Source organism: Mobula birostris, chromosome 4, assembly GCF_030028105.1.
Source record: "Mobula birostris isolate sMobBir1 chromosome 4, sMobBir1.hap1, whole genome shotgun sequence".
In the NCBI taxonomy this organism is placed as follows: Eukaryota; Metazoa; Chordata; class Chondrichthyes; order Myliobatiformes; family Myliobatidae; genus Mobula; species Mobula birostris.
This window is the reverse complement of record NC_092373.1, coordinates 97,031,736-97,103,824: the sequence shown is the minus strand read 5'-3', so window position 1 is coordinate 97,103,824 and position 72,089 is coordinate 97,031,736. Positions and strand designations below refer to the sequence as shown.

The 72,089-nt window shown below is 44.3% G+C and overlaps 1 protein-coding gene and 1 long non-coding RNA gene across 3 annotated transcripts in view; both read left to right on the top strand.

The window, feature by feature from the left end:
• ryk (receptor like tyrosine kinase) overlaps window positions 1-952 on the top strand; it is a 348,374-nt gene extending 347,422 nt beyond the window's left edge. The window contains exon 16 of one of the 2 annotated variants that reach the window (XM_072255833.1): window positions 1-952. This exon is cut by the window's left edge and continues 224 nt beyond it. The gene's annotated coding sequence lies outside the window, so the exon portion shown is untranslated. The other variant, XM_072255834.1, reaches the window with a different exon arrangement.
• Window positions 953-48,275: 47,323 nt separating this feature from the next.
• LOC140196512 (uncharacterized) lies at window positions 48,276-59,539 on the top strand. The gene is made up of 3 exons (XR_011885731.1): window positions 48,276-48,445; window positions 58,128-58,271; window positions 59,391-59,539. It is a non-coding gene; the product is annotated as an uncharacterized lncRNA (long non-coding RNA).
• The last annotated feature ends 12,550 nt before the right edge of the window (window positions 59,540-72,089 follow it).

The window sequence follows — 72,089 nt, the reverse complement described above, 5'->3', positions numbered from 1 at the left end:
TTCATCATTTGTTTTGTGAATTATCGAGTTCTCATACATAATAGTACAGTATCATGTTTCCTTGAATGAGTTAGTAATTGAAGTTCCTGGAGCACCCAAATGTAAAGGATTGGAAAGGCCCAATATCAGGAGAGCATTGCACTGTATTCCTTCGCTTCTATTGCCTTATTCCTTTGGGAAATGGGATTTTCAAGACTGAAACACATTTGAACAACACTTTGAATATCTGCTTCTCCTTTTTGTTACTACCAACATGTTGCTGAAGTTGTGAAGAATTTGCCAGATACTTCACTGCAGTAAAGCTTTGGTTTATTCCCAAGAATCCAGGTTCATTCCTGTGTCTTGTGAAATCCTAAGCCTCCGTGCATTTCCAAATATTTATTTCCCTCTTGTGAGGCTGAATTTTTTTTAAATGGATGAGGTACCTGCTTGGCAATGGGACATGAAACTTTTTTTTTTATCTCAACGTTAGATACATGGGTGTAATTTTACATTTTAGCACTTCCTGACCAACCAATTACTGCATGGTAATTCACTAACCAGCTTCAGTATGGAAAACTTTTATGGTACGAGGTGATTTGGATAACAGGTTCAAAACCTTGCTTTGTAAATCCAAACTTTGTATGTATTTTCCAAAATTCAATTGTTTACTGTTTACCAAGTAATGTTCATCTTTGTACAATGTAAAATGCAAAGGATATGAATTATTAAAGCAGAGGTAACCTCCTGATACAACAGAATATTATCTTATTTAAATAGCAACCTTATTGAAAAATTGAAATAGATTTGAAGTATTTTAGTCCTATCTGCTTTAAGTAAAACTATCAAATATCATTGGCACAACCCTGGAGCCCCCTTGTGTCTTTACTAGCATTTAAGTGCCCATCTACCTTAGGAAGCAGCAAACAGACTGGACATCGATGGAGTTAAATGGACAGTCACCATTTCAGGTGAGTCTCAACAAACAAGTGGTGAGGTATCTCTGCAGTTCAGGCAGTGTGTGGAGGGAAATAAGCTGTCGATGTTTGAGTAACTCCAGATGGAGGATCTTGACTTGAAATATTGACTGTCCCTTTCCTTCCATGGATGCAGGGCTCAGAGTGCGGTGTTTTGATCGATGACAGTGCTTTGGGGAGGAGGGTCATTGAGCAGCAACAGGTGAATATTTCTACCTTTCTTTGCTCTCATTCTCTCAAGATCCAGGTGAAAGTATATTGATTCAGATGTATTTATCGTACATCGAAACACACAGTGAAATATTTTGTTAGCATTAACAACCAATACATCAAAGGAAGTGCTGTGGGCAACCCACAAATGTCACCACATATTCCAGTGCCAACTTAGCATGCCCATAATGTTCAGTACACACACAACACAGAATAATACAAGTAGCAAGAACAACAGCAGAACATGACAATACAACAACAAAGCTCCTTTCCCCAGCTCCCATCCCCTCAAGCCCCCAGCCCCAAAACGGGTCTCCTGTCCTTGGCCTCCATCTCAAACTCACAGACATTAGGCCTTCTACCTCCGGTCTCATTTCAGAGGTGGTCTGAGTGAGTGTTGGGACAAAGGGAAAATTATCATTCATGACTTAATGGCCTGTTATCTACATGGAGAAAATAGAGTGTAACAAACACGAGAAAATCTGCAGATGCTGGAAGTAGTGTGTGTTACTAAGATTTGTATAGTGAATTTGCCTAACTTAGTCAATCTGTCATAGGTCAGCACTGTGTTCAGAACTGATCTTTTGGGATTTGGAGCCAAGATGAGAATAAGAAAATGGCAAAATGTTAGAAATCATTGTGGGAGGGATATTTGAAAAAAGCGAAGAGGGTGGGGTAATTAGGCACTTGGCAAGGGACCATAAAACGAAGTGTTTAAATGGAGCTGCCATAGCATGGGTGGGCCAGTAATTCTGATGGGACCACCCTATTTTCCATCTTTATTGCTGCTATCCTTCACCTCATTGGCCAAGACTAACCACAGGGAATCCCAGTCTTGTATAGAATGGACAAGAGACTTTTCAACCTCAACCAATTTAAGACCAAAAACAAGATCAGCACCACTCCTATCATGTACATTCAGAATATGGATGACAATGCTATCACAGCACACTCTAAAGAAGTCCTTCAAGAAATCCTGAATGCCATTACCAAGACATGTACGTACACACAAAACAAGACCCAGAGCTCTATATAAAACAAACAGATCCCACTGCCCAAACAGCCATTTATCCAGCCCTCTGTAAACTTTGAGCATAAGACAAAGGAGCAGAATTAGGCCACTTGGCCCATTGAAGCTTCTGTTATTTCATCATGGCTGATCCATATCCCTCTCAACCCCTTTCTCCTGCTTTCTCCAATAACCTTTCACGCCATGACTAATCAAGAACCTACCAACATCTGCCTTAAATGCACATAATGACCTGACCTCCAGCCACCTGTGGCAACGTATTCCAGATTTACCACCTTCTGGCTGAAGCAATTCCTTTTCATTTCTCTTCAAAATGGATGCCCCTCTGTTTTGAATCTGTGCCCCCTGGCTGTAGACTACACCACGAAAGGAAACATCCTCTTCACATCTACTCTTTCTAGGCTTTCGACATTTGATAGGTTTCAATGACATTCCCCCCCCCCCCCCAATTCTTCTAATTTCGAACATAGACACCTGTGGAACACCACTAGGCACCAGCTGCCAATCTGAAAAGGATCTCTTTATCCCCACTCTTTCTTCCTGCCAATCAGCCAATGCTTTATCCATGCTAGTGTCTTTCCTGTAACATCATGGGCTCTTACCTAGTTTAGAGTTTATCTAATGCGGCACCTTGTCAAAGTCCTGGAAGTCCAAGTACACAAAATCCACTGATTCTCCTTTGTCTATCATACTTGTTATTTCTTCAAAGAGTTCCAAAAGATCTGTCAGGCAAGATTTTCCCTTGAGGAAAATGCTGACTTTGACCTATTTTATCATGCTCCTCCAAACTCGCCAATAATTTCCTTTCTACTGCTGCCTTTCTCCCTTCAGGAAGAGTAGAATCATGCCAGAATCTACTGATTCTTGAAAGATTGTTACTAATGCTTCCACATTTTCTCAGCTACTTCTTGTAGAACCCTTGGGTGTAGTCCATCAGGTCCAGGTGACTAATTTCAGACCTTTCAATCTCCCTAGCAACTGCACTCACTTGACACTTTTAAGCTTCAGGCATACTATTAGTGTCTTACATGATGAAGATTGATACAAAATACTTATTCAGTTCATCCACAATTTCCATGTACCCCATTACTATCTCTCCTACATCATTTTCCAAAGGCCCAATATCTACACTTGCCTTTTTTCCTTTGGAAAAAAAACTAGCATTTTTTTTTGATGTTATTGGCTACTTGCCTTCATATTTCATCTCTCCCCCCCATGCTTTTGTTCAGTTGCCTTCAGCTTTTTTAAAGCTTCCCAATCTTCAAATTTACCACTATTTTTTGCTCTATTAAATGCCCACTATTTTGGTTTTCTATTGGCATTGAATTCCCTTGTCAGCCACTGGTGTATCATCCTGCTTTTAGAATACTTCTTCTTCTTTGGGATGTATCTATCCTGTGCTTTCCAAGTTGCTCCCAAGTACTCAAGCCACTGCTGGTCTGGCATCATCCCTTTTCATTCCTTTCCAATCAACTTTGACCAGCAACTCTCTCATGCCTATGCAATTCCTTATTCCACTGACTTTAGCTTCTTCCTTTCAAATTGCAGCGTGAATCATAATTATTGTTTCTGAAGGATTCCTTTATCTTAAACTCCCTAATCATATCTGGTTCAGTACACAACACCCAATCTGGAATTGTTGTTCCCCTAGTAGGCTCAGCCACAATCTGCTTCAAAAAGCCATCTCTGAGGCATTCCATTCTCTCTCTTGGGTTCCAGCATCAAATTAATTTTTCCAGTTATCTGCATATTGAAATCCCCAATGACTAATATAACATTGCCTTTTTGATGTGATTTTTCTATCTCCCACTGGAGTTTGTAAACTGCATCCTGGCTACTATTTGGAGGTCTGTAAATAACTCCCATCAGGATTTTCCTATCCTTGCGGTTTCTTAACTCTACCCACAAGAATTCAACATCATCTAATCCTATTTACCTCTTTTGAAAGATTTGACATTTTTTTTTACCGGCAGAGCCACTCCTCCTCCTCTGCCTACCCGTCTTTCCTTTCACTAGCTTGTGTATCCTTGGATATTAAACTCCCAGCTACAATCGTCTTTTAGCCATGACTTTGTGATACCCACAACATCAAGATTCAAGATTCAAAAAATTTTATTGTCATTCTAACCGTACTCTGCAGGGCAGAATGAGACAGCATTTCCCAGGAGCAGTGCAATCATAGCATAACAAACGCAACACTAAATAATAAACATAACAATAAATAGTAAAACACAACAGCCACATGTCAGTTAAAATCAAGTTATAAGTGTCCAGTGCAAGTTAAAAGTGTCCAAAGCAGAGTCTGGTAGAGCAGTCTGACTGCCTGTGGGAGAAAACTGCCTTGTGGTTTTGTTTTGATGCTCCTTTAATATTTGCCTGATGGCAGAAGAACAAATAGTTCATGGAGAGGGTGTGAGGGGTCTTTAATGATGTATCGATGTACTACAAGATCATTTACCTTATTTCCTATGCTGTGTGCATTCATATATAATAACTTCAGTCATGTATTTGACACCCAATTTTAATTTTGTCCCCCTTTTACATTGCAACTCATCCAACTGACTACAATTTTCCCCTGTTATCTGCTTGTGCTTCCTGACAGTCTCAGTATACACTACCTATATTTGTAAATGAACATTACTATCCTCAGTCCTATTCCCCTGCCAAATTAGTTTAAATCCTCCCCTCAACAAGGATGCTGCCCTTGCACCAGTTCCCCAGTCATGTCTTCATCTGTCAGATCATCCCATTCTTGCCCGCATTGCTTTACGGTATAGGCAGCAATCCAGAGATTGTTACCCTGGAGGTCTGCTTTTTAGCTTTCTACCTAGTTCTCTAAATTCTCTCTTCTGGACTTCCTCTCTTTTCCTTCCTATGACAGGCACAGGATAAAAGAACCATGGTTGACAAGAGATGTGGAACATCAAGTCAAGAAGATGAAAGAAGCTTATTTCAGGTTCCGGAAGCAAGGATCAGATAAGGGTCTAGACTAGAGGATTACAAGGTAGCTAGGAAGATGCTGAAAAATTCACTTAGGATAGCCAGAAGCGGGCATGAGAAGGCCTTGGTGAGTATGACTAAGGAAAACCTCAAGGCATTCTACACATACGTGAAGAATAGGAAGAGGTTTGAGTGAGGGTAGGACTGATCAGGTACAGTAGAGCAAGCATGCCTGGAGTCAGGGAAGATGGGGAGGTCCTTAATAAATATTTTGCTTCAATATTAACCTGTGTGAGGGAGACAGGAGTAGTACCAGATGATAGGAGGATAGGAAATGTTATTCCTGGGAATTACAGACTGATGAGTCTTACTTTAGTTGTAGGCAAATTATTGGAGAAGCATAGTCTCATTATACCTCATAAGCCTGACTGGATTCTTTGAAGTTGTAATAACTCACATTGATGAAGGTAGAGAAGTGGATAGAGTCATAGTCATAGAGCAGTAAAGCTCAGAAACAGGCCCTTCGGCCCATCTAGTTAGTGTTGAACTACTCCGTCTTGTCCCATTGACCTGCACAGATACCATACTCCTCCAAACTTCTCCTAAGTGTTAAAATTGAACCCACATCTACCACTTATGCTGACAGCTCATTTCACCTTTCACTCTTAACCTCTATAGCCTCACCCAACCTCACTGAAAAAACGCCTGCTTGCATTTACTCTATCTGTACCACTCATAATTTTATATATTTCTATCAAATCTATCATATGGTGGTTGTATACTGTATTTGGATTTTAGTAAGGCGTTTGAATACATTTCCTGTAGTAGCTTCTTCAGAAATTTGGAAGGCAGAGTTTCCAAGGCAACTTGGTTTTGTGGACACAGAATTGGCTTTCACGTAGAAGGCAGAGGCTGGTAGAGTGAATCCTTCCTGGAGGTCAGTGACCAATGATGTTCCACAGTGATCTTTGAGACTTTTGCTCTGTGTGTGTTTTCTAAATAACTTGGACAAGAAAGGAAAGGATTGGTTGGTAAGATTTACAGATGACATGAAGATTGGAGGATTTGAGGAGAGTGTTCAGGGATGTTGTAAGCTGCAGAGGGATATTGAAAGGATGCAGAGCAGGGCTGAAAATTGACAGGTGAAGTTCAACCTGGAAAAGTGTAAAGTGATTCATTTTCGAAGGTTGAATTTGAAGGCAGAATACAGGATTCTTGGTAGTGTGGAGGAGCAGAGGGATCTTGTGGTACACATCCAAAGATTCCTCAAGGCTGCCAGATATGGAAGCTTTAGATAAGCTGCAGGTGACAGTTATTTTATTTGGCAATACAACATGCCTCTTCAGGCCGCACCTGACAACTCTGATTTAATCCTAACCCAATCATGCAACAATTTACAATGACCAATTAACCTACCTTTGGCTTCTTTGGCCTGTGAAAGTGCCCAGGGAAAACTATACATTCCATGGGAGGATATACAACTGCTTCTAGATAATACCAGAATTGAAGTCCGAACTCTGGCACCCTGAGCTGTAATAGCATTGCACTAACCGCTACCCTTCCATGGCACTCCACGAGCATGCTGCCAGAAATGGAAGCCAAGTCTTATGAAGATAGGTGTGCAAACTATGGCTTTTCTCTTTGCGGGAAAAGAGGATGAGCGATGACTTAATAAAGGTGTACAAGATAATAAGAGGAATAGACCGATGTGGAGATGTCCATAGGAATAGAATTGGACCATTTAGGCCCATCAAGGCTTTCCTGCCATTCTATTATAGCTGATTAATAATCCTCCTCAACCCCATTCTCCTGCCTCTTGCAGCCTTTGACTCCCTTACTAATCTAGAACCCATCAACTTCTGCTTTAAATATATGCAATGACTTTGCCTTAGCAGCCATCTGTGACAATTAATTCCATAGCTTTATCACCCACTGGCTAATGAAATTCCTCCTCTGTTCTTAAAGGGCATCCTTGTATTCTGAGACTCCACCCCAGTATAGGATACATCCGCTCCATGTCCATTCTATGCAGGCCTTCAATATTCACTAAATTTTAATGAGATCCTTTCTCATTCTTCTGAGCTCCAGCAAGTTCGAAGTATGAATACATAATACAATGTTGAGACTGGTCTCCTTACAGGCAGCCACAAAACTAAGAAACCCAAAAACAATGAAAATAGAAGACTGACAAACACCCAATATGCAGAGAAAAAACACTGTGCAAACAATAAAAGTAAGCAAATAGCATTTCAAACAAAAGCGAGCCCTCAGATATGAAGCACAGAGCAGGCCTCAGCCTCAGTTGAGCAAATAGATTAGATTCAACTTTATTGTCATTGTGCCAAGTACAGATACAAAACCAATGAAATGCATTTAGCATCTAACCAGAAATGCAAAGAATAGTGTTATTTACAAAATAACTGCGAATAAAAAGTAAGTGCTACAGTACACAAATATAAAAGTGCTGAGACAGTACAATATGGGTGCAATACTGCTTAGCGCTGTGATGTGAGGTTCAGCAGGGTCACAGCCTCAGGGAAGAAGCTCTTCCTGTGCCTGCTGGTGTGGGAGCAGAGGCTCCTGCAGCGCCTACCGGATGGGAGGAGAGTAAAAAGTCCATGGTTAGGGTGAGATGCATCCTTGATAACGCTTTTCGCCCTGCCCAGGCAGCGTTTATGGTAGATGTTCTCAATGGTGGGCAATTGGGTGCCGATAATCAGCTGGGCACCCACCCACTGGAGTGCTTTGCAGTTCGATACGGAACAATTGCCATACCACACTGAGATGCAGTTGGTGAGTATGCTCTCAATGGTACAGTGGTAAAAGTCCGTCAGTATCCTGGGACAGAGGTGAGCTTTCTTGATGCTCTGCAGGAAATAAAGGTGCTGTTGCGCCTTTTTGATCAGGGTGGAGGAGTTCAGGGACCAGGTGAGATCATCAAAAATGTGGACACTAAGGAACTTGAAGCTTGATACATGCTCCACTACAGCTCCATTGATGTAGGTAGGGACATGAGTGTAGCTCCTAGCATGCCTGCTCCACAATAATCTCCTTGGTCTTCTGGGTGTTAAGGGCCAGGTTTTTACCAGCACAACACGTACTGGACCTTGTCCCTGTAGGCCATCTCGTCATCCCTTCTGATCAGGCCAACCACCGTGGTGTTGTCTGCGAACTTGATTATGGAGTTAGAACCGTGTACAGGAACGCAATTATAGGTGAAAAGGGAGTACAGAAGGGCTCAGCACACAGCCTTGAGGCACGCCGGTATTCAGGGTGAGAATGGAGGAGGAGAGGTTGTCTAACTTAACAGATTGAGGTCTGTTAGTCAGAAAGTCCAAGGTCCAATTGCAGACGGATGAGCTGATACCAAGCTGGTGAAGTTTGCCGATCAACTTGGAGAGGATCACAGTATTGAATGCGGAATTGGAGGGAGGAGAAGATGGCGGCGCGACGCAGCGTGCACGGCCATTCCAAATGAATATCGATTATGTGTAACTAGAGGGCCGTGCACAATCCGGATTTGATGGAGACAGCCGTGAGAAGAACAGAGGAACATCTGGAATAACTTCTGAAATGCCTGCTTCGCTGCCACTACTACTGTGCGATCGAGAATCTCCAGAGACGAAGGCCCCAAATCCTCGGCTTTGCATATCGCCTGTTGCCAGGGCCGGGGTCGAAGCGCTCGGCAGAGGTGGTGCTCAGTGTTCGGTGCTCGGTGTCGAAGAGGTGGTTGGAGGCTCGGAGTTTTCGGACGGACTCGGAGTCGTATTGTGGTCGGATGCTTCCAGGATGCTGCATTGGCAAGTTGGCGGCGCTGGAGGTTTACTGTCTGCGTGAGATGATGGGACTTTCAAGAGCCTTTGAGACTTTTACTGTGCTATAGTGTGTTCTTATCAAATTACGGTATTGGTTTGCACTGTTGAAACTATATGTTATAATTATGTGGTTTTTGTTTTTAAGTTGGTTTATCATGTGTTTTCGTGATATTCTGGAAAAAGCGTTTTATCATTTCTTAATGCATGCATTACTAAATGACAATAAAAGGGGACCGCGTGTCCTCATAATCATAATCATAACTAAAGTCAATGAACAGCATTCTGACGTAAGAGTTAGGGCTGTCCAGGTGGGTCAGGGCAGAAAGAAGTGCCGTGGAGATGGTGTCCTCTGTAGACCTGTTGGTGCGATAGGCAAATTGATGGGGGTCCAGGGTAGTAGGCAGACAGGATTTCAGATGTGATAGAACCAGCCTCTCAAAGCACTTTGCACTGATGGGGGTGAGTGCAACTGGGTGGAAGTCATTCAGGCCCATGGCAGTGGAATGCTTTGGCACTGGCATGATGGTGGCAATCTTGAAGCTTGTGGGGACATCTGCCTGTGCCAGGACAGATTGAAAATGTCTGTGAAGACCCTGGCCAACTGCCCTGCACAGACTCTGAGCACACGGCCAGGTATTCCATCTGGACTAGCTGCCTTCCGTACATTCACCCTGCTCAGGGTGGCGCAAACATCGGAGGTGGAAAGTGAGAGAGGCAGTTCACCAGGTGGGAGATCCACTTTGAGGGTGACGTCCTTGTTCCCTCAGTCAAAGTGAGCGTAGAAGTAATTGAGCTCATCAGGGAGGGAAACAGAGCTGGAAGGGGGCACAGTACTAGGTGGTTTGAAGTCTGTAATGACCTGTATACCATGCCACATGCGCCGGGGGTCCGAGGAGTTGAAATGCTCCTCGATCCTCTGTTTGTGTGTGTTTAGCCTGAGAGATTCCCCTCCTCAGGTTGGCCCTGGCTGAGCTGTAAGCCTCCCGGTCTCCAGACCTGAAGGCTGAATCTCTGGCTTTGAGCAGGAGGTGAACTTCTCTGTTCATCCATGGTTTCTGATTGGGAAAAACTTTTATTTGTTTTTGTGATGTCACTCTATCTACACACTTGTTGATGTGCTCAAGGACAGAGTTGGTATGTAAGTCAATGTTAATCTGAGAGTCTGTGGTGGCATGGGCAGCAAATGCACTCCAGTCTGTGTGCTGGAATTGGTGCTGAAGAACAGAGTCAGCACCCTCCAGCCAGATCTTAATAGTCTTCATTGTGGGTTTCACACGCTTAATGACCGGGCTATACTTGGGAAGCAGAAACAATGAAAGATTGTCGGCCTGTCCCAGGTGGGGGAGGGTAGTGGCTTTGTAAGCGTCAGCCACATTTGTGTAGACATGATCTAAGGTTTTATTTCCCCTTGTGGTGCATGATACATTTTGGTAAAATCTTAGAAGCACGGTACATAGGTTGCAATGATTAAAGTCCCCAGCAACAATAAAGGCTCCATCTGGATGCAATGTCTGTAGCTCACTAATAGCGGCACTGAGGTCCTTCATGGCTACTTTAGCATTAGCATCCGGTGGTACATAAAGTGCAACAGCAATGATGCATGTAAACTCTCGTGGTTGATAAAAAGGTCTGCACTTAATAATCAGGTATTCCAGATCAGCAGAGCAATGCACATAGAGAGTAAACATCGTGAAGCAGCAAGTACAACTGGCTCGATCATTGCCTCTGGTTCCAACACCCTACCTTTTCAATCCATTGGCCCGGTGTTTAAATCCTCCAAGCATCAGGTCATTCCGTGCTCTGAGACCCAGGCCCTGTCTGGGCCTGGACCTGCCACCACATTTCAGCCCACTCACCTCAAGTTGGCCTTGACCGCACCCTGACTTCGCCTTGCACCTGCATGCTCAACCCATCAAAGGCTCCTCATACTGTATATTAACCCTTTATTTTCTGGGATCATTCTTGTGAACTTCCTCTGAATCCCTTCCAAAGCCAGCACATCCTTTCACAGATAAGGGGCCAAAACTACTCGCCATATTCCAGCTGTGATCTGACCAATGCCTTACAAAGCCTCAGCATTACATCCTTACTTTTACGTTCTAGTCCTCTCAAAATGAATGTAGCATTACACTTCCTTTCTCACTACCAACTCAGCATTCACAGTAACTTTAGGGAATCCTGCACTATGACTCTGAAGTCCCTTTGCACCTCTATTTTCTGCATTTTCTCCCATGTAGAAAATAGTCTCTGCCTTTATTGCTTCTAGCAAAGTGCATGACCATACACCTTGCTACATCTGCCACTTCTTTGCTCATTCTCCTCATCTATCCAAGTCCTTCTGCAGACTTACTGCTTCCTAAACTCTGTAAGGTCATAAGACCATAAGATATAGCTGCAGAATTAGGCCATTTGGCCCACTGAGTCTGCTACACCATTCCATCATGGCTGATCCATTTTTCCTCTCAGCCCCAATCTCCTACCTTCTCCCCATATTCCTTCATGCCCTGACTAATCAAGAATTGATCAACCTCTGCCTTAAATATACCCAATTACTTTGCCTCCACAACTGCCTGTGGCAATGAATTCCATAGATTCACCAATCTCTGACTGAGTAATTTCCTCCTCATCTCCATTCTAAAAGAATGCCCCCCTATTCTGAGGCTGTGTCTTCTGGTCCTGGATTCCCCTACCACAAGAAACATCCTCTCTACATCCACTGTAATGAAACCTTTCAATATTCGATAGGTTTCAATTAGGTGATCCCTAATTCCTCCAAATTCCAGTGAATACAGGCTCAGATCCATCAAATCCTCTTTGTATGACAAGCTGTTCAATCCCGGAATCATTTTTGCAAACCTCTTGAACCCTCTTCAGTGTCAGTGCATCCTTTCTTAGATAAGGGGCCCAAAACTGTTGATAATATTCCAAGTGAGGCCTCACCAGTGCTTTATAAAGCCTCATCCTTGCATTTATATTCTAGTCCTCTTGAAATGAATGCTAACGTTGCATTTGCTGCACATCATCTAAAACACACTATCCCTACTGTGAAGCATGATGACAGCAGCATCATGCTGTGGGGATGCTTCACTGCAGCAGGGCCTGGAAGGTTGAGAAGGTAGAGGGTAAAATGAATGCAGCAAAATACAAGGAAATCCTGGAGGAAAACCCGATGTAGACTGCAAGACAACTGCGATTTGGGAGAAGATTTGTTTTCCAGCAAGACAATGACACCAAGCATAAAGCCAAAGCTATACAGGAATGGCTTAAAAACAACAAAGTTAATTTTAATTGTCTTGAAGTGGCCAAGTCAGAGTCCAGACCGCAATCCAATTGAGAATTTGTGGCTGGACTTGAAAAGGGCTGTTCACTCATGATCTCCATGCAATCTGACAGAGCTTGAGCAGTTTTGTAAAGAATGGGGAATAATTGCAGTGTCCAAATATGCAAAGCTGATCAAGACCTATCCACATAGACTCAAGGCTGTAATTGTTGCCAAAGGTGCATCTACTAAATACTGACTTGAAGGCAGTGAATGCTTTTGCATTCAATTATTTTGTGTTTTATATTTTAACTAATTTAGATCACTTTATAAAGACCTGTTTTCATTTGGAGCTGGGGGCGGACTTTGGGGTTCTAGCATTTGACTGTCATTCATTCTTTAGGGGAACTCCTCTTTCGTGGATGGTTGCGAAGAAAAAGCAATTCAGGATGTATATATAAAAACACAAAGAAAAACAGGATGTATATTGTATACACTTCTCTGACACTAAATGTACCTTTGAAACCTTTGAGTTACTATGCTAGCTATTCTATGTTTTTCCAAAATTAAAGGTACAAAGGTTCATTTATTTTCAAAGTATACAACTCAGAAATTCTTCTACAGATAGCCGTGAAATCAAGAACAGCAGCATGATCGTCACCCCCCGCACAAAAAAAATGAACAAAGATGGAATAGTCCTCCTCCACCACACAAACAAAGGAAGATTGGGTGAAAAAACGCAGAATATAAAAAGACTACACGACAAAAAAGTCTGTAGTACAAGTCCACATCCAAAATGCAGAAAACCTGGGTAACGTTCTGCAGGCAGAGCAATAGGCCTGTCTCTGTACGGTGCCAGTGATCAAAAGGCAGACTCCTGCTCTCCAGCAGCACAGCTCATCAGCGATTAGAAAGCAGGCAGCCAGGGCTCACCATTGACACTCACCTCGATGTTTCAATCTCCCTCATTGCTTTAATCAGCGAACAATGAAAGCTTTAATTGGTTTGCACCCTGCAGCCTTCTTGTCAAGAGTTTTGCACACACTGTCTCTGCCACACAGAATCCTCCTGAAGACTGTGAAGTGCTGAAACACCCAAACGAAATCCAAACTGCAAATCAGAGGCTCCAGCTCCAGAATCTCATTCAAGATGAAAAACAAACATAAGAGACATAAAAGAAGTGAAATATCTGGTTTCATGATCTAACCAGAAGATGATGACCGAAGGAGTGTTGTACACAGGCGCCATCTTGACCGGGAATTATGTAAATACTACCCCTAAGGATCTTCTCCAATAATTTCTCTACCACTCATGTAGGGCTTCAACATTGACTATGTCCTGGGACCTCACCTGTTGCTAAAGAGGATTCAAAGATCTGTCAAAGCACAGTAATCTCTAACACTCTCAATATCCAGGAATAGATTTCATCAGGCCCTGGAGACTTATTTACCATAATATTTCTCAAGACGTCAATATTCAGAAGGAAGAGGTGTTGACAAGAGCTAGAATATCAACATGCCCCTTCCTAATGACATAGCTACCAAGACACAAGTAGGAAAGGTGGGGAGGTCCTGAAGAGAGATTCTAGGAAACCAGATAGGATGCTGATTAGCAGGACCTCCCAGGTAGTGATCTCTGGATTGCTGCTTGTGCTACATGCCAGTGAAACTAAAAATAGGATGATTTCACAGAAGAACTGGTGCAGGGGTTCAGATTTATGGATTATTGGGATCTCTTCTGGGGAAGGTATAATCTTTACAAAAGGGATGGGTTACACCTGAACCAGAGGGGGATCAATATCCTTGTGGTCATGTTTGCTGGAGTTGTTAGGAGGGTTTGAACTAAATTGGCAGGGGGATGGGAACCAGAGTGATCATGCTGAGGATGAGGTAGCTGGTTTACAAACAGAGGCAGTGTGGAGTGAGACTGCTAGCAAGGAAAGACTGACAACAGGGCAAAATTGCAGTCAACAGGATGAGTTGCAATGTGGAAGCTGGACAAAATCGAAAAAAGTCAATACAGGACAGAAGGGGTTATATTTGAATGCATGCAGTATACAGAATACATATACTGTAATTGATTTTTTTTCTATATTATGTATTGCATTGAATGGCTGCTGCTAAATTAACAAATTTCATGCCACATGCAGATGATAATAAGGCTGATTCTGTTTCTGATTCTGACTAGGTAGGTAAATTGTAGCACAGTGACAGATTGGCATGTATGATGTTGTAGGCATCACTGAATCATGGCTGAAAGAATATGGCAGGAAGATTAATGTCTAAGGATACACATCAGGAAGGCGGAGGGGGAGGCATGACTGTTGATAAAGAAAACCATTAGAAAGAGGTGACATAGGGTCAGAAGGTGCTGAATCATTGTGGGTAGAGCTGAGGAACAACAAGGGTAAAAAGACTCTGATGGGAATTGTATACAAATTCCCAAACAGTAGTCAGGATGTGGCCTACAAGTTACATTGGGAGATAGAAAATGCATGCCAAAAGGGTAATGTTACAATAATCATGGGGGATCTCAATGTGCAGGTACATTGGGAAAATCAGGTAGGTGCTGAATGCCTAGAGGGGGATTTTCTGGAATTCCCTACAAGAAGGTTTTTAAAGCAGCTCGGAAGTTGAAGCCACGAAGGGATCAGTTATTTTGGATCGGGTAGTGTGCAATGAACTGGAATTGATTTGAGTGCTTAAGGTAAAGGGGCAAGTGTCACAGTACGTTTGGATATGGCCCAAGTGCAGAGAGAGAGACACTGAAGCGGGTCGATCGTTCACAGATTTTAATGCGGTATTTTAATGGGGACAAAACAATAACGCGCGGCCAAACAGGGTTGTTAACTAAAACTCAAACGGAAAACTAGATGCCAACACTGCAGCTGAAAGAAATATCCGAATATAAAACAAATACCACTCGTCTTCAGTGTCATTCGACTCAACAGTCTACTTTCTCAGGCAGGGCCAAATGCAAGCAGGCATCTGTGCTTTGCTCAAGTCTCAACAAACACTACAACAAAAAGGAAGTTAAAGACATCATAATGAAATAATAATTTGCTGATAGGTACATATTCTCAAGTATAAGTGCAGAATCTGCTGTGCAACCCACCTGCAGGGGCGTGTAGACCCTACAGCAGAGTCCGTGGTTGTGACAGGGCCCCCCTCCCTCGGCACAGCTCCTGAGGCGCCACAGATCTGTATCCGCAGGAAGTCCCGGATCAGTGACTTGTTCAAGATGTTCTTCACCAGGATCCAAGAATGTTTTTCTGGCCCATACCCTTCCCAGTCCACAAGGTACTGGACATTTCCATGTACCCAGCGAGATGCCAGGAGGCACTGACAAGGGAACCACCTACCAGAGGGGGAGGTGGGCTGACTGGGGCCAGGGGAGAGGTAGTAACCGGCTTGAGCTGGGAAACATGGATTACCAGATGGATCTTCAGTGATGCTGGTAGATGCATCTATAGGACACCTTGTGTACAGCCTTTTCCACTACAAACAGTCCCACGTAGCGCGGTGCCAATTTCCAGTTTTCGACTTTCAGGAGAAGATCCCTTGATGCCAACCAGACCTCCTCTCCTGGCTTGAATGGCCTTACCTATCAACGGAGCCAATCAGCCTGCTGATAATGTTGTTTCTGAGCTCGCAGCAGAGAAGGCCTGGCTCGTCTCCAGGTGCGCTTGTAGCGCTGGATCGGCTGTTCAGCAGCAGGAACTCCGACGTCAATCTCCTGATCAGGGAAGAGCAGGGGCTGGAATCTCTTCTGGCATTCGAAGGAAGACATACCGGTGGAGGACAACTGGAGGTTATTGTGGGCGATTTCTGCCCAAACCAGTTGGGAGCTCCAGGATGTGGGGTTGGAAGAGGCAAGACAGCACAGGGTTGTCTCTAACTCCTGGTTCACTCTCTCAGTCGGGCCATTGCATTGGGAGTGGAAATGAGTGGATGTAATAGACCCGCAGGAGGCTGACGTAACGTCTTGCTCTGAGTACAGATGGGACAGGCAGATGCAAAGTTGTGGCCATCTGTGTCCCAGGATGGCCACAAAAATTGTCTCTTTATGAGCTCTGGGTCCGTTGAATTCCCGGATGTTCAGCCAGATGGGAGGAGTGACCCCATTCCAACACTTTGGAATGCACTGCAGCGGGGACAAACAACCGGTTAGGAAGTACCCCACCCAGACCTAGGTCCAACTGTTGGACAGCCCTCACCTCTGCTTCTATTCCTCAGATCACCAGAGCAGTGATACATGAGCGAGTAAGTCTGGATTGGCATTGTCCTCAGATCTGTTCCAACTGCCAGGAGAGAGTGCCAGCCTTTGTATTCCTGCTGCTGGGACGGTAGGTGAGGATGAAATTGAACCGTGTGAAGAAGAGAGACAACTGGGCGTGACGAGAGTTGAATCTCTTTGCTCCTGGAGAAAGGGTGCTCTGCCCCCTCCAGCCAATGTAGCTATTCCTCCTGGGCCTCCTTGACAGCCAGAATCTCCTGGTTCCCAACATCGTAATTCCTCTCGGCCGGAGTCAAGTGACAGGAAAGAAAGGCACAAGGGTGTAGCCGGCTATCCGCAGACGGGCGCTGAGAGAGGACAACTCCAATGCCAACATTGGGTGCATGCACCTCAACAATGAGTGGCTGTGATGGATCTGGCTGTTGCAGCAGTGGGGCAGTAGCTTTAGCTCCAAAAGTACTTAGCACCGTCCATCCAATGGAATTCTGACGAGGTCTTCTTAGTGAGTGCACTAATTGGAGCTGCGATAGAGCTGAACTTCGGGATGAAGAGGCGATAAAAGTTCACAAACCCCATGAAGCGTCGTACCTGTTTGGCTGTAGATGGTTTGGGCCACTCTGTAACTGCCTAGGGTCTATTTGAATACTGGATGGGCTAAGTACATAGCCCAAAAATGACACCTGGCTTGTATGGAACTTGCATTTCTCTGGCTTTGCATATAGGTATTTTTGAGGAGCCATCTGAGAACTTTTCAGACATGTTGGATGTGTTTCTGGTGAGAGCAGGAATGTTGTCTAAATACACAAAAACAAACTGGTTCAACATGTTCCTGAGCACATCGTTAACCAAGGCCTGGAATACAGTTGGCCAGACCAAAGGCATGACAAGGTACTCATTAACCATTAGAGGTGTTGTAAACTGTCTTCCACACATCCCTTTCTCTCATACAAACCAGATTATACGCATTGTGCTGATCAATTTTGGAAAATATAGTTGCTCCCTGGAGATATTCAAATGGCCGATTTGGGGGTGGGGAGGGGGCCTTCCTTTTACCGAAGATCACGAGAAGATCTGCATATTCAGCTGGAATCCCAAACAGGTCCACATCCTTAGTTGACACAGGAGGGGATTCACGGAACAGAGCTTGAGCTCGACCCAGACAGGTAGACAGGCCTTCTGGTCCCCACTCTTGGAGTGTTTTAAGAGACCAATCGATCCATGGGTTACATCAGGATAACTAAGGAAGACCAAACACCTGATCAGACAGATAGAAGAGTTCTTCATTATGGTTACCTTCGAGTACAAGTCTGAGGGTTTAGTGGAAAGGTCAGTGCCCAGAGGTCGACCATCCAGGGCCTTGAAGTTGATCTTTTCTCTCAATTTGTGAGTTGGAATGATGTCCATGAGCTTCTCAGCTGCACTAGAGTTGATAAATGTTTTTAAGATCATGGTTGCGGGACTCCCGCAACAAGGAAGCTGCAAGCAGAGAAAACCGACCCGTCAGGATGCTTCTCCCTACCAACGAGAATCCTTTTACTGGACGCTTGGGCCATGTCGCCTGGAAATGTCCTGGATCACCACAATAGAAGCAGGAACCTGTTCTCCGGCGCCGCTCTCGTTCCTCCGTGGACTGGAAGCTGGATCCATCTTTGTGTGGTCGAGACTTGCTGTCAGTACATTCAGATATGGCCCAAGTGCAGAGAGAGACACTGAAGCTGGTCCATTGTTCACAAACTTTAATGCGAACAGTATTTTAAGGGAAAAGGAAATAATAAATGCAGGGCCATTAACTAAAACTCTCAAACGGAAAACTGGATGCCAACATCATGGCTGAAAGAAATACCTGAAGATAAAACGAATACAGCTAGTCATTGTCAGTTGACTCAAGGCCAGATACAAGCAGACTGCATAATGTTACTCTGCTTTGCTCAAGTCTCGATAAGCGCTACAACGAAAGGAAGGGAGTTAAATACTGCCATAATGAAATAATTACTGTCACACACATATTCATGACTGCAATTGCAGAATCTGCTGTGCAACCTGCCTGCGGGGGCATGTATATCCTGTAGTAGAGTTGTGGTTGTGACAAAGTGATCATAATATGATCACTGAAGTGGTGAAAAAGCTGAAGTCAGATGTATCAGTATTACAGTGGAGTAAAGGGATTGACAGAGCATGAGGGAGGAGTTGGCCAAAATGACTTGGAAAGGATCACTGGCAGAGATGACAGCAGAGCAGCAGTGGCTGGAATTTCTGGGAGCAATTCAGAAGGCACAGGATATATACATCTCAGAGAGCAAGTAGTATTCTAAAGGCAGGATGACACAGCCATGGCCAACAAGAAAAGTCAATGCCAACATAAAATCCAAAGAGAGGGAGCATACAATGGAGCAAAAATTAGTGGAAAGTTAGAGAATTGGGAAGCTTTTAAAAACCAACAGAAGACAATTGAAGACATTAAGAAGGGAAAGATGGAATATGAAGGTAAGCTAGCCAATAATATTAAAGGAGATGCTAAAAGTTTTTTCAGATATACAGAGAGTAAAATAGAGGTGAGAGTAGGTATTATACTGAAGAGGTAGTGATGGGGAACAAAGAAGTGGCAGATGAACTGAAGAAGTATTTGGCAACCGTCTTCACTGTGGAAAACACGAGCAGTATGTGGAAGTTCCAGATGTCAGGGGGCATGAAATACATGAAGTTACCATTTCAAAAGAGAAGGTTCTTGGGAAACTGAAAGGTCTGAAGATAGATAAGTCACCTGAACCAGATGGTGTACACCCCATGGTTCTGAAAGAGATTGATCTTTCAAGAATCACTAGATTCTGGGCATGGTTCATGAGGAATGGAAAATTGCAGATGTTACTCCACATTTCAGGAAGTGAGGGAGACACATGAAAGGAAATTATAGGCGTTAGTCTGACCACAGTGGTTGAGAAGATGTTGGAGTCGATTGTAAAGCATGAGGTTTAAGGGCAGTTGGACGCATATGATAAAATAGGCTGTAGCCAGCATGATTTCCTCAGGAGAAAATCTTGCCTGACAAATCTGTTGGAAATCTTTGAAGAAATAACCTGCAGGATAGACAAAGAATTGGTGGATATTGTGTACTTGGATTTTTAGAAGGCCTTTGACAAGGTGCCACACTTGAGGCTGCTTAACAATTTAAGAGCCTATGGTATTACAGGAAATATACTAGCATGAATAAAGCAGTGGCTGATTGACAAGAGGCAAAGAGTGGGAATAAAGGGAATCTTCTCTGGTTGGCTGCCAGTGACTAGTGGTGTTCCACAGGGGTCTGTGTTGGGACCGATTGTTTTTTACATTATATATCAATGATTTGGAAGATGGAATTGAGGGCTGTGTTGCCAGGTTTGCAGGCGATATGAAGATAAATGGAGGGGCAGGTAGTTTTGAGAAAGTAGAGAGGCTACAGAAGGACTTGGACAGATTAGTAGAATGGATAAAGAAGTGGCAGATGAAATGCAGTTGGGAAGTGTATGGTCGTACACTTTGGTAGAAGAAATAAAAGCGTTGACTCTTCTAAATGGAGAGAAATTCAAAAACTCTGAGGTGCAAAGGGGCTTGGGAGTGTCATGCAGGATTCTCTAAAAGTTAATTTGCTGGTTCATTCGGTGGTGAGGAAGGCAAATGTGATGTTAGCACTCATTTTGAGTGGACTGGAATATAAAAGCAAGGATGTAATGTTGAGGCTTTATAAAGCATTGGAGAGTATTGTGAACAGTTTTGGGTCCTTTATCCAAGAAAAGATGTGCTAGCATTGTAGGGGGTTCAAAGGAGGTTTACAGAAATGATTCTGGGATTGAAAAGCTTGTCACATGAGGAACGTTTGATGGTTCTAGGCCTCTACTCACTGGACTTCAGAAGAATGAGGGGTGACCTCATTGAAATCTATTGAATATTGAAAGGCCTCAATAGAGTGGATGTGGAGAGGATGTTCCCTATAGTGGGGAATCTAAGTCCAAAGGACACAGCCTCATAACAGAGGGACGTTTAAAATTCAAAGTAAATTTTATCATCGAAGTACACATATATTTTCACACAGAGTGGTGGGTACAGTGACGGTAGTAGAGGCAGATACAATGGGGTCTTTTAAGACACTCTTAGATAGGTACATGGAGCTTAGAAAAATTGAGGGCTATGTGGTAGGAAATTCTAGGCAGCATTTAGAGTAGGTTACATGGTCGGCACAACATTGTGGGCCGAAGGGCCTGTAATGTGCTATAGATTTTCTATGTTTCTACGTTTCTATATATGCAGCCATATACAACCTGGAGATTCATTTTCTTGTGGGCATACAAGAAATCTATGGTATAATAACTACAGAATCAATGAACATCTGCCAAACTAGGGCTTTCAACCAGACTGCAGAAGACAACAGGCTGTGCAACTGCAAATAGAAGGAACAATAATTTAAGTAAATAAGAAATGTATATCAAGAACATGAGATGAAGGATTTTTGAAAATGAGTTCATTGGTTGTGGGAACAGTTCGAAGATGGGGCAGGAGAAATTGAGTAAGGATATCTCCATTGTTCAAGAGCCTGATGGTTGAGGGGTAGAAACTGTTCCTAAACCTAGTGGTACAACTCAGTCAACTCTTGGATCTTTTCCTTAATGGCAGCAGTGAAAAGAGAGTGTGTCCTGGGTGTTGGGGGTCCCTGATGATGGATAGTTTTCCAGCGGCAGTGTTTCATGTAGATGTATTCACTGGTTGTGAGGGCTCTACCCTGGGCCACAGCCTCTACTTTTTTTTATAGCATTTTCCATCAAACAACATTTAGAATGGAGATGAGGAATTTCTTTAGCTAGACAGTGGTAAATTTGTGGAATTCTTTGCCATGGTTGGCTGTGGAGGCCAAGGCATTGGGTATATTTAAGGCAGAAGTTGATAGATTCTTAATTAGTCAAAGCATGAAGGGTTATGGGGAGAAGGCAAGGTCTTTTCTGAATATCCAGACCCCCTTCATATTCCAACCTTATTCCTGGTCACCCTGCAACCAGGTCTCTGTAAATGGCAATATATATGTATATTTGCAATGAAATACTTTAATTATTGAAAGACAATGCCTTGAGGCTTGCTGCTTTAACCCTTATAGTCAGTTTACATTTATCTTGCTTTGCCTCCTTACTTGCCTCTCACCCTTGATCTCTTTGCCCACTTGCCTTTCATTTCCCAGTTTTTCATTTCTTCCTCCTTGGTCTCCTCGTTCAGATTCCCATCATCCTGCCAATCTTCTTTAAACCCACTCTTACAGCACCAACCTAAATCCAAAATACCGAATTGGTAGCAGAGTTTATAAATTATTCCCAAAAATGGCATGTAATCTGATTTTGTACACTCCCTGGGCAGAAAAATTACTTTACATCCTCACCAAGTGTCCCATTGTTGTTCTTACTGCAGCAACCACTCACTTAGAATGTGTACGTGCTGTTCTTATTGTTAAATGAAATACTTTCTTTACATGTTAACAATGAAAGGAAGTAGACTGGGAGGTTTACAGAAACACCCGTGTACATTGTGGACAATAAATGCAAAAATTTACAATTACCAAGAGGAGCAAGACAAGTTATTTAAGTACTGTGGGGATAGGTTTCTTTTAGTCAGTAATTGTGATTGTTGTGCTGTTAAGTGGGTAGAAGAGAACAGCACATAATGTTTTTAGTGTGAGGAAAAGAGCTCACTTAGCAGATGAAATATTTACAGAGTGATGTTTGTTAAGGCGCTACTTATTTTCCCAAAAATCTTGCTTCATGATTTCTGTGCCACTTTAGTGAAATACCTGGATAAGTTTCTAACAGGGATACTAGGAAGCTCCAGCAAAACATTAAATACATGTACACATCACTGTATCTAAGTTACCCTGCAAGTCATAGAAGACCCTGAGTTAGCATGGGATGGAATAAGAGTACTGGAATTCCTGACTGAAGACTAACACATACACATCCCAATATCTTCTTGCACTTAGTTAGGTAGATAAGAGGTACACTTATCCCATGGATGAAATCAACCAAACTCAACACTAAGTCAAAAGTTTTATAAAGTGCCTCAAGGACCAGAAGAGAGGAAGACAGATGAGGTTTAAGCAGAATCAGAATCAAGTTTATTATCACCAGCATGTAATGTGAAATTTGTTAACTCAGCAGCAGCAGCAGTTCAATGCAATACATAATATAGAAAAAAAAATTAATGAAATAAAAATAATAATAATAAACAAGTAAATCATTTACAGTATGTGTATATTGAATAGTAGATTAGTAGAGCTAATAGGACTTGGTGTTTCAATCCCTATGATAAGTCGGCACTCTGGATGTTGGCAGTGAACTTAGAGTGGTGACAAGGAGGGTAGGTACCTCATCAGGGTCATCAGGTGGGCACCCTCCTTTAACGTTTCATTGATAAGCCCACAACATCTCTTGAGGGTTCAATGGTACTACCTGCCATCCCAGATACACCCCCTCCCCAGTCCCATACCCTCCTGTCTTCATCTTGCAGCCCAGTTGTTGTCTTTCCTTTTAATGCAAATCCAGTTACTGCTTTCTTCTGCTGCATTTGACAAGGACTAGATTGCTTGTTGGAGTGAATAACCCATCACCCCCATCTTCTTCAATAGACTGGTCGTAGATGTAGCCACAAATCCCCTGCATCCCACTTCTTCAGGGAAAATCTTGGTCTTCCAGCCATTCTGGACAGCTTCAGTTGCCAGTTCAGAGTACTTGTTTTTTTTTTAATCTCATAAGCTTCTTCAACACCATCTTCCCATGGTACTGTCAATTCCACAACATATGCCAGCTTGGCTGTTGTGGACCACAGGACCGTGTCTGGCTGGGGTGTTGTAGCCGCAATGTCTGTGGGAAACACAAGCTTTTTTTCCAAGTCCACGTCCATTTTCCAATCCTGAGCAACCTGCAGAATGCTCACCTCTTTTGATGTTATATGGTGCTCTGGAGGTTGGCCTACTGGTACAAATTGTGTGATGTGAACATTTCTTGCCGATGTTTGTGGGAGAGCATTTGTGGTGATTCGCCTCTGTTCCAAGATTGATGCCAGCTGTCTGAGAACTTGGTTATGCTGCCAAGTGTACCGTCCTGGCTGAGGCTTGTGGTGCATCCTGTTAAAATGTGCCTTAGTGATCCGGGTGCTTGACGAAGAGAGCAAGTGGGGTCTTCTTCCCACAACTGGTTCAGGTTCTGGGGTGTGGGTAGGAGGTAGGAGTGGCTCTGATGACAAAACTTAGCCGAGATCCCTCCATCTCCCAGATGTCTCGCCAGCTGAGTTTCCTCTTTTCCAGGCTCTCCCAATTAGTCCATTGGCCCTGCTTGACCATTGAGATGGCACTGGTGTGTCGCACTGCCTCCTCCTGTCTTCTCACCTTCTCCACCACAAGCCGTCTCTTCTGCACTGATGTTGCCTTGTGCCATTGAGGAGCCTTTGGGACGAGCCCAAGCCCAGGTCTCCCAAGTTGGACTTGGCCAACCACATCCCTGAAGCGAAGAGCAGACTTAGCACTCTCAACGGCTTCAGATGGGGTCCACTTCCTCCCTGTTGCCACATGGCTGGCCGCTGTTCAAATAACAGTATCTTCAGATTCAGTGAGGGTCATGACCAACCTTGCTTTGGTGCATTTGAATTCTTCCACAAGACTTGCAATTGGTAATTCTAATTTGCCGTTCCCGTACAGTCCAACAGGACTTAAGCATAGTGGAAGTCCAAGCCACTGTTTCACATGTATGCTGATCACTCTTTTGAGCTTTTCCACCTTGTTGATGGGGATTTCATACACTATTAAAGGCCACATGAGTCTTGGGAGTATACCGAACTGGAAGCACCACAACTTAAGTTTTCCTGGCAGCAAGGTCTTGTTGATGCGAGCTATGTTTACTGGAGCTTTTCTGGAAGTCTCTTGGTGCAGGGGGCAGTTGTCGACAGTATTGTTATATCGTCCATATAGGCTCGTATCGGTGGTAACCTTTGACCAAACTTTAGCCGTTTTCCTCCCACGACCCACTTTGAGGCTCTGATAATGAGCTCCATTGCAATAGTGAAGTCCAATGGGGAGATGGTGCTCCCTGCCATGGTGCCTACTTCCAGTGGTTGCCAAGCTGTGGTGAAGTCTGATGATGTGAGACAAACTTGCAGATCCTGGAAGTAGTGCTTTACCAGATTTGTTATTGTTGCAGGCACCTGAACGAATTCAAAAGCAGTCCACAGTAGGGAATGAGGAACTGATCCATTGGCGTTGGCCAGGTCGAGGAACAAAACATGCAGATCCTTTCCTTCTTTCTTAGCCATCTGGAGTGATGCCATATGATGCTGGTATGTTCAAGGCATCCTGAGAAGCCTGCTATGCCAGTCTTTTAGATTGATGTATCAGTGAAATGGTTTTGCTTTAGATACTTTGTGCCAACATGCTGAAAAAGATCTTGCCTTCTATGTTCAGAAGGTTTATTTGGCAAAACTGTTTGATGGTGGACGAATTCTTTTCTTTCGGGATCAGAACTCTCCCCGCTGTTCTTTCTCCAGGCTTTGGAGATAACTTGCTTTTCCCACGCAACCCTCATGTTTCTCTGGAGAAATTTCAGAACATCCGGGGTGTTCTTGTAGACACAATACGGAACACCGTTAGGACCTGGCGCTGACGCCGATCTTGCCTTCTTCACTGCCTCTTTCACCTCACTCAACTTGGGAGGGCTGATGTTATATTGATGTTGTGGGAGTGAGATTGGTGGGATGTCAACTGGGACAAGTATCAGTTCATCCTTTAGCTCATCAGTGTGGATGGTTCCAAGATGTCTTTCAACCTCTTCCTTTGATACTTCCAAGGATCTACTTTTCTCTTTTGTGAAAGTGCCTTTCACATATTTAAAGTGCTCTTTGTAGAAGTCTGTTCTTGCTTTTTCCTTCTTTTTGTGTCGTTTCCTAAAATTCTCTGCTCTACGCAGCTTTGACAGCCTCTGTTTTAGGTCCTCTTGAAGGAGGTTGATGCCTTCTCTTTCTTCTACTGTTGCTTTTTTCCACGACTTCCTCAGCCCTCTTCTTTCTTTAACAAGTCGTTGGATTTCCTGGAGACACTGAGATTTGGGGGGAGGAGGCATATCTTTCCTGCTGACTTGTTCCTTCACTCCAAATTTCTCCTTTCCGTAGCTGTAAATCAGGTCGCCCATCTTCTCCAACCTCTTTTTTGCTGATCCCTTGATGCCACTTAAGATCAGATTCACATCTGCATTGATGGTTTCCCACTCTTTGCTGTTAGACTTTGGCTATTTCACCAATGGCTTACGACCTTGCATGTTCTCCACTTTAAGATGTGCCTGGCTGTGTCTTGGACTACTGCTTGTGCCTGAAACTTCTTCCACATCCCGTAGGGTGCTGATACTCTGCGGACTGTGGGTTTCTTCCTGCTGCTGAGTTTCATCTGACTGATTTGACCTTCCTCTTAACAGAATCTGGTTAATGCGGGGCCCTGGGTTGGAGATTTTCAAGCATTTCTTCCGACCTTGATGAATTTGTGCAAAAAAACCCAGAAATACTGTATATTAAAAAAGTGAGGTAGTGTTCACGGGTTCAATGTCCATTTAGAAATCGGATGGCAGAAGGGAAGAAGCTGTTCCTGAATCACTGAGTGTGTGCCTTCAGGCTTCTGTACCTCCTACCTGATGGTGACAGTGAGAAAAGGGCATGCCCTGGGTGCTGGAGGTCCTTAATAATGGATGCTGCCTTTTTGAGACACTGCTCCCTGAAGATGTCCTGGGTACATGTAGGCTAGTACCCAAGATGGAGCTGACTAAATTTACAACACTCTGCAACTTCTTTCAGTCCTGTGCAGTAGCACCCCACCCTCCATACCAGACAGTGATGCAGCCTGTCAGAATGCTCTCCACAGTACATCTATAGAAGTTTCTGAGTGTATTTGTTGACATGCCAAATCTCTTCAAACTCCTAATGAAGTATAGCCGCCCACCTTGCCTTCTTTATAACTACATCGATATGTTGGGACCAGGTTAGATCCTCAGAGATCTTGACACCCAGGAACTTGAAGCTGCTCACTCTCTCCACTTCTGATTCCTCTATGAGGATTGGTATGTGTTCCTTCGTCTTACTCTTCCTGAAGCCCACAATCAGCTCTTTTGTCTTACTGATGTTGAGTGCCAGGTTGTTGCTGCGGCACCACTCCACTAGTTGGCATATGTCACTCCTGTATGCCCTCTCGTACCACCTGAGATTCTACCAACAATGGTTGCATCGTCAGCAAATTTATAGATGGTATTTGAGCTATGCCTTGCCACACAGTCAATGGGTATAGAGAGAGTAGAGCAGTGGGCTAAGCACACACTCCTGAGGTGCGCCAGTGTTGATCATCAGCGAAGAGGATATGTTATCACCAATCCGCATAGCCTGTGGTCTTCTGGTTAGGAAGTCGAGGATCCAATTGCAGAGGGAGGTACAGAGGCCCAGGTTCTGCAGCTTCTCAATCAGGATTATGGGAATGATGATATTAAATGCTGAGCTATTGTTGACGAACAGCATCCTGATATAGGTGCTTGTGTTGTCCAAGTGGTCTGAAGCTATGTGGAGAGCTACTGAGGTTATGAGAGGAGATCAAAGAAGTAAGATCTAGGCATCCACAGTTCGCCTCCAGCAGAGTGATTCAAATCAGAGCAAGCACTCAGAATCAACGTCTATCATTATTATCAAACAAACAAACAAACTGTTTATTGGAAACATTAACAGCTGCACTGGTATTCAGATGTTTAAATGAAGACCTTTAGCTTCAGAATTAGAATCAGAACCAGGTTTATTAACAGACTTGAATGTCTTGAAATTTGGTGTGGCAGTGGTGGAGACTGAGGGAGATCTGCTGATAAGATTATGAGAGGCCTAGATAGAGTAGACAGGACTTTGGGGTTCTAACATTTAACAGTCATTCAGTCTTTGGAGTTCTTGTGGATGTTTGTGAAGAAAAAGCATTTCAGGATGTATATTGTATACATTTCTCTGACATTAAATTGTACCTTTGAACCTTTGAACATCAGCTGCACTGGCTTAATCAATATATTTTGTAACCTCTTCATCCCTCTTAGTTCCTTCAGTTTCCCTCAACTAATGATCTGCAATTAGCTGACTTTTCCCTCAAAACCTTTTTAATTAAAGAATTGCATTTGCTGTCCTCTCATCTCTGAGGACAGTGAAGATCTAAAAATCTCTATTACGGGCTTAATGACCTCCTCCTTTGCCTTTTGTAGCAGTGTAGGATTCATCTCAGGATCTGGGGATTTTGTCAACTTTATCCTGCTAAGACACTTAAGGCCATATTTATAATCTTAACATGCTCTAGAATTACACTAGCCCATCTGAAATCTGCAGCGACAATGTCTTTCTCCTTCATTAATACAGAAAAGAACTATTCTTTTAAGATTTGGTGAGTGTATTGAGGTAAATGGGTGGTGTGGTGGAGATACGTCTCCACCAAAGGAGGTGTAAGTGCTCCTTTCCTCCACTAGCCTGTAAGTCACCCTTGAACAAGGTGTAGACCTGCTTAGCCCCTCGAACAGGGTCATGTGAAGCCATGGGAGCAGGTGGTGGATGGTCATATGAACAGCTGGTGCACCTCACAATTCCTGGTTATGCGACCACTGACACCAAGCAGACAATCTCTGAAGAGTACAGTATTGATAATGGCTGTGGTCACCCAGCTTGTAAAGACACCACTCAGAAGAAGACAACAGCAAACTGCTTCTGTAGAAAAATTTGCCAGGAACAATCATGATCATGGAAAGAGTATATAGAGTATGATTGTCCACATCATATGACAAGGCACATAATGAATGAACAATGAAGGTAAATGTCTAATTCGGGAGAGAATAGGACCCTTCCAAGAACAAAGTGGGTTCCCTTGTGTGGAACTGCACCAGATCTCTCCTCAATCTTCTACATTCCAAGAAATAAAGTCCTAATCTATGGTGGCACAGTAACGTAGCACAATGCTTTACAGTACAGGCGACCCAGGTTCAATTCCTGCCGCTGCCTGTAAAGAGATTGTACGTTCTCCCCGTGATCGTGTGGGTTTCCTGCCGCAGGCCAAAGATGTATCGGTTGGTCAGTTAATTGGTCATTGTAAATTTCCCCATGATTTGGATAGCATTAAATTGGGGATATCTGAGTGGCATGGCTTGAAGGCTGAGCCTACTCTACTCTGTATCTCAATAAATAAATAAATAAATAAATACATGCATGCATACATACATACATACAGTTCTAACTTGTTCAGTCTTTCCTTATAACTCAGCTCCTCCAGTCCTGGCAACACCCTTGTAAATTTGTTCTGCACTCTTTAAACAATATTCCAATAGGCCTCATCAACTTCAACATAACGTTCCATCTCCTGTCCTCAGTACTTTGATTTCGGAAGGCTAATGTGCCAAAAGATTTGTTTATGACCCTATTTACTTGAGACACCACTTTCAGTGAAATATAAACCTGTATTCCCAGATCCCTTTGTTCTACTGCACTCCTCAGTACCCTACTGTCCACCGAGTATGACCTACCTTGCACACCTCACACTTGTCTACATGAAATTCCAGCTGCCATTTTTTATCCCATTCTTTCAGCAGGTCCAGATCCTGCTGCAAGTTCTGATAGTTTTCCTTGCTACCCACTACACCCCCAGTCTTGGTGTCATCTGCAAATGTACTAATCCAGTTAACGACATTATCATTCAGATCATTGATATAGATGGCAAACAACAACAGACACAGCTCTGATCCTTGCGGCACTTTACTGGTCACAGGCCTCCAGACAGAGAGGCAACCATCTACTATCACTTTACTACTTTATACTTTATTGTCGCCAAACAATTGGTACTAGAACGTACAATCATCACAGCGATATTTGATTCTGTGCTTCACACTCCCTGGTTTACAAATATTAAATATTAAAAATAGTTAAAATTAGTAAATATTAAAAATTTAAGTTATAAATCATAAATAGAAAATAGAAAAATGGGAAGTAAGGTAGTGCAAAAAAACCGAGAGGCAGGTCGGGATATTTGGAGGGTACGGCCCAGATCCGGGTCAGGATGCATTCAGCAGTCTTATCACAGTTGGAAAGAAGCTGTTCCCAAATCTGGCTGTACAAGTCTTCAACCTCCTGAACCCTCTCCCGGAGGGAAGAGGGATGAAAAGTCTGTTGGCTAGGTGGGTCGTGTCCTTGATTATCCTGGCAGCACTGCTCCGACAGCATGCGTTGTAAAGTGAGTCCATGGACGGAAGATTGGTTTGTGTGATGTGCTGCACCGTTTTCACGATCCTCTGCAGCTTCTTTCGGTCTTAGGACAACTTCCATACCAGGTTGTGATGCACCCTAGAAGAATGCTTTCTATGGTGCATCTATAAAAATCAGTGAGGGTTTTAGGGGACAGGCCAAATTTCTTTAGTTTTCTCAGGAAGTAAAGGCGCTGGTGGGCCTTCTTGGCAGTGAACTCTGCTTGGTTGGACCAAGTCAGGTCATTTGTGATATTGACCCCGAGGAACTTAAAGCTTTTGACCTGTTCCACTTGCACACCACCGATGTAAATTGGGTCGTGCGGTCCGCTACTCCTTCTGAAGTCAACAACCAGTTCCTTCGTCTTGCTGACGTTGAGGGATAGGTTATTGTCTTCGTACCATGCCACCAGGTTCTTAATTTCCTCTCTGTACTCAAACTCATCATTACCCGAGATAAAGCCTACAATTGTTGTGTCATCAGCAAACTTATATATTGAGTTTGATGGAAACTTGGCTACACAATCATGGGTGTACAGTGAGTACAGCAGGGGGCTGAGTGCACAGTCTTGTGGGGCACCAGTGCTCAGAGTGATTGTAGAGGAGAGCTTGTCCCCTATTTTTACAGCCTGGGTCCTGTCTGTGAGGAAGTTGAAGATCCAGCTGCAGATCTGAGTGCTAAGGCCCAGGTTTCGGAGCATAGGAATCAGTTTATTTGGAACGATGGTATTAAAGGCAGAGCTGTAGTCAATGAAAAGGAGCCTTACGTATGCGTCTTTATTCTCCAGGTGTTCTAAGGAGGAATGTAGGGCCAGAGAGATGCCATCTGCCGTTGACCTGTTGCTCCGGTAGGCGAATTGCAAAGCGTCAAGGTAGGCTGTGGTTGATGTGTGCCATAACCAAACTCTCTTAGCACTTCATAGCAATTGATGTCAGAGCCACAGGTCGATAGTCATTCAGTCATGCCTTCTTGCTCTTCTTCGGCACTGGGATTATCGTTGCCTTCTTAAAACATGAGGGGATCCTAGACTGAAGCAAGGAACAGTTGAAGATGTCAGCAAACACTCTGGCTAGCTCACTTGCACAGGCATGGAGAACCAGTCCTGAGATGCCATCTGGGCCCGTCGCCTTCCTTGGATTTATCTTCAGGAAGGCCCTTCTAACGTCCTCCTCGGTGACGATGAATCTCGATGCCACCAGGTCCTGTTCAACCGGAGGGAGTGGGACACTCCTCTTCTGTTCGAATCTGGCGTAGTATACGTTAAGTTCGTCAGGAGGAGAAGCACCACAGTGATTGATATTCCCAGCCTTTTTTCTTTGTGCCCAGTGATCTCATTTAGACCTTGCCATAGTCTACTGGCATCCCTTTGGCTAGCCTGGGCTTCTAACTTGGCTCGATATTGCCTCTTGGCACCCTTAATGGCTTTCCGGAGTTCACGCCTGGATTCCATGTAGCGACTGGTATCCCCGGACCTAAAAGCCGCAGCTCTAGCCTTTAAAAGGGACTTGACCTCATAATTCATCCAAGGTTTCCGGTTAGGGAATACCCGGATTGTCTTGCGAGACACACAGTCCTCCGTACATTTCCAAATGAAGTCCATGACAGCCGAGGCATACTCATCAAGATTAGCTGCCGAGTCCTTGAATACTAACCAGTCCACCGATTCAAAGCAGTCACGGAGGACCTCATCTGTTTCCTCTGTCCAATGCAACACTACTTTTGACACCGTGACCTCCCAGTTCAGTTTCTGTTTGTAAGCCGGGAGGAGGAGTACGGCCTGATGGTCCGATTTTCCGAAGTGAGGTCGTGGGACGGAACAGTAGGCATCCTTGACTGCTGTGTAGCAGTGGTCAAGTATATTCGGGCCTCTAGTGGGGCAGGAGACATGTTGGTATAACTTTGGCAGCGCCTTTCTGAGGTTAGCCTGGTTAAAGTCCCCGGCTGTAATGAGCAAAGCCTCTGGATACCTGGTCTCAAGTTCACTGATGTTGGCGTACAGTATGTTCAGAGCACACTCCACGTCCACCTGAGGGGGAATGTAGACCGCAGTCAGCATGACCGAGGTGAATTCCCGTGGCAGATAGTAGGGACGACACTTCATCGACAGGTGTTCCAGGTCCGGGGTGCAGGAGCTTGTCAGTGCCACTGTGTCTGAGCGCCAGCCAGTGTTGATCAGTAGGCAGATACCACCTCCCCTTGTCTTGCCCGAAGACGCCATCCATCCATTTTCCGATGGATCGAAAATCCCTCCGGTCGGATGGCACAGTCGGGGGTGGCAGAGGAGAGCCAAGTCTCAGTGAAACAGAATACACAGCAGTTCTGCATCTCCCTGCAGTAGGTGAGTCTCCCTTTAAGACCATCCATCTTGTTCTCTATGGCTTGCACATTAGCTCGTAGGATGGTGGGCATAGGGACCCTGAAGCCCCTCAGCTTCAATCTGACCAGCAGCCCAGCTCTTTTCCCACGCATCCTCGGTAAATAGTGCATCTTTCCAGATTTCCATGGATGCAGTGTGTTGTTGTCAGCTCTTTGAGGGAGGTGGACGCGTCCCGCAGAAATTGATCGGCCGGTCACGTCATTGGGCACTCCGGGTCGAACGGAGTGATGGGGGAGGCTCCACTGCCACTTCCAGCTGCCGGGGGCCTGGGCTGTCGATTGGGTCGGGCCCTGAAGCTGACACTTAATCCCGGATGGCCGGGTTCCTTGCTGAAACAAGTCCATAAACCAAGTCACGGTTGCGGAGGCCTCCACTTCAGCTGAGCCTCGGGCTCGATTTCCGAAGTCGGTTGCGGAGGCCTCACTTCTGGCAGCTGTGGATGTCCACCAACGAGGCTTTATGGTGGTCACTCCGGGGAAGCGTCTGGGGCACCTTGAGATCTCCGCCGTCACTTCTGTGTGGTCGTCTGCTCCGGAGAGGTGCTGGTCGGAATGGGCCGTGTCTCCAAGCGCTCCGACACGATAGCAGACCGCGGGTCTCCAGGAACGTGGTAGGCCTCGTTGGTCGGGTCCAGGTGCGGTCCGGAGTTTAAGAAGCAGTTCTGGCGCGGTGGTCTCCAGTTGGGTCAGTAGCTTCGCTAGGGTGTTGTTGATCTTTATCTTGCTAAATTGGAAGTTTAGAAAGGTTTCTCGGGTATAGGATAGTGGAGAGGGCAGTTTGCTCAGGAGAGCTCGCGCGAAGTTTCCATTTACCGGCACCATCTTGTTATCATCTTTACTAGTCACTGGCCTCCAGACAGAGAGGCAACCACCTACTATCACTTTCCTAGTCACAGGCCTCCAGACAGAGAGGCAACCATCTACTATCACTTTACTAGTCACAGGCCTCCAGACAGAGAGGCAACCATCTACTATTGCTTTCTAGCTCCTCTCACAAAGCCAATGTCTAATCCAATTTACTACCTCATCTTTAATGCCAAGCAACTGAACCTTCTTGACCAACCTCACATGCAAGAGTTTACCAAATGCCTTGCTAAAGTCCACATAGACTTCATCAATATTCCTGGTAACTTCTTTGAAGATCTCTATGAGTGATTAGACATGCATAAAGCCATGCTAACTATCCCTAATCAGTCCATGTCTATTGATATACTCATGTATACAATCCCTTAGGATACCTACCAAGAAATTTCCCACTACTGATGTCAGGCCTTCCAGTCTGTAATTTCATGATTTACTTTTTATACCCTTTCTTAAACAGCGGAACAATTTTAGCTATCCTCTAATCCTCCAGCACCTCAGCTGTCACTGAGGATGTTTTAAGTATCTCTGCTAGAGCCTCTGCAATTTCTGCAGTTGCTTCCCATAGGGTCCAATGGAACACCTTGTCAGGCCCGAGAGATTTATCCGCAGAAGTTTGCCTCAAGGCAGCAAACACCTCCTCCTCTGTAGTCTATATAAGGTCCATGAAGTTGCCTCACTTTGCATCACTTCTATCGACACTGCATCCATCTCCTGAGTAAATTCAGATGCAAAAAATCCATTTAAGGTCCCCCCAACTCTTTTGGCTGCATGCATGGACGACCATTCGTATCCTCCAGAGGACCAATGTTGTCCCTTGCAAATTATTTTGCATTTAACATATCTGTAGAATCCCTTAGGATTCTCCTTCACCTTGTCTACTAGAGAAACTTCATGCCTTTTTTAGCCCTCCTGGTTTCTTTCTTAAGTGTTCTCTTGCATTTCTTATACTCCATAGGCACCTCTTTTGTTCCTACCTGCCTACACCTGCAATACACTTGTTTTTTCTTTCTTAACCAGGGCCTCAATATCTCTGGAAAATCAAGATCCCCTAAACCTGTTTAATTTACCTTTTATTCTGACAGACACATACAAGCTTTTCAGAATTTCACTTGTGAAGACCTCCCACCTTTGCCAGAAAACAGCCTGGCTGAATTCACACTTGCCAGATCCTTTCCGATACCATCGAATTGGCCTTTCTTCAGTTTAGAATCTCAACCCATGGACCTGACCCATCCTTTTCCATACTTGCTTTGAAAATAATGTCATTGTGATCACTGGATGTAAAGTGTCCCCCTACACAAACTTCTGTTACTTGCCCTGTCTCATTCCCTAATAGCAGATCCAGTATTGCATACTCTCTTGTTGGGACTTGTCTGTACTATTAAGGAAACTTGCTTGGACATTTTGACAAACTCTATCCCATCTAGTCCTCTTTAAGTATGGGAGTCCCAGTAAATTTATGGAAAGTTAAAATAACCTACTATAACAACTTTATGTTTCTTGGAGTAGTCTGCGATCTCTCTACAAAGTTGTTCAACTGTATCCTACGGACTGTTGGGTGGTGGTGTGTTTGTTTTTGAGGGACTATGCAGTACCCAGTGTGCACGATACCCAGCTGAACCTGTGCTTGTACCCTGTGTGAACTCCTCCCATGTGGGCATGGCTAACAATGGCAAGGCAACAGTGTATTGACTACCACTACATCTCACCTACTTTAAAAAAAAGAAAAACTAGGTATGTACTTCTTGTCCATAGAACTGCATTGAAATTCTAGTCTGAAATTGAGCAATTCAGTTCACTTTACCCAGAGCATGTAACTTACATAAACATAAAAAAATGCCAACATTAATGCTGTCTTTCTCTTTGTTTTTAATAATCTCTCACTCCCTCTGTTTTCTTCCTTTTTTCACTAATTCCTATTTTTTAAAAAAAACAGTCTCATTTTGTGAAATGCTTTCAACTTCGGAACTCTTTTTCAAAAACACAATATCTGATGGAGTTTTGAGTAGACTACCTGAATGCTCCGGAAAAATGAAAGGATTATTTTGCCTATTCAGTCATCTGCCATAAGCTGCATGGAGCTATGTCTCCATATGCTATGGAGTATATCTCTGTGGTGGGACAGTTAAATAACCATTTTTGGGTTAGGTCCTGAAAGTATTGGAGCAGACTGAAGTTCTTGAACAGGTGGGTCCACCTCAGATAGCTGGTTATAAAGATCAGGCTATTCTATTTCTTCCTCTGCCTTTCATGAACTTTAAAGGCACACAAGCGCACGCCTGTTCTGCTTGATCTCACCTTGTGATGTTCTGATCACAAACAATTGTGGTGCATTCTGTCTGACTATTGTTCCCTTGGTGAATTGGTCTGAAACACAAACAGCTTCACCACTCCTGAATGGCGACAGAGATCTTGCTCTGTGTCGGAGGTCATGCCTGCTTTTCGTTTTCTCATACTGTGTTGTCTCAGAATCTCTCACTTTGTCTCAGTCCGGTAAGTGAGGTTGGAAAAGGGAAGGAAGAACAAGCAGGCTTGTTCTCAGCCTCTAGCCCATTGACAGCTCTGATGGATTGTAGCTATTCACAAGCAGTGCTTTGTAGGGGTCTTTAGCCTTCAGTAGGAGACCGTTAACAGTTTCTGCTGCTCTATCCACTTCTCCATTTGCCTGTGGGTACCATGGACTATTTGTCTGATGTAGGAACATAGTCCCTAGTCAAAGGCTTGGAACTCTGAGGAGCTGAATCCTGGACTGCTGTCTGACACAAGTGTCTCTGGTATTCCATGGTGAGCAAATACAGATTTCAGGTGCTGTATGACTGCTGCTGAGGATGTAGAGGACAACTTGGACACCTCAACATTCTGTGAGGAGTAATCCACAGTGAGAAGGTATTTGTCTCTTTTCAGCTCAAAAATGTCTGTGCTTTCATTTTGCCATGGAAAGTGTAGGAATTCCATGGAAGAGTGGTTCAGCATGATTCTTGTGCGGTTTTCTGCATGCTTCACATTGCTTTACATAATCTCCCAGCTGTGTACTCAGACTAAGTCGTCAGACAGATTGCCTTGCTCTTAGGCAACATTTTTCAATGCCTTGATGTCAGTAGATTTGCCTACTGATTTTGAATGCATGGAAGCAGGAATGATGAGTCTGGAGCCCTTTAGCAGCAAACCATCAAGAATGGTGAGTGTGTCTCTTTCAAGCCGGTAAGGTCTGAGCTCGCAAGCTGCTTTTGTAACAGCTGTCCTATCACGCTATATACTTTTCTAGTCTTTCTTCTACACTATGCGCAACTCCATCGATCTTGGTATCATCTGCAAACTTGCTCATCCACCTATTTACATTTTCATTCAGGTCAATTATATCCATCACAAACAGTAGAAGTCCCAGTGCAGATCCCTGTGGAACATCACTAATCACAGACCTCCTGCTTGACTAAGTTCCTTTGACCACTACACTCTGTCTTCTAAGTGCAAGCCAGTTCTGAATCCAAGCAGTCGATTTGCCGCAGATCCCATGCATCTTAATTAGTCCATGAGGGACTTTGTCAAATGCCTTACTAAAATCCATGTGGACAACATCCACTACCCTATTTCATCAATCACCTTGTCAAAATACTCAATCAAATTCGTTAGATATGACCTGCTGCACACGAAGCCATACAGGTTCTCCTTAAATAGGCCATGGGTTTCCTAATGCTCATAAATCCTATCCTTAAGAATTCTCCAGCAATTTCCCTACAACTGTCGTGAGACCCAGTCTATAGTTCCCAGGATTTTCCCTTGTTCCCTTCTTAAATAAAGGTACAACATTAGCCACTCGCCAGTCATCCGGGACCCCTCCTGTGGCTGGAGAAGGCACGAAGATACTGATCAAAGCCCTAACAATCTCATCTCTTGTCTCCTTCGATAACCTGGGGTAAATTCCAATGGGACCCAGGCACTTATCCACCTTAATACTCATTAGGAGACCCAACACTTCCTCCTCCTTGACCTGTAAATGTCATAACATATTTTTACACTCAGCACTGATCTCCTGGTCCTCCATATCCTTTTCCTTGGTAAATACTGACGCAAAGAAGGTGGAGAGGAGTGATGATGGTGCTAAACAGCGACTCCTTTGCTTGCATCTTCAGAAACAGCTCTATTTCCTCTCTAATATCTTTATTTTTCCCTTTCAGGGTTCTTTTGAAGACCCTGACCTGGAGTTACATGCTGACTACGTTTCTTTGCAGGAATGGGACCTGCTCTCGGGGTTTCATTACCGGCCGTTGTTTGGCACACCAAGGGCTCGGCCTAAGTATTCGGCTTGGATTTGGAAGCCTAGGATCTTGGGGCTCTGGAGATGGGCCGATCAAAGGTCGGTGTCACTGCAAGAGACCCGTGTGTCGTCGGGGGAGTCGGAATATCTGTGGCTGTATGCCCAGAGACTCAAGATCTTTGGGCACAGAGCTCAAAAAAAAGTGACGTGGTGGACTTTTAACATCGGAAACCAGTGAGTTGTTTGTTATCACTCCCCGCTCACTGTGAAAATGGGGTCACCACATTCTCCCTTATTGGAGCGGGGGAGCAGAGCAAGAGAGCCTGTGTCAAATACTGGGTGAAATGCGAAGTCTTAGGGTAACAGCAAGTCTGTGTCTTTGCTGTTGTCTTGCTCACGATTGAGTGCTCGGACGCAGGTGCCGATGCTTTTTTTTGCCGGTGGGGGGAGGGGGGATTGTTGCTTGCTGCCGCTTATGTGATGGGGGGGAGCTGGGGTGGGGGGGGACTTTGGGGTTCTAACATTTGACTGTTGTTCATTCTTTGGGGCACTCCTCTGTTTTAGTGGATGGTTGCAAAGAAAAAGCATTTCAGGATGTATATTGTATACATTTCTCTGACATTAAATGTACCTTTGAACCTTTGAAGTACTCATTAAGTACCTCACTCACATTCTCCGTATCCAAGCAAATATTCCCTGCTTTATCCTTGAGTGGTCCCACCCTCTCCCTAGTTGCCTTTTCCTCTTATGAATGTATAGAATGCCTCGGGATTTTCCCAAGGACTTTTCATTGCCCCTCCTGGTTTTCATAACTGGTATGCCACTGTTTTCCATACATCACTGCAGTATTGCATGAGCACTCCCCCAAGGTCAAAGGAAGAGGTGTCTGTTGAGTCCTTGGTTACTTTCTTCATATTACAAAATGCCAATGTTGACGGAGAGATAAGCTCTGTCTTAAATGATGAGAATGACTTCCCCTGTGGTGTGTCACCAGAGAGGAGGTCACATTTGTTTTCTCTGCTAAATCTGTAATGAACTTTCCCAACTGGTTTACTATGCCAAGGAAACTGCGGATCTCTGATACATTTGTAGGTTGTTCCATGTTCTGAACTCCTGCCAGTCTGAATCCAGTAGCATTCCCTCTGAGGAGAGTTGGTGGCTTCAGCTTAGCAATTTGCATTTTTTTTTGTTCAGGCCTGTTTCAGTTTCTCCAAGGCAGCTTCCACTCTTTTGTCATGTTCCTCACTTGAGTGTCCAAAGCTGAGTATATTCTATGTGGCAGACTACTCCTTCCAGTCCCTCCAAAATTTGGTTCATCGTCATCTGATAGAGTTCGGGGGCTGATGAGATGCCAAAGGGGGTCTCTTGAAAGCATATGGTGTGATACAGGTTGTGAGTTTCTGTGACTCAGGGGCTAAACGAATCTGATGGAACCCTGAGTTTGCATCTAGTTTGGTGAAGAACTTTGCTCCGCCCAACCTACCCAATGTGTACTCAACAGAGGGAAGAATAAACTTCTCCTTCCTCACTGTCGAGGCACGACTGTGCAAGCACGTGGACGTCAGTGAGTTAGACCGACAGAAAGAGTTTAAAAGGAGACACCTTTTTCTTCAGTGGTTTCATCAAGGCACGACTGCACAAGCACATGGACGTCAGCGAGTTAGACTAGTGGGAAGAGTTTAAAAGGTAGACAGCTTTATAGAGTGGGTGACAGAGTAGGAGGGCTTTGGCTCAACAAGGCTTCGCGATAATGGGTGGAGGTGAGGTACGTTACTTGTGTAGAATAGAAACAGGAAGTATGTCTGTGAGGCCAGTGTTCTGTACTGGGTGTCAGAAGTGGGAAGTCCAGGAGTCTTCCCAGCCTCCTCGATGGCTATATCTGCACCAGGTGCGTTAAGCTGCAGCTCCTTAGGGACCAAGTTAGGGAACTGGAGCTGCAGCTTGATGTCCTTCGTCTGGTCAGTGAAAGTGAGGAGGTAATAGAGAGGAGCTATAGGCAAGTAGTCACACTGGGACCTCGGGAGACAAATAAGTGGGTAACAGTCAGGAGAGGGAAAGGCAAGAGTCAGATACTAGAGAGTACCCCTGTGGCTGTCCTTCTCAACAATAAGTACTCCTGTTTGAGTACTGTTGTGGGGGGGGGGAACTGCCTACCTGGGGGAAGCAACAGTGGCCATGCCTCTGGCACAGAGTCTGGCCCTGTGGCTCAGAAGGGTAGGGAAAGGAAGAAGGCAGCAGTAATAGGGGACCCTATAGTTAGGGGGTCAGACAGGTGATTCTGTGGATGCAGGAAAGAGACACGGATGGTAGTTTGCCTTCCAGGTGGCAGGGTCCGGGATGTTTCTGATGGCGTCCATGATATCCTGAAGTGGGAAGCTGAACAGCAAGAGGTTGTGGTACATGTTAGTACCAATGACATTGGTAGGAAAAGGGAAGAGGTCCTGAAAACAGTCTACAGGGAGTTAGGAAGGAAATTGAGAAGCAGGACCTCAAAGGTAGTAATCGCGGCATTGCTGCCTGTACCACGTGACAGTGAGTATAGGAATAGAATAAGGTGGAGGATAAATGCGTGGCTGAGGGACTGGAGCAGGGGGCAGGGATTTAGATTTCTGGATCATTGGGACCTCTTTTGGGGCAGTCGTGACTTGTACAAAAGGGATGGGTTACACTTGAATCCGAGGGGGACCAATATCCTGGCAGGGAGGTTTGCTAAGGCTATTGGGGAGAGTTTAAACTAGAATTGCTGGGAGGTGGGAACCAAACTGAAGAGATGGGGAAAGGGATGGTTGGCTCACATATAGAGAGAGCTTGGAGAGAGTGTGAGAGGGATGATAGAGAAGGGATGCACTCAGACCGATGGTTTGAGATGAATGCAAGAAGAATCATGAACAAAGTGGATGAGCTTAGAGCGTGGATCAGTACTTGGAACTATGATGTTGTGCCCATTACAGAGACTTCGATGGCTCAGGGGCAGGAATGTTTACTTAGAGTGCCAGGCTTTAGATGTTTCAGAAAGGACAGCAAGGGAGGCAAAAGAGGTGGGGACATGGCACTGCTGATCAGAGATAGTGTCACAGCTGCAGAAAAGGTGGACATCATGAGGGATTGTCTACTGAGTCTCTGTGTGTGGAAGTTAGAAACAGGAAGGGGTCAATAACGCTACTGGGTGTTTTTTATAGACCACCCAATAGTAACAGGGACACTGAGGAGCAGATAGGGAGACAGATTCTGTAAAGGTGTAATAATAACAGGGTTGTCTTGGTGGGAGAGCTTAAATTCCCAAATACTGATTGGCATCTCCCTAGAGCAAGGGGTTTAGATGGGGTGGGGTTTGTTAGGTGTTTTCAGGAAGGTTTCCTGACACAATATGTAGATAAGCCTACAGGAGGAGAGGCTGTACTTGATCTGGTATTGGGAAATGAACCTGGTCAGGTGTCAGGTCTCTCAGTGGGAGAGTATTTTGGAGATAGTGATCACAATTCTAACTTCCTTACCATAGCATTGGAGAGGGAATGGAACAGACAAGTTAGGAAAACGTTTAATTGGAGTAAGGAGAAATATGAAGCTATCAGGCAGGAACTTGGAAGCATAAACTGGGAACAGATGTTCTCAGGGAAATGTACGGCAGAAATGTGGCAAATGTTTAGGGGACACTTGATTGGTATTCTGCATAGGTACATTCCAATGAGACAGGGAAAGGATGGTAGGGTACAGGAACCGTGGTGTACAAAGGCTGTTGAACATCTAGTCAAGAAGAAAAGCTTACAAAAGGTTCAAAAGACTAGGTAATTATAGAGATCTAGAAGATTATAAGGCTAGCAGGAAGGAGCTTAAGAATGAAATTAGGTGAGCCAGAAGGGGTCATGGGAAGGCCTTGGCAAGCAGGATGAAGGAAAACCCCAAAGCATTGTACAAGTACGTGTAGAGCAAGAGGATAAGACATGAGAGAATAGGACCAATCAAGTGTGACAGTGGAAAAGTGTGTATGGAAACAGAGGGGATAGCAGAGGTACTTAATGAATTCTTTCCTTCAGTATTCATGACGGAAAAGGATCTTGGCGATTGTAGGCATGACTTACAGTGGATTGAAAAGCTTGAGCGTATAAACATTAAGAAAGAGGATGTGCTGGAGCTTTTGGAAAGCATCAAGTTGGATAAGTCTTTGGGACCGAACAAGATGTACCCCAGGCTACTGTGGGAGGCAAGGGAGGAGATTGCTGATCCTCTGGCAATGATCTTTGCATTATCAATGGGGATGGGAGAGATTCCGGAGGATTGGAGGGTTGCAGATGTTCCCTTTTTCAAGAAAGGGAGTAGAGACGGCTCAGGAAATTATAGATCAGTGAGTCTTACTTCAGTGGTTGGTAAGTTGATGGAAAAGATCCTGAGAGGCAGGATTTATGAACATTTGGAGAGGCATAATATGATTAGGAATAGTCAGCATGATTTTGTCAAAGGCAGGTCATGCGTTACAAGCCTGATTGAATTTTTTGAGGATGTGACTAAACACATTGATGAAGGTAGAGTAGTAGATGTAGCGTATATGGATTTCAGCAAGGCATTTGGTAAGGTACCCTATGCAAGACTTATTGAAAAAGTAAGGAGGCATGGGGCAAAGGGGACCTTGCTTTGTGGATCCAGAATTGGCTTGCCCGCAGAAGCAAAGAGTGGTTGTTGACAGGTCATATTCTACACGGAGGTCAGTGACCAGTGGTGTGCCTCAGGGATCTGTTCTGGGACCCCTTGTCATATGTGGGGGTGCTGGTAGTGGACCCAAATGCAAGACACAGACACTGAAGTACTAGGATCAGGACTAGGTGTGTCAAGAAAGCAAGGGAAGTGTGGAAGAAATGATGCTGGACAAGACACAGGCCCTGGACGAGACTAGGATACAGGGCCTGGGCTAAGACTAGACTAGGAAAGCGGGACCTGGACAAGGAACTAGGAACTTGGAACCTGGACAAGGACTTCGAGCCAGAGACTGGACAGGGACCTGGAAGCTGGGTCTTGACTCGGGCTTGGATACAGACTCTGGATCTAGGCGAGGACAAGACGTGGCAAGGCAACAGGACTGGACGAGAACACAAAGCTTTGACTTGGACAGGACGAGGTTCTTGGATGTGGCTTGGACAGGACAAGAGACTCCTGGACAGGATGAGGGAACTGCAGCACCAGGCTGCGCGAGGTGCTCCTGGGCTGGGCGAGGTACATGGACAGGATGAGAACACGAAGCCTTGACTTGGTTGAGGGAGAACAGGAATGCAGAGCCTTGGTGAAGGGAGAACAGGAACGCAGAGCCTTGGTCAAGGGAGATCAAGAACGCAGAGCCTGGAGCCTTGGTCTTGGGAGACAGGAACGCAGAACACAGAGCCTTGCTCTTGGGAGACAGGAACACAAAACACAGAGCCTTGGTCTTGAGAGACAGGAACATGGAACACAGAGCCGGGACCCCTCCTTGGGAACAGGGCTTGGGGCCCGGGCTCTACACACAGTCAGGACCCCTCCTAGGGAGCAGGACGTAGGGCTGGGACTCGTACACAGAACACAGAGAGATAGTTCCCAACACAAGGTAGCGGCAAACAGCCGGACCGAACTAGCAAAGGCGTGGACACAGAGATGGTTCCCAACAGAAGGTAGCGGCAAACAGCCAGACCTACCTTGCGAAGGCGTGGACACAGAGACAGTTCCAAACAATGAAAGACAGTTCATTATCTGGACACAGCAAGGCTCCAATCTTGCTCCAGCGGTAGAACTTGACGGCAAGAATAGGCAAGGCTTCAGGCGAAAGGTAGCAGGCGAGGCTTCAGGCGAAGGCTACAGAAGGAAAAGGAAGGGGAAGGGAAGGGAAGGAAACAGTCCAGCAACTGAAGCTGAACCCAGGAGCTGTTTATGTAGCCAGCCCAAAATGAGAATCATGTGCCTCAGATAAGGCACCAACAGAATAAGGGAAAACCGGAAAACCTGGAATAAGGAGCGATGGACCAGTCCATGAACCAGAATGCGGACTTCACGGACCGGACCATGACACCCCTTCTGTTTGTGATTTTTATAAAAGACCTGGATGAGGAAGTGGAGGGATGGGTTTGTAAATTTGCTGATGACACAAAGGTTGGGGGTGTTGTAGATAGTATGGAGAGCTGTCAGAGGTTACAGCGGGACATCAATAGGATGCAAAACTGGGCTGAGAAGTGGCAGATGGAGTTCAACCCAGACAAATGAGAGGTGGTTCATTTTGGTAGGTCAAATATGGTGGCAGAATATAGTATTAATGGTAAGACTCTTGGCAGTGTGGAGGATTAGAGGGATCTTGGGATCTGAGTATATACGACACTCAAAGCTGCTGTGCAGGTTGACTCGGTTAAGAAGATCTACGGTGCATTGGCCTTCATCAAGCGTGGGATTGAGCTAATGTTACAGCTATATAGGACCGTGGTCAGACCCCACTTGGAGTACTGTGCTCTGTTCTGGTCACCTCACTGCAGGAAGGATATGGAAGCCATAGAAAGAGTGCAGAGGAGATTTATAAGGATGTTGCCTGGATTGGGGAGCATGCCTTTTGAAAACAGGTTGAGTGAACTCGGCCTTTTCTCCTTGGAGCGGTGGTTGATGAGAGGTGACCTGAGAGAGGTGTATAAGATAATGAGAGGCATTGATCGTGTGGATAGTCAAGAGGCTTTTTCCCAGGGCTGAAATGGCTAGTGAGAGGGCACAGTTTTAAGGTGCTTGGTAGTGGGTACAGAGGAGATATTAGGGGTAAGATTTTACACAGAGAATGGTGAGTGTTTGGAATGGGCTGCCAGTGATGGTGGTGGAGACGGATATGATAGGGTCTTTTAAGAGACTCCTGGATAGGTACATGGAGCTTGGAAAAATAGAGGGCTATGGGTAACCTTGGGTAATTTCTAAAGTAACTACGTATTTGGCACAGCATTGTGGGCCGAAGGGCCTGTATAGTGCTGTAGGTTTTCTCTGTTTCTATGTATTAATCATTTTTTTTGTAATTTATTTTTTATTGAATTTCATCATCAAACATTTCCATAAGATGTATTTCAGATACTGTACATATATATCATATAATCATGTTTGTCACAAATCTCCACATAATACTTATCTGAGGTATACACTTATAGAAAGCAGAGGAAAGAAAGAACAATCAAAAGGAGGAAACTATGTACAGAGTAGGGAGTGATCTTTTTTTTTACAACATATTCACTGACTTGTGAGAATAAAATCAGGCCTATGAGGTGCTATGTAGGTAAACCATTTTTCCCAGTATGAATAAAATTGTTCCAACTTATGATTAACAGATGCTGTTATCTTCTCCATTTTGTAAATGTCCATTGTAATTTCCATCCATACATTTAAAGTTGGGCTCTCCTGTGATAACCATTTCCTGGTAAGGGTCTTTTTCCCAGCCACCAGCAGTACATTCATTAAATATTTATCTCTTTTCAACTATTCTTGAGGTATATACCCAAAATATATGGTCTTACTCTCTAAGGGTATTTCACATTTGAAGATGTCTTGTAGGGCATTATGTATCCCACTCCAATAGTCTTTGATAATGGGGCATTCCCAGAAAATATGATAATGGTTTGCATTTTGATTTCCACAATTTCTCCAGCAAACAGCGGGGTTACTATCATAATGGGATTTCTGAGAGGGTGTAATAAAATATCTTATTAAGTTTTTCCACCCGAACTCCCTTCATTTCTGTGAACTGGTACACTTCCATTGATACCTCCATATTATTGTCCAGTCTTCCTCAGATATCATTATCCCTCCTTCCTTCTCCCATTTTGTTTTAATGTATGAAGTCCAATGTGTTTTAAGATTTGACATGCTTGAAATGATTTTACTACCGTTGTCTGAATTATATGCTTTTCTAAATAGCTCTATCAGACATGTACTTGCCTTGGTTACATTTTTAACCATCCTATTAACACACTGTCTGTAAATACTGGTAAAAGTCTTGTTTTTCTAATAAGTGTTTCTCTTTGAGCATTTCAAAACTGAACAGTGTTCCTTCTTTCATTATATTGCAAATAGCAGCTATTCCTTTAGCTGTCCAGTCCTTAAATCTAGCATCCAGTTTATTCGGCGTAAAATCCCAGTCATATGCACACCATTTAAGAATTGCAATGTCTCTCTCTAGTTTATATTCTTTTATAATAGTTTTCCATATTTGAAGAGTCCATTTCACCCACGGGTTGTCAATATTATTTATGTAACTCTGTAGGTTGTTATCAGCCAAAATTGCCTGTATGGGGATGGAAAGTATCCTCTCCTCAATGTTTCTCCATTGAGCGTCATATGATGGGTTGTACCAACATATCACGGCTCTCAACTGTGCTACAAAATAATAATCTCTAAGAGAAGGTGGGCCCCATTCCCCCTTTTCCTTGGCTAATTGCAAAGTTTTGAGACGAACCCTAGGCCTTTTACCTTGCCATATATATCTTGATAGTATCTTGTTCCATTCATTGAATTGATTTTGGTTAATCTGTATTGGTAGGGTCTGAAAGAGATATAGTAGTCTGGGCAGTATATTCATTTTAATAGATTCAATCCCTGAACTGAGACCAAGAAAAGGAATTAGGTTCCACCTTGTTATATCTTCCTTAATTTTTTATATATAGGTTGATAATTGCATTCTGATAATTTTACCAAATCTTTTGGCATAATGATGCCCAAATATTTGACAGACTCTGTTTGCCATGCCCAAGGATATCTACTTTCAATTTCTCTTGGTGGGCTATAGTTATATGAAAGTAGTTGGGTTTTATCTATGTTTATCTTGTATCCTGATAATTGGCCATATTGTTCAAAGGATTGCATCAATTTAGGTAAAGAGTCTGTTGGTTGCCCTAGATAGATCAAAATGTCATCCGCATAACAGGCCAATTTATGCTCTGTCCCTTTAATAGTAATTCCCCTGATACCTTCATTTTGTCTGGTGTATTGAGTTACTGGTTCCAGATATAATGCAAAGAGTAGCGGTGACCATGCACAACCCTGTCTCGTGCCCCTTTCTAGGGTAGAACTATTAGATAAATATCCATTGACTTTAATCCTGGCAGTAGGATTGTCATATAGTGCCTGTATAGTTTTAATAACTGTGTCATGTAAACCAAATCTATGTAAAACTCTATAAAGAAAATTCCAATTAACCGAATCAAATGCCTTTTCAGCGTCCACACTAATCACTATTGCTTCAATTTCATTTTTTTTATATGATCCATAATGTGAAGTGTCCTTCGTATATTGTCTTGTGTTTGGCGTTGTTGTATAAAACCTGTCTGATCATTATGTATCAGTGTGGGTAGAAACTCTTCTAATCGTTTGGCCATGATGGAGGTAAATATTCTATAATCCACATTAAGAACAGATATTGGTCTAAATGACCCACATTCTATTTTATCTTTGCCTTCTTTTGGTATAGATGAGATTATCGCCTCCATCCAGCTGGGTGGCATTTGCACCTTTCTTAGGGCCCAGTTCAGTCTGGGGGGTAAAACAGAGATTAACTCACTTCTAAACTCTTTATACCACTCTGCCGTATATCCATCTGACCCTGGTGACTTGCTTAATTTAAGCCTACTAATTGCAGTTTTTAGTTCAGCTTCAGTTATGTCAGCAGTCATCGTTCTATTTTGTTCTTTGCTTAAAGTGGGTAACTCTAAAGAATTCAGGAAGGTGTCATTTTGGGTTAAGTTTCCCCCTAGAACTTTGGAATATAGAGTTTTGTAAAACATTTCAAAAGCTTCATGAATTTCACTTATTTTATTTTTTTTAATCACTTTTGTTGTTGGAGCCCTCATTCTATGAATTGTATTTTCTGCTTTTTTTTTCAGTTTCCATGCCAGTATTTTCATAGATTTAGATCCACTTTCATAGTGTCCCTATTTCAGAAAGATTAATTTTTTTCTAATTTCTTGCCAAACTATTAATTTCATTCCAAATTTTTTAAATTTCCTCTAGTGTATCCTGTGCCAAACTCAATTTGTGTTTTTTTTTCTAGTTCCTTCAGCTTACTTTGTAATTCCTCTGATGTTTTATTCCTTATTTTTTTTCTTATATGAAGATATCACTTTAATTTTCCCTCTTAAGACAGCCTTCAGAGTGTCCCATAGAATGGGAGGTGAAACCTCTCCATTATCATTGAATTCTAAGTAAAGACCAATTTCTTTTTTAATTTGTTCCTTAAAATAGGGATCATTGAGTAGACTTGCATTTAGTTTCCAAATAGTATTCTTTGGTTGTAGGTCAAAATCAACAGATAAGTATATAGGTGATTGGTCACTTACATCTATTGTCCCAATTCCACAGGTGACTATTTTGTCTCCATCTTTTCCAAATGTTATGAAATAGTCTGTTCTTATATATACGGAATGGGGCGCAGAAAAATGAGTGTAATCCCTTCTGTCGGGGAAAAGCTCCCTCTATATATCAATTTGACCCAACATCCTCAAAAAGAGTGTTAATTTTCTTATGTAAGGACTTTGTTTCATAAGTTTTTCTATTGGAAGAGTCTAACTTTAGTTGTAATTGTAAATTTAAGTCTCCGCCACATATTAAGAAACCTTCTGTTTCCGTTACCATAATATTAGTAATGTTCTGGAAGATACTAATATCACTTCCTGGGGGTGCGTATATATTCAATAAAGTAACTGGATTTCCATCTATATTCCCCCTTACCAGAATATATTTTCCCTCCTTATCTCCCATTTCGAATACTTTTTCAAAATTTAGCTTGCTTGAGATGAGAATAGCAACTCCTCTTCTATGTCCTGATTTATATGAGGGGAAAAAAGATAAGTGAAGCCCATTCTCCTTAATTTTCCATGCTCATTATCACTTAAGTGAGTTTCCTGTAAATATACTACATGGGCTTGTTCTTTTTTCATTTTTGATAGAATTTTACTGCACTTGACTGGATTCAACAGCCCATTGACATTAAAAGAAATGAATTTTACTTTGTCCTTAGCCATGTGTATTTATCTGTTAGTATATCATTGAAATTTGCAGAATATAATTTAATCGATCTACTCCCTGAAGAAATAAGAGCCAAGAAACGTGAATAATAAGAAAAAAGGTAACGAGGTGTGATTCCAAGGCTGGGGTCTCTTGATGACCCTGGGGTGAGCTAGAAGAAACGTCCAGCTGTGGGGGATAGCCCCTCCTACCTGTGAATTGAGGGTCCCCGCTGCAGTACCTATAAAAGTAAGTTTAAAAATCTATGTCCATTACACAGAAATGATTTCCCTGTGTATTCCTCCCATGTATATATTCTCATTTAGGTGGGGAAGAAGGAATGAATGAATGAATGAATTTTTAAAACATAGAGTAATATAAAATCCACATTATAATATGTATTTCTCGATACAGGTATATCACCATCTATTTTTGCTTCTGTCTAGTTTCTCAGCACTTTTAAAGTTAGCTAAACCTTATGGCTTTTCTGGAGGAGGTGAGGGCTGTCCTCGGAGAACTCACAGTCTCTTCCGAATATCATTCTCTCATCCGGTTCCCATCCCCTGCTTTCTTGGTTCTCCTACTATTTCCCAAGCAGATAGGGATAACTGCACTTTCCCTTGGTTTGACCACGCTAATGGACAGTCCTCTGTTATTCATGTCTGTAGTCGCCTCTTCCACTGTGTGATATAGCTGTATCCCTTCTTGGTAAAATACCCTCAGTTTAGCAGGGTCCAGGGTTTGGAATTTAATCTTTTCTTGCTTTAATATTGGTTTTGCTTCGGAATATTCCTTCCGTTTCTGTAGGACCGCCGGGGGGGAAATCATGATCGAAGTATATTAATTTCTCATTCCAAAACACCCTCTTCTTACCCCAGGCCCTTTGTAGAATCTCCGCCTTGCTCTTGAATCGAAGGAATTTAAGTACTATTGAGCGCGGTTTACTTTGTCTGTCTCCGGGAGGCCGTGGAATGAGCGAATGATGCACCCTCTCAATTTCAATCTCCATAGTCGGGGGAATCTCCAGCGCGTCCCACAGCAGCTTGTCTACAAAGTCCATCATCAACAATCCCTCCGCTTCTTCGGGTACATTATAAATCCTGATATTTTTCCGTCGTGATCTTCCCTCCTGGCCAAGCAATTTACTTTCCTGGTGATTTAATATTTTTATCACCTTACTTAGTACCTGTTCCAAGTTTTGCACGCGATCTTCCACCTTCTCAATTCAGGTCTCTGCCACCGTTATTTTCTGATTGACGTTGGCGAGCTCTGACTTTATATCATTGAGTTGCTGCTTTATATCTTTTTGGATTTCCCTTGTTTCCTCCAGAATCTTTATCATATTTGCTGCTTCGCCTGCACAAGGCCCAGCGTCTGCCTCGCCGCCACGCACACGTGTAGGACAGCCGCTCGTTGTACCCCTCTCTTCCATAGACTCCGCAGTGGTGCCTTTTTTATCTCCATTCTTTTCCCCCATTCTTGCCCCCCTTATCAATTCAGATATTTTTGAAAGATCTTATATTTGATGGATTAACGGGGCAAAATATGCGTTTTTCTGGAGGAGCTGTTGATTTAAGCTTCCATTCTGGATTATGATGTCACTCCGGAACCCCATGTATTATTCATTTTTGTTGGATTAACACAGATTCTCACTGTTGAATCTGGCTTGGGAACAGGAACAAATCAGAAGGTCCATTCACTCTAGTTATGATGTCAAGATTCTCCATTTTCTCATTCAGCTTTGACTTTATTCATCAATGGTATAAACCTTGCTGTGGTCAGAGAAACCTTGCTGAGGTTACCCCTGGCCTCAGTTGGATAAGGTACCCTTCCTTCAGTATCCCCAGGCCTGGGAACAACTCCGGGTACATCTCCTGCCACTTTATATTGTTTAGTGAACAATATAATGGGGCAGTGTTTTAGATTTTTGGATCATTGCGGGGAAGGTGGGACCTGTACAGATTGGATGGGTTGCACCTGAATTCGAGGGGGAGCAATATCCTTGCAGGTAGGTTTGCTAGCATGGTTCGGGAGGGTTTAAACTAATTTGCAAGGGGAATGGGACCTGGAGCGATAGAGCAGTGAAAGAAGTGCATGGAGTAAAGCCAGATCTAACATATAGAGAGGCTTTGAGGAAAGAGAAGCAGAATAAAGGGTGTAAAGGTAGTAAGGTAGAAGGGCTAAAGTGTGTGTACTTCAATGCAAGAAGCATCAGGATCAAAGGTGATGAACTGAGAGCTTGGATATATACATGGAATTATGATGTAGTGGCCATTACAGAGACTTGACTGGCACCAGGTAGGAATGGATTCTCAATATTCCTGGATTTCAGAGCTTTACAATGGATGGGGGGGGGGGAGGTGGGGGAGGGGAGGAGGGGGAGCATTACTGGTCAGGGATGCTATTACAGCTACAGAAGGGTGGGTAATGTAGCAGGATCCTCCTTTGAGTCAGTATGGGTGGAAGTCAGGAACAGGAAGAGAGCAGTTACTCTATTGAGAGTATTCTATCGGCCCCCTGGTAGCAGCAGAGATACCGAGGAGCAGACTGGGAGGCAGATTTTGGAAAGGTGCAAAAATAATAGGGTTGTTATCATGTGTGACTTTAACTTCCCTAATATTGATTGGCACCTGATTAGTTCCAAGGGTTTAGACGGGGCAGAGTTTGTTAAGTGTGTCCAGGATGGATTCCTGTCACAATATGTTGACAGGCCGACTTGGGGGAATGCCATACTAGATCTAGTATTAGGTAACGAACCGGGTCAGGTCACAGATCTCTCAGTGGGTGAGCATCTGGGGGACAGTGAGCACCACTCCCTGGCCTTTAGCATTATCATGGAAAAGGATAGAATCAGAGAGGACAGGAACATATTTAATTGGGGAAGGACAAATTATGAGCCTATAAGGCTAGAACTTGCGGGTTTGAGTTGAGATGATGTTTTTGCAGAGAAATGTACAATGGCCATGTGGCCGATATTTGGGGATCTCTTGCAGGATGTTAGGGATAAATTTGTCCCGGTGAAGAAGATAAAGAATGGTAGGGCGAAGGAACCATGGGTGACAAGTGAGGTGGAAAATCTAGTCAGGTGGAAGAAGGCAGCATACATGAGGTTTAGAAAGCAAGGATTAGATTGGTCTACTGAGGAATATAGGGCAACAAGAAAGGAGCTTACGAAGGGGCTGAGAAGAGCAAGACGGGGGCATGAGAAGGCCTTGACGAGTAGAGTAAAGGAAAACCCCAAGGCATTCTTCACTTATGTGAAGAACAAAGGGATGACAGGAGTGAAGATAGGACCGATTAGAGATAAAGGTGGGAAGATATGCCTGGAGGCTGTGGAAGTGAGCGAGTACCTCAATGAATACTTCTCTTCGGTATTCACCAATGAGAGGGAACTTGATGGCAGTGAGGACAATATGAATAAGGTTGATGTTCTGGAGCATGTTGATATTAAGGGAGAGGAGGTATTGGAGTTGTTAAAATACATTAGGATGGATAGGTTCCCAGGGCCTGATGAAATATTACCCAGGCTGCTCCATGAGGTGAGGGAAGAGATTGCTGAGTCTCTGGCTAAGATCTTTATGTCCTCCTTGTCCACAGGAATGGTACCGGAGTATTGGAGGGAGGCGAATGTTGTCCCTGATGCACTATCAATAACTCCAAAAGACTGGAAGTCGAGTAAATACTGAAAGGCTTTTATTAGCAGTAAAATGTGACCTCCACCATGCTGAGTATCCGCCCCTGGACTGAGAGGAGGAGCCATGGCACAATCGCCTTTATTCAGGGGTCTGTGGGAGGAGCCACGGGAGCAGTCAGCAGAGGGGCATGTCCAGACAGGTAACCCTGTTACAACATGTATATATGGTTTACCACAGTCCCCTTGTTCAAAAAAGCTAGGAGGGATAGTCCAGGTAATTATAGACCAGTGAGCCTTACGTCTGTGGTGGGAAAGCTGTTGGAAAAGATTCTTAGAGATAGGATCTATGGGCATTTAGAGAATCATGGTCTGATCAGGGACAGTCAGCATGGCTTTGTGAAGGACAGATCGTGTCTAACAAGCCTGATAGAGTTCTTTGAGTAGGTGACCAGGCATATAGATGAGGGTAGTGCAGTGGATGTGAAGTACATGGATTTTAGTAAGGCATTTGACAAGGTTCCACACGGTAGGCTTATTCAGAAAGTCAGAAGGCATGGGATCCAGGGAAGTTTGGCCAGGTGGATTCAGAATTGCCTTGCTTGCAGAAGGCAGAGGGTCGTGGTGGAGGGAGTACATTCGGATTGGAGGGTTGTGAGTAGTGGTGTCCCACAAGGACCTGTTCTGGGACCTCTACTTTTAGTGATTTTTATTAATGACCTGGATGTAGGGGTAGAAGGGTGGGTTGGCAAGATTGCAGACAACACAAAGGTTGGTGGTATTCTGGACAATGTAGAGGATTGTCGAAGATTGCAGAGACACATTGATAGGATGCAGAAGTGGGCCGAGAAGTGGCAGATGGAGTTCAACCTGGAGAAGTGTGAGGAAGGACAAACTCCAAGGCAGAGTACAAAGTAAATGGCAGGATACTTGGTAGTGTGGAGGAGCAGAGGGATCTGGGGATACATGGCCACAGATCCCTGAAATTTGCCTCACAGGTAGATAGTGTAGTTAAGAAAGCTTATTGAGTGTTAGCTTTCATAAGTCAAGGGATAGAGTTTAAGAGTTGTAGGGTAATGATGCAGCTCTATAAAACTTTGGTTAGGCCACATTTGGAGTACTGTGTCCAGTTCTGGTCGCCTCAAGCATTGGAAAGGGTACAGAGGAGATTTACCAGGATGCTGCCTGGTTTAGAGAGTATGGATTATGATCAGAGATTAAGGGAGCTAGAGCTTTACTCTTTGGAGAGAAGGAGGATGAGAGGTATTCAAGATATTAAGAGGAATAGATAGAGTGGACAGCCAGTGCCTCTTCCCTAGGGCACCATTGCTCAATACAGGAGGACATGGCTTTAAGGTAAGGGGTGGGAAGTTCAAGGGGGACATTAGAGGAAGGTTTTTCACTTGGAGAGTGTTTGGTGCATGGAATGCACTGCCTGAGTCAGTGATGGAGGCAGATGCACTCGTGAAGTTTAAGAGACTGCTAGACAGGTATATGGAGGAATTTAAGGTGGAGCGTTATATGGGACGAAGGGTTTGAGGGTTGGCACAACATTGTGGGCCGAAGGGCCTGTATTGTGCTGTACTATTCTATGTTCTATGAACAGTACAAGGAAGTTCATCTTCTTGATGCCACGTTTTCCCAGTACAGGTGTCCCCGCTTTTCGAATGTTCGTTTTACGAAACCTCACTGTTACGAAAGTCCTACTTTATTGACCTGTTTTCGCTAACAGAAGGTGTTTTCACTATTACAAAAAAAGGCAGTGCGCGCCCTGAGTAGCCAAGCTGCTCCCCCGGAACTGCATTCTAGCCAGCATTGCTTAAACATGTGCCTGTGAGCATCTGTGCTTTATCTTGATTTAATTTGAGCATCCGTTAGGAAGATGAGTTCTAAGGTATCGGAAAAGCCTAAAAGAGCTCGTAAAGGTGTTACACTTAGCATAAAACTAGACATAATTAAGTGTTTCAGTCGTGGTGAACGAAGTAAGGACAAAGTGAGTTTGGCTTGTGGAAGTTGACGAAGATGATGTTGAAAAGGTTTTGGCATCCCATGACAAATCCCATGACTGATAGATGAAGTGCTGATGCAATTGGAAGAGGAAAGGATAACAATCCAAACCGAATGCAGTAGCGAACAGACTGAAAGTGAAGTCGTCCAGGAACTGAACGCGAAGCAACAGTGTAAGATTTTCGCTGCAATGATTGCAGAAAAGTACGACTTTAATTTTGAAAGGGTATGTAGGTTTAGGGCATATTTGCAGGATGGTTTGAGTGCTTACAAAGAACTGCATGATAGAAGAATGAGCAAGGCTAAGTAGGCAAGCATACTGTCGTTTTTCAAGCCTTCCACATCAGCCACAGCAGACGACAAACCTCGACCTTCAACATCGAGGTAGGCAGACATAGAATAAGATGACCTGCCTGCCCTGATGGAAACAGATGATGATGAGATGACACCCCAGTCTCCTCTACCTCCCACCACCCCAACCCCTGGGCCACGGACTGATACATAGACACGAAGAATGCAGTGGTACAGCGGTAGCCGGGATGCACCCAGCACATCTTTAAGGAAAAAGCAGAAATAAACAAGCTCATTAATTAGGTACTGCAATTGTCAATTGCGTCGCCTCTGATCTGGGCCGACATTTGAACGTTCTACCTTCGGGTGGCGCGGGAAACTTGTAGTGGTGAGAAGAGATTCTGAACAACATTGACATCTTCCTTTAACTGTTTCTCATTTTCACAGATGGAAGCAGTAAACAGTCCTTTCACACTGAACTTATGTTGCCCTGACTCCATGAGCACTTGAATTGAATTGACTTTATTGCTTTCATCCTTTACATACATGAGGAGTAAAAATATTTACGTTATGTCTCCATCTAAATGTGTAATGTGAAATCATAGTAATTTATAATAAATAGAACAGTCAATATAACATAGAAATACACTCAAATCAGCGTGAGTTAATCAGTCTAATGGCTGGTGGAAGAAGCTGTCCTGGAGCCTGTTGGTCCTGGCTTTTATGCTTTGTATCATTTCCCGGATGGTAGCAGCTGGAGCAGTTTGTGGTTGGGGTGACTCAGGTCCTCGGTGATCATTCTTTTTACACACTTGTCTTTGTAAATGTCCTGAATTATGGGAAGTTCACAACTACAGATGCACAGGGTTGTCTGCACCACTCTCAACAGAGTCCTGTGATTAAGGGAGGTACAGTTCTCATACCAGGCAGTCAAGCAGCCCATTAGGATGCTCTCAATTGCACTCCTGTAGAAAGTTCTTAGGATTTGGGGGCTCATACCAAACTTCCTTAACCGTCTGAGGTGAAAGGGGCGCTGTTGTGCCTTTTTCACCACACAGCTGGTGTGTACAGACCACATGAGTTCCTCCGCGATGTGAATGCTGAGGAATTTAAAGCTGTTTACCCTCTCAACCCCAGATCCATTGATATCAATAGGGGTTAGCCAGGCTCCATTCATCCCGTAATCCACAACCAGCTCCTTTGTTTTTGTGACATTGAGGGAGAGGTTGTTTTCTTGACACCACTGTGTCAGAGAGATGACTTCTTCCCTGTTGGCCACCTCGTTATTGTTTGAGATAAGGCCAATCAATGTAGTGTCATCGGCAAATTTAATGAGCAGATTAGAGCTGTGGGTGGTGAAACAGTCATGGGTATACAGGGAGTAAAGGAGGGGACTTAGTACACAGCCCTGAGGGGCTCCTGTCTTGAGAGTCAGAGGGGTGGAAGTGAGGGAGTGCTCTCTTACCACCTGCTGGCAATCTGACAGGAAGTCTAGGATCCAGCTGCACATGGCAGAGTCAAGGCTGAGGTCTCTGTGAGCTTCTTGTCGAGCCTGGAGGGAATTATGGTGTTGAATGCTGTACTGTGGTCCCAGAACAGCATCCTCACATAAGCATCCTTCTTCTCCAGATGTGTGAGGATGGTATGTAGAGCGGTAGCTATTGTGTCGTCTGTCGATTGGTTGGGTCCGTAGGTGAATAGTAGGGGGTCCAGTTTGGATGGTAGCAAGCTGCAGATGTATCTTTGATCAGCCTCTCAAAGCATTTGCTTATTATTGAGGTGATTGCAACAGGACACCAGTCATTCAGGCACGTTACCTTGGTCTTTTTTGGTACAGGGACAATGGTGGATAATTTGAAGCAGGAGGGCTCTCTACACTGGGAGAGGGAGAGATTAAAAATGTCAGTAAGTACACCTGCCAGTTGTGCTGCGCACATCCTGAGTTGAGTACCCTGGGATACTATCCAGTCCCGCAGCCTTGCGATTGTCCAGTTGTTGGAAACATCTGCGTACCTCAGCCTCAGAGATGACCAGGTTGCAGGTTGTAGCGGTGGCTTTCCTCGGAGGCTCAGAGCTAGCGACATCAATCTGAGTGTAAAAGCAATTTCTGGGAGAAAGGCTGCAATGTTGGCAGCACCACTACATTTGGCTTTGAAGTCTGTGATGGTGTCCAACCCTCACCATAAGTCATGTGTGCTATTCATTGTGAATCTTGACTCTATTTTGTCCTGTATTGTTGTTTCACAGCCTTGATAGCTTTGCGCAGATCGTAGCTGCTTTTCTTGAGCTCCTGCTGATTGCCAGCAATGGAAGATCTATGTCACACGATAAGTGCTGCTCACACGGAACTTTCAATCCAGGGTTTCTGGTTCGGGAAGACCCTGACCGACTTCTGGGGGACAATATCATCGATGCACTTCCGGATGGAGCATGTGACTCCATCCATGAACTCGGAGACATCCTTATCATGGAAGATATTCCAGTTGATGTCAATGAAGCAGTCCTACAGCATGGAGGCTGATTGGTCAGACCAACAATGGATGGTTTTAACTATGGCCGCCTCTTGTTTCAGCTTCTGCCTGTACGTCAGCAAAAGCAGGATTGAAGAGTGGTCTGATTTTCCAAAAGCTGGGTGAAGGAGAGCTTTGTAAGCGTTGCAGTGGTCAAGTGTGTTATCTCCACGAGTGCTCACCTGGCTGTGCTGACAAAACTTCGGAGAGACTTTCGTCGGTGATGCTCAATTAAAGTCACTGGTGACGATGAAGGCAGCCTCCGGGTGTGCAGTCTCCAGCGTGTTGATGGTCTCGTACAGTTCCTCGAGAGCCAGGTCAGTATCAGCCTGCAGAGGAATGTACACCACTGTGATGATAACAGTTGTGAACTCCCTAGGCAGCCAGTAGGGTCTGCACAGCAGCACCAGGTACTCCAGGTCTGGGGAACAAAAGGATTTGAGAGCATGCACATTGTGGGGGTAGCACCAAGTATTGTTAACCATGAAGCATACCCCTCCTCCTTTACTCTTCCCAGTGAGGTTTTTTGACCTGTCTTCACGGAACAGGGAGACTCCAGAGGACTCAATGGCATGGTCCAGTATCTCCTCTATCAGCCAGGTCTCCACGAAGCACAAAACGTTACATTTCTTTGTTTCTCACTGACAGGAGATTCTGGCTCTCAATTTGCACAGCTTGTTTTCCAGGAATTGAATGTATGCTAGGGAGCGGCAGCCATTTTGCACGCTGTCTCAGCCTCACCAGGACGTCTTTCTTTGTTGGGTTTAGCATAATGCCTGTTCTTTTGTCAGTCTTCTTTGACCTCCTGAAGAACTGTTTTTGAGTAACACTGGGTTTTATAATGGCCAACTCTATTGCATTGGTGGCATTTCACTTCCTCTGCTGGACAGAGCTCTTTGACAAGGAATGGAGGCTTGCACTTGTACATTTTACCTGGTCTTTGTTACTGATTGTTGCTGATGAACATTCTCCCTCTGCCTGACCAGAGCAGTAGTTTTCTCTGGTGTGAGATTTGCAACTGAAGTCTCTCTGACAATTTGGTATCTGATATTCTGACAACAATCCTGTCTCTAATAAGTTTATCTTTCAGATTTCCATATGCACAGTAGTCTGACTGGGTGAAGTCACTGACACTTTCATCTGGTTCCTGTTGTCTGGAGTTGAACTTTGCCCTCTCATACATCACATTTTGTTTTCCTGGGACATATTCTTTGAATTTATCCTGCACTCCTTTTTCTGAGCATCTGTCAGTCTTAATCCACCGATGATGACATCTGCTTTGTCATCCATGCAGTATATAAATGTGCTTACTTGATGTTCTTCTGAGACCTGAGAGAGATAGCTTGTGTAATGCTTGTGTAATGTTCACACCTTTACTGTTGTGCTGTAGGGATTTCATTTAGCAGCTCTGTTCTGCTTTCAATCTGTCTGGGTTGAAGATAAGGAATGTGCACCATCCAATTAGCCGGAGGTTTTCTTGGTTGGGCTTTAGGTTTTCTTTTGATCGAGTGGAGATGAAGAGAGAAGACACAGCAGAGAATCGGTCGTAGCATATGATCAGTGGGAGACCCATTTGTTCGAGATGGATTGCGAGTGATGCTAGGAAGGAAATCAAATGTCTCCTGGGCTTTATTTGGTAAGTAGATGTAGGTACTGTAGATATCTACTCTATTTTCCTGTCTGTTTATTTATTATTTTATTTAGTTGAACTACAAAAGTCTTCTTTTCTCTCCCTGAGAGTTTAACTGACTTCTCTGCTCTGTCTGTATCTCTGTGCACTTCCCCAGGCTAGTGCCCCACAGATTATTACAATATATCCACTTTGAAGGCATTGCCTAGCAACCCTGGCCAGTTCTCAGCTCATGCTTTGGGGTGCATAGAATTAGCAAACTAACATAGGCAGTATTAGTATCAACTACTTCTGATACAATATAGTGTTCATTATTGGGGGTTAGTGTAAAGCACACCAGGATGCCAATATGCAGGATACTCCTGGACTTTATTGATACCCCCTGCTTGTACAGTATGTGAACTCCACCCATGTGGGAGTGACTAACAGAGTTTCATAGGAATAACACTATTAGGTAGCATTACATGTGGTCTGTAATATAACCCTATTAACATGGTCATACCTTTCTTATTCCTCAGTTCCACCCATAAAGAGTTCTCTAGTCTGCCCTAACTGAGCACTGCCATGACATTTTTCATAACTAGTAATGCCACCCCTCCTCCTTTATCCTCTCCAGCTATGTTGCGTTCATGCCCCCACCTCTTAGACATTAATCTGCTGTTACCACCTTCCCTAGCAACATATACCAGGAACCTAAAAATCTGTGTGAAAAAAAACTTGCCTTGTAATTCACTTTTAAAGTTGCCCCCCTCACCTGGCTAAATACATGGCTAAGAGATGTTTAGAGAGCTATGGGACAAACATGGATAAATGAAACTAGATGGCTGGCTAAGAGAGTCAGCATGGACAGGCTGTTTCCCTGTTGTATGACCCTACGAATCTAATTACTTCTGTTTTTAATATCTTGTCATTTTCCTTAATCATTCTTACCAAGACTATTTTTGACTTCTCTTAGCCCTCTTGAATCCCTGTTTGTTCCCTTCTGCTTCCTTTAAATTTTAAGGCCCTGTCTGATTTCAGTTTCCTAGACCTTACAAGTACTTCTTTTACTTTTTTGACTAAATTTGCATCCTCTCACCATCCATTGTTTCCAAATAACATTTACAAAGACACGTGTGTAAATAGGGGCCAAAGGATCATTGGGGACCCAAGTCATCCCAACCACAAACTGTTCCAGCTGCTACCATCCAGGAAACGGTACCACAGTATAAAAGCCAGGACCAACAGGCTTCGGGACAGCTTCTTCCACCAGGCCATCAGACTGCTTAATTCATGCTGACACAACTGTATTTCTATGTTATGTTGACTGACCTGTTGTACATACTATTTATTATAAATTACTATAAATTTCACATTGCACATTTAGACGGAGATGTAAGGATTTTTACTCCTGGGGTGTATACGTATGAAGGACGTAGGTAATAAAGTCGATTCAATTCAATTCCACTCAACCTTGTTATTCTTGTCCTTCCTCACCAAACCTGTTGGTCACGAATTCTGACCAGCTGGTCTTGAAATTATTCTTACATATCAGCTGCTCCAAATCTAGAATCATCAGCTCCTCTTGCCTAATACTGATGTGATTAACCTTTTCCATGATATCGTCTTTCTCCATAACTATCTGAAAATCTACTGATTCATGATCACAGTTCCCAAAGTGCTGTCCCGTTAAAACACTGATCACCTGGCCAGGCTCATTTCACAGTACAAGGTCTAGAATGGCCATGGTTTGTGTATCCACTTATCGTGCAAAGAAACATCATCTGCTCCATCTTGCACTGAGTGCCATAGTTGATGTTTCAGTCTGAGCCCCTTCTTCAGTACTGGGAGGTAAGGGCAGAAGTCAGAGAAAGAAGGTGGCAAGAATGGAGGAAGAAATACAAGGTGGCAGGTGATAGGTGAAACTGGGGGAGGGGGAGGGGAGTGGTGAAATAAAGAACTGGGAAATAGATTGGTGAAAGAGATAAAGAGCTGGAGAAGGGGGAATCTGATAGGAGAGGATAGAAGACCAGGGAAAGGGAAGGGGGAGAAGCACCAGAGGGAGGTGATGGGCAGCTCAGGTGAGAGAGAGAGAGAGACAGGAATGGGGAATGGTGAAGCTTGGGGGGGGGGGGGGGTTGAGAGGGCAATTACTGCCGTCTCCAAAGTTGGCACCCACAGTCATCCACAGACTGCCGACCTTGATGCCTGCAGATTACGAATTTCTCCGAATCCATACCCAACCTCGGCAATTCTGGATCCCAGATGCTGCCACAACTCCAGGGTTTTCTCTCTGCTGCCTGCAATGGCTGTGGCTGATACTTTATTCTCCGCCAGAAACACACTTTCAACGCCGGTTCTTCACCTTCCTCAAGTCCAGTAAGGATCAGAAGATGGTGTGAAGCAGACCGCAGAATCTGCCATCTCTAATGCCAACAACCACGGACGCCCCCAGACCACTATCTCTGCTGCCGACCTCGATACCACCAGATGCCCCCAGATTACGAATTTCTCTGAATCCGTCCCCAGCCTCAACAATTGTTACCTCCGTACCAGTGACACTTACATTGCCAACACCAGTTCCGACGATCGCAAGCAGATTCAGAACCTGGATTCCAACACCATCAACATGGATTCCAGCTATGCTGGACACCTTCAGAGTGCCTGTTGTGCAATCTCCAACTCCGACCCCAGCCTGGATCTTGACCGGCATCACCTCCAGGCCAGGACTTCACACGCTGCTGCAGGAACCCAGTCTCCCCTTTCCCCCACCACCGCTCCGCAATCCCGTGTCTCCCTGGTCCCATTGTTAGCTCTTGGGTCCTCACAGACTCCATCTTCCTCCCACCCACCCTTCCTGAACACCCCAACTCTCCTGTCCCCTCAAACACTACCAAACCCCTTCCCTCCTGATTCCAGCTCTTCTCCATGCCGGGACTTCACAATTCACTCCAACCTTCTCCTCTCTGAGGCAGAGCGTTCTGTCCTCAGTATGGGCCTTACTTTTGTCGCCCTGCACCCACACCTCAGTGAGTTCCTCGCCCACCATGACACTGAGCTCTTCTTCCGCCACCTCCATTTCCATGCCTACTTCCTTGGCAAGGACTCTCCAGCCCACACTGATGACCTCTTCTCCCACCTTCAACCCTCCTCCTCTTCCTGGACACCCTGCTCTAGCCTTCTGCCTGGATCTTTTTATTGCTAACTGCTGATGAGGCATTATCCATCTCCAATTCTAACCTCATTCCTTCTGAACACACTACTCTCCACTCTCCCTGCATCAATCCTAACCCGCAGATAAGGGGGTGTTGTCGTAGTCTGGCGCACTGACCTCTACCTTGCTGATGCCAAGCGACAACTCTCAGGCACCTCTTCTTACTTATCCCTTGTACAGGTCCCTAGTAAGGAGCCCATTGTCTCCTACACCATCACTGACCTTATTAACTCTGGGGATCTCCCATCCACTGCCAGTAACCTTATAGCTCCCTTACCCTGCACTTCCATTTTCTGCCTCCTACCCAAGATCCACAAACCCGCTTGTCCAGGTAGACCCATTGTCCCTGCCCCAATGAACTCATATCTGTATACCTCGACTCTGTTTTATCTCCTCGGTTCAGTCCCTTCCTACCCACAATAGAAACATAGAAAATAGGTGCAGGAGTAGGCCATTTTGCCCTTCGAGCCTGCACGCCATTCGGTATGATCATGGCTTCTCTCCAAACACCCTGATCCCTTTAGCCACAAGGGCCATATCTAACTCCCTCTTAAATATAGCCAATGAACTGGCCTCAACTGTTTCCTGTGGCAGAGAATTCCACAGATTCACCACTCACTGTGTGAAGAAGTTTTTCCTCATCTCAGTCCTAAAAGGCTTCCCCTTTATCCTCAAACTGTGACCTCTCCTTCTGGACTTCCCCAACATCCGGAACAATCTTCCTTACATCTAGCCTGTCCAATCCCTTTAGAATTTTATATGTTTCAATAAGATCTCCCCTCAATCTTCTAAATTCCAGAGAGTATAAGCCTAGCTGATCCAGTCTTTCATCATATGAAAGTCCTGCCATCCCAGGAATCAATCTGGTGAACCTTCTTTGTACTCCCTCTATGGCAAGAATGTCTTTCCTCAGATTAGGGGACCAAAACTGCACACAATACTCCAGGTGTGGTCTCACCAAGGCTTTGTACAACCGCAGTAGTACCTCCCTGCTCCTGTACTCGAATCCTCTTGCTATGAATGCCAGCATACCATTCGTCTGCTGTACCTGCATACCCACTTTCAATGACTGGTGTATAATGACACCCAGGTCTCGTCACACCTCCCCTTTTCCTAATCGGCTACCATTCAGATAATAATCTGTTTTCCTTTTCTTGCCACCAAAGTGGATAACCTCACATTTATCCACATTAAATTGCATCTGCCATGAATTTGCCCACTCACCTAACCTATCCAAGTCACCCTGCATCCTCTACATCCTCCTCACAGCTAACACTGCAGCCCAGCTTCATGTCATCTGCAAATTTGGACATGCTGCATTTAATTCCCTCATCTAAGTCATTAATATATACTGTAAATAACTGGGGTCCCAGCACTGAGCCTTGCGGTACCCCACTAGTCACTGCCTGCCATTCTGAAAAGGTTCCGTTTATTCCCACTCTCTGCTTCCTGTCTGCCAACCAATTCTCTATCCACATCAATACCATACCCCCAATACCGTGTGCTTTAAGTTTGCACACTAATCTCCTGTGTGGGACCTTGTCAAAGCCTTTTGAAAATCCAAATATACCACATCCACTGGTTCTCTCCTATCCACTCTACTAGTTACATCCTCAAAAAATTCTATGAGATTCGTCAGACATGATTTTCCTTTCACAAATCCATGCTGACTTTGTCTGCTGATTTCACTGCTTTCCAAATGTGCTGTTATCACATCTTTGATAACTGACTCTAGCATTTTCCCCACCACTGATGTCAGGGTAACCAGTCTATAATTCCCCAGTTTCTCTGTCACTCCTTTTTTAAAAAGCGGTGTTACATTATCCGCCCTCCAATCCTCAGGAACTAATCCAGAATCTAAAGGGTTTTGAAAAATTATCACTAATGCATCCACTATTTCTTGGGCTACTTCCTTACGCACTCTGGGATGCAGACCATCTGGCCCTGGGGATTTATCTGCCTTTAATCCCTTCAATTTATCTAACACCACTTCCGTACTAACATGTATTTCCCTCAGTTCCTCCATCTCACGAGACCCTCGGTTCCCTACTATTTCTGGAAAATTATTTATGTCCTCCTTAGTGAAGACAGAACCAAAGTAGTTATTCAATTGGTCTGCCATGTCCTTGTTCCCCATGATCAATTCACCTGTTTCTGACTGTAAGGAACCTACATTTGTCTTAACCAATCTTTTTCTTTTCACATATCTATAAAAGCTTTTACAGTCAGTTTCTATGTTCCCTGCCAGCTTTCTCTCATAATCTTTTTTCCCTTTCCTAATTAAACCCTTTGTCCTCCTCTGCTGGACTCTGAATTTCTCCGGAAATGAGTGAGCCAGGAGCAGAGTGAAGCCTTAAGGGCTTTGGCTCAACGGGATTAGGCGGGAACGGGCGAGGCAAAGAGGGTTTGGTATTCATTTTTTGTTGTTATTTGAGGAGAGGGACAGTATGAGTGTGAGGGCAGTTTGTTGTTCTTGGTGCCGGATGTGGGAGGTCGTGGAGTCTCCAAACCTCCCGGACGTCCACATCTGCGCCGTGTGCGCCGAGATGCAGCTCCTAAGGGACCGCGTCAGGGAACTGGAGCTGCAGCTCGATGACCTTTCTCTGGTCAGGGAGAGTGAGAAGTTGATGGAGAGGAGTTATGGGTAGGTGGTCACACCGGGGCCACGGGAGGCAGACAAGTGGGTCACAGTTAGGAGGGAGAAGAGGAAGAGTCAGGTAATAGAGAGTACCCCGGTGGCTGTGCCCCTTGACAATAGGTACTCCTGTTTGAGTACTGTTGGGGGGGGACAGCTACCTGGGTTTACCTGGGGAAAGTGACAGTGACAGTGGCCATGCCTCCGGCACAGAGTCCAGCCCTGTAGACCAGAAGGGTAGGGAGAGGAAGAGGAGGGCAGTAGTAATAGGGGACTCGATAGTATGGGGGTCAGATAGACACTTCTGTGGACGCAGTCCAGTGACCCAGATGGTAGTTTGCCTCCCTGGTGCCAGGGTCTGGGATATTTCTGATTGCATCCAAGATATCCTGAAGTGGGAGGGTGAGGAGCCAGAGGTCGTGGTACATATAGGTACCAATGACATAGGTCAGAAAAGGGAAGGGGTCCTGAAAGGAGAAGATAATAAGAGGAATAGATAGAGTGGATAGCCAGCGCCTCTTCCCCAGGGCACCACTGCTCAATACAAGAGGACATGGCTTTAAGGTAAGGGGTGGGAAGTTCAAGGGGGATATTAGAGGAAGGTTCTTTACTCAGAGAGTGGTTGGTGCGTGGAATGCACTGCCTGAGTCAGTGGTGGAGGCAGATACACTAGTGAAGTTTAAGAGACTACTAGACAGGTATATGGAGGAATTTAAGGTGGGGGCTTATATGGGAGGCAGGGTTTGAGGGTCGGCACAACATTGTGGGCCGAAGGGCCTGTACTGTGCTGCACTATTCTATGTTCTATGTTTAAAGGGAGTTAGGAAGGGAGTTGAGAAAAAGGACTGCAAAGGTAGTAATCTCAGGATTACTGCCTGTGCTACGCGACAGTGAGAGTAGGAATGCAATGAGGTGGAGGATTAATGCGTGGCTGAGGGATTGGAGCAGGGGGCAGTGATTCAAGTTTTTGGATCATTGGAACCTCTTTTGGCGCAGGTGTGACCTGTACAAAAAGGACGGGTTACACTTGAATCCTAGGGGGACCAATATCCTGGCGGGGAGATTTGCGAGGGCTACTGAGGTGACTTTAAACTAGAATGGTTGGGGGGTGGGAATCAAATTAAAGAGACTAGGAGAGAGTTCACAACAGGGGGATGGGAACAAGTGCAGAGAGACAGAGGGGTATAAAATGAGGGTAGAAGCAAAAAGTAGTAAGGTGAAAAGTAAAAGTGGCAGGCCGGCAAATCCAGGGCAAAAATCAAGAAGGGCCACTTTTCAACATAATTGTATAAGGGCCAAGAGTGTTGTAAAAGCAAGCCTGAAGGCTTTGTGTGTCAATGCAAGGAGCATTTGTAATAAGGTGGATGAATTAAAAGTGCAGATTGTTATTAATGAATATGATATAGTTGGGATCACAGAGGCATGGCTCCAGGGTGACCAAGGATGGGAGCTCAACATTCAGGGATAGTCAATATTCAGGAGGGATAGACATGAAAGAAAAGGTAGCATTGCTGGTTAGAGAGGAGATTAACGCAATAGAAAGGAAGGACATTAGCCGGGAGGATGTGGAATTGATATGGGAAGAGCTGCATAACACGAAGGGGCAGAAAACGCTGGTGGGAGTTGTGTACAGGCCACCTAACTGTAGTAGTGAGGTTGGGGATGGCATTAAACGGGAAATTAGAAATGCGTGCAATGAAGGAAAAGTAGTTATAATGGGTGACATCAATCTACATATAGATTGGGTGAACCAAATTGGTAAGGGTGCTGAGGAAGAGGATTTCTTGGAACGTATGCAGGATGGTTTTTTGAACCAACATGTCGAGGAGCCAACTAGAGAGCAGGCCATTCTAGATTTGGTATTGAGCAATGAGGAAGGGTTAATTAGCAATCTTGTCGTGAGAGGTCTCTTGGATAAGAGTGACCATAATATGGTGGAAGTCTTCATTAAGATGGAAAGTGACATAGTTAATTCAAAAACAAAGGTTCTGAACTTAAAGAAGGGTAACTTTGAAGGTATGAGACGTGAATTAGCTGAGATAGACTGGCAATTGATACTTAAAGGGTTGAAGGTGGATATGCAATGGCAAGCATTTAAAGATCGCATGGATGAACTACAACAATTGTTCATCCCAGTTTGACAAAAGAATGAATCTTGGAAGGTAGTGCACCCGTGGCTGACAAGGGAAATTAGGGATAGTATCAATTCCAAAGAAGAAACATACAAATTAGCCAGAAAAAGCAGCTCACCTGAGGACTGGGAGATATTCAGAGTCCAGCAGAGGAGGACAAAGGGCTTAGTTAGGAAAGGGAAAAGAGATTATGAGAGAAAACTGGCAGGGAACATAAAAACTGACTGTAAAAGCTTTTATAGATATGTGAAAAGAAAAAGATTGGTTAAGACAAATTTAGGTCCCTTACAGACAGAAACAGGTTAACTGATTATTGGGAACAAGGACATGGCAGACCAATTGAATAACTACTTTGGTTCTGTCTTCAGTAAGGAGGACATAAATAATCTTCCGGAAATAGTAGGGGACAGAGGGTCCAGTGAGATGGAGGAACTGAGGGAAATACATGTTAGTAGGGAAGTGGTGTTAGGTAAATTGAAGGGATTAAAAGCAGATAAATCCCCAGGGCCAGATGGTCTACATTACAGAGTGCTTAAGGAAGTAGCCCAAGAAATAGTGGATGCATTAGTGATAACTTTTCAAAACTCGTTAGATTCTGGACTAGTTCCTTTGGATTGGGGGGTGGTTAATGTAACCCTGCTTTTTAAAAAAGGAGGGAGAGAGAAATCGAGGAATTATAGACCAGTTAGCCTAACATCGGTGGTGGGGAAAATGCTAGAGTCAGTTATCAAAGATGTGATAACAGCACATTTGGAAAGCGGTGAAATCAGCAGACAAAGTCAGCATGGATTTGTGAAAGGAAAATCATGTCTGACGAATCTCATAGAATTTTTTGAGGATGTAACTAGTAGAGTGGATAGGGGAGAACCAATGGATGTGGTATATTTGGATTTTCAAAAGGCTTTTGACAAAGTCCCACACAGGAGATTAGTGTGCAAACTTAAAGCACATGGTATTGTGGGTATGGTATTGATGTGGACAGAGAATTGGTTGGCAGACAGGAAGCAAAGAGTTGGGAATAAATGGGACCTTTTCAGAATGGCAGGCAGTGACTAGTGGGGTACTGCAAGGCTCAGTGCTGGGACCCCAGTTGTTTACAATATATATTAATGACTTAGATGAGGGAATTAAATGCAGCATCTCCAAGTTTGAGGAAGACACGAAGCTGGGTGGCAGTGTTAGCTGTGAGGAGGATGCTAAGAGGATGCAGGGTGACTTGGATAGGTTAGGTGAGTGGGCAAATTCATCGCAGATGCAATTTAATGTGGATAAATGTGAGGTATCCACTTTGGTGGCAAGAACAGGAAAACAGATTATTACCTGAATGGTGGCTGATTAGGAAAAGTGGAGGTGCAACGGACCTGGGTGTCATTTACACCAGTCATTGAAAGTGGGCATGCAGGTACAGCAGGTGGTGAAAAAGGCGAATGGTATGCTGGCATTCATAGCAAGAGGATTCGAGTACAGGAGCAGGGAGGTACTACTGCAGTTGTACAAGGCCTTGGTGAGACTACACCTGGAGTATTGTGTGCAGTTTTGGTCCCCTAATCTGAGGAAAGACATTCTTGCCATAGAGGGAGTACAAAGAAGGTTCACCAGATTGATTCCTGGGATGGCAGGACTTTCATATGCTGAAAGGCTGGATCGGCTAGGCTTATACTCGTTGGTATTGAGAAGGTTGAGGGGGATCTTATTGAAACGTATAAAATCCTAAAGGGATTGGACAGGCTAGATACAGGAAGATTGTTCCCGATATTGGGGAAGTCCAGAAGGAGAGGTTATAGCTTGAGGATAAAGGGGAAGCCTTTTAGGACCGAGATTAGGAAAAACTTCACACAGAGAGTGGTGAATCTATGGAATTCTTTGCCACAGGAAACAGTTGAGGCCAGTTCATTGGCTATATTTAAGAGGGAGTTAGATATGTGGCTAAAGGAATCAGGGTGTATGGAGAGAAGGCAGGTACAGGGTTCTGAGTTGGATGATCAGCCATGATCATACTGAATGGCGGTGCAGGCTCAAAGGGCCAAATGGCCTACTCCTGCACCTCTTTTCTGTGTTTCTACATTTCCCAGTCCTCGGGTGTGCCGCTTTTTCTGGCTAATTTGTATGTTTCTTCTTTGGAATTGATACTATCCCTAATTTGTCTTGTCAGCCACGGGTGCACTACCTTCCCTGGTTTGTTTTTTTGCCAAACTGGGATGAACAATTGTTGTAGTTCATCCATGCGATCTTTAAATGCTTGCCTTTGCATATCCACCGTCAACCCTTTAAGTATCATTTGCCAGTCTATTTTAGCTAATTCACGTTTCATACCTTCAAAGTTACCCCTCTTTAAGCTCAGAACCTTTGTTTCTGAATTAACTATATCACTCTCCATCTTAATGAAGAATTCCACCATATTATGGTCACTCTTACCCAAGGGGCCTCACACGACAAGATTGCTAACTAACCCTTCCTCATTGCTCAATACCCAGTCTAGAATAGCCTGCTCTCTAGTTGGTTCCTCAACATGTTGGTTCAGAAAGCTATCCCGCATACTTTCCAAGAAATTCTCTTCCTCAGCACCCTTACCAATTTGGTTCACCCAATCTATATGTAGATTGAAGTCACCCATTATAACTGCTGTTCCTTTATTGCAGGCATTTCTAATTTCCTGTTTAATGCCATCCCTAAACTCACTACTACTGTTAGCTGACCCATACACAACTCCCACCAGTGCTTTCTGCAACTCTCACCAGTGTTTTCAGTAGATACATGACACTTCACATGCTCTTCATCTTTTCAATGACTAAGTTCATCTCATTTTTATTATGGATGTCCAGACCCTATACACTTCTGTACCCCATCAGGAGAGCTTTAAAGCTCTCCACTTCTTTCTGGAAAGCAGACCCAACCAGTTCCCCTCCACCACCACCCCCCTCCATCTGGTGGAAATTTTCCTCAGTCTCAATAATTTCTGCTTTGGCTCCTCCCCCTTCCTCTAGGCCAGAGGTGTAGCCATGGGGACTCACATAGGGTCCCAGCTCCGCCTGCCTTTTTATTGACACTGTGAAACAGTCCATGTTCCAAACCTACTCCTACTCTTCCTATGCTACATCGACGAGTGCATTGTTGCTGCTTCCTGCACTCATGCTGAGCTTGCAACTTCATCAACTTTGCCTCCAACTTCTACCCTGCCTTCAAATTTACTTGGTCTATTTCTGACACCCCTCCCCTTTTCTTGATCTCTCCGTCTTCATCTCTGAAGACAGCCTATCTAATGAGATAGAAAATCTACAGCACAATACAGGCCCTTCGGCCCACAAAGCTGTGCCGAACATGTCCTTACCTTAGAAATTACCTAGGATTACCCATAGCCCTCTATTTTTCTGAGCTCATGTACCTATCCAGGAGTCTCTTAAAGGACCCTATCATATCTGCCTCTACCACCGTTGTCGGCAGCCCATTCCACTCACTCACCGCTCTGCGTAAAAAAACTTGCCCCTGACATCTCCTCTGTACCTACTTCTAAGCACCTTAAAACTGTGCCCTCTCATGCTAGCCATTTCAACCTTGGGGAAAAAGCTTCTGACTATCCACACGATCAATGCCACTCATTTTATAATCTCTTATCAACCCACGGATTCTCACAGCTACTGGACTATACCTCTTTGCTCCTTGTCACTTGTAAAAATGCCATTCTCTTCTCTTAGTTCCTCTGTCTCCGCTGCATCTGCTCTCAGGACAAGGCTTTTCATTCCAGAACTAATGAGATGTCCTCTTTCTTCGAAGAAAGGGGCTTCCCTTCTTCCACCATCAATGCTTCCTTCACCAGTATCTCTTCTATTTTGCGCACATCTGCCCTCAACCCATTCTCCCACCCCTACACCAGGGATAGTGTTCCTCATCCTCACCTACCACCCCACCAGCTTCTGCCTCCAACACATAATTTTCCATAACTTCTGTCATCTCCAATGCAATCCTACCACCAAACACATCTTACCCCCCCACCTTTCCACTTTCTGCAGGGATTGCTCCCTACACAACTCCTTGTACACTCATCCCTCTGCACTGATCTCCCTCCTGGTACTTATCCTTGCAAGCAGAACAAGTACCCTACCTGCCCCTACACCTTCTCCCTCACCACCATTCAGGTCCCAAATGGTCCTTCCAGATGTGGCCTCATGTATATTGGTGAGACCCGATGTGGGTTGGGAGACCACTTCGCCAAGCACCTACTGCCAGAAAAAGTGGGACTTCCTGTCACCACCCATTTCAGTTCCACTTCCCATTCTGACATGTCAGTCCACAGCCTCTGCGATGAGGCCACACTCATTTTGGAGGAGCAACCTGATGGCATGAACATCGATTTCTCGAACCTCTGGTAATTGCCCTCTCCCCCCTTCACCATACCCCATTCCTGTTTCACTCTCTTGCCTTATCTCCTTACCTGCCCATCACCTCCCTCTGGTGCTCCTCCTCCTTCCCATTCTTCTCTGGTCTTCTACCCTCTCCTATCAGATTCCCCCTTCTCCAGCCCCTTATCCCTTTCACCAATCAGCCTCCCAGCTCTTTATTTCACTCCCCCGCCTCCCAGTTTCACCTATCACCTGCCACCTTTCTCCCCTCCTGCCACCTTCTTACTTTGACTTCTCCCCTTCCTTTTCAGTCCTTAAGAAGGGTCTTGACCCAAAATGTCAACTGTTGGCTCTTTTCCATAGATGCTGCCTGGCCTGCTGAGTTCCTCCAGCATTTTGTGTGTGTTGCTCTGGATTTCCAGCATTGGCAGATTTTCTTGTATTTGTGACTGAGAGTCCCAGGCAGTATTGGGGAAATTAAAGTTGCTTCTGCATTTTTCCATGATCTGTCTAAACATTTGTTCCTGTATCTCCTGCTGACTATTGGGAGGTCTGTAGTGTAACCCCATCTTAGTGATAGCAACTTGCAATCATCTGAGCAATCCTTTGTAGCTTCACAGATGAGCTTCTTAGAATCTCCTTTCTGTATGCAGCTGTGACGTTCTCCCTGATCAATAGTGCAATGACTCCACCTCTATCATGTCTGAAAAATCTGAATCCTGGAACATTAAGCTGCCAGACTTGCACTTCTCTCCCACATTATAGCTCTACGTGTTAGTCCAGGCTCTAAGTTGATCTGATTTATCCATAATACTCCTTGCACTGAAATAAATTCACTTCTGCTTTTCAGCCCATTACAGCTCATTATGCTGTCCTTGCCTGTACTTCTCCTTAAAACTAGTGACCTGACCTCTACTTTATCCCACCTGCTGCTCTGATTCCCATTTCACTGCCATGGTAGCTTAAACTTCCTGAGTACCACCTGCAAATGTCCCTGCAAGGATATTGGTTCCCTTACAGTTTAGGTGCAACCTGTCCTTTTTATACAGGTCCTATCTATCCTGGAAGATAGTCCAGTGATTCATTTGGCTAAAAACCTCTCTCTTTTTTCTGATTTTAATCCTGTGACCAGTGGCATTCCATTGGGATGGGTGCCAGGACTGTGGCACTTGAATGACTTTGAGGTAAATTCCAAAGGTATGATCAGTAATTTTAATCGTGTTGTGGATAGTAGGAATAGTTTCTGGTTACAGAAAGATATTGATCTTTCTGGATAAATTGTTCAGAGCAAGCATGGATTTTTGTGTTTTGTCTGTGTTTTCAGTTTGTGTTTCTTTATTTGTTTTCCATGGAATTGATTTTAGGGGAATCTGAATACTACACTGGCCATGTGTAAACTTGGTTGAGGTGGAAATATGTGCAACTCTATTCCAGATATGAGATACCCATGTTTCTGAGGGAAAATTGGCATTCAGGGAAGTTGCTCATTAGTGGGTAGTTAAAATGGGAATTTGAAATTGACAGTTT